This window comes from Zea mays, chromosome 9 (genome assembly GCF_902167145.1).
Source record: "Zea mays cultivar B73 chromosome 9, Zm-B73-REFERENCE-NAM-5.0, whole genome shotgun sequence".
In the NCBI taxonomy this organism is placed as follows: Eukaryota; Viridiplantae; Streptophyta; class Magnoliopsida; order Poales; family Poaceae; genus Zea; species Zea mays.
This window is the reverse complement of record NC_050104.1, coordinates 49,929,765-50,001,853: the sequence shown is the minus strand read 5'-3', so window position 1 is coordinate 50,001,853 and position 72,089 is coordinate 49,929,765. Positions and strand designations below refer to the sequence as shown.

General features: G+C 45.0%; 1 protein-coding gene and 1 pseudogene across 1 annotated transcript; both read left to right on the top strand.

The window, feature by feature from the left end:
* The first annotated feature begins 31,113 nt into the window (after positions 1–31,113).
* On the top strand, positions 31,114–41,191 carry LOC103639939 (lysine-specific demethylase 5A-like; annotated as a pseudogene).
* Positions 41,192–43,917: 2,726 nt separating this feature from the next.
* Positions 43,918–44,703, top strand: LOC103638355 (dentin sialophosphoprotein). Its single transcript, XM_008661287.2, has 2 exons — positions 43,918–44,359; positions 44,648–44,703. The coding sequence occupies exons 1-2, from the start codon at positions 43,972–43,974 to the stop codon at positions 44,701–44,703; spliced, it is 444 nt and encodes a 147-aa protein (XP_008659509.2). The 5' UTR covers positions 43,918–43,971.
* Positions 44,704–72,089: the final 27,386 nt, after the last annotated feature.

Here is a 72,089-nt window from a genome sequence, read left to right as displayed (position 1 = left end):
ATTGCTCCAATTTTGTCTTTGTTGGCACTTCGGCCGTCTCTGTGACTTCTGGCAGCAAAGTTGGCTCGGCTGGTTTTTTAGCTTCGGCGGCCGAAGAAGTTTCTCCGGTAAACTCAGGCACCGAAGCTGGTTCAATATAGCGCGGCCGATGCGTAAGAACCTTTATCTTCTTTCTTTTCGGTTCTGGCTCGCTAGGAGCAGCTGCAGTTTCTTCTTTTGCAGAGGTTGTGTTTTTTCTTTTCTGCCTTCGGGTGGGATAGCAATAGTCAGGGTAGACAAACCCGATGGCATCAAATACCCGATTCAGCCTCTTCTTTTTTCGGCCTCCGAAGGCTGCTGACATTGCAGTATCTTCGGCCTTCGAGTAGGTCCCAAGCAGCTCATCACTTAAATTATCAATGCTTTTCAACCACTCATCATCTGGCTCAATAAATTTATCTCCAAACTTAAAAGTGTACTTAAACCTGATAAGTCCACCTTCGTCGGCCTCTTTAATGGTCTCTTGTGGCATTTCCCATTTCTCTGCAAGCGGCCACACCCTGAAGGCGATGTGCTCTTGTACTAAGTCCCTTGTTCCTATAAAAGAGCAGACAATGCCGAAGGCTCTCTGGCATTCTTCGGCAGCTTCATTTATTTCAACCTTCAGCCTGCGAAGGCCGAAGCTTTGCCAAATAGGGCGCATAATTATACCCTTGATATCTTCTCGTGCTTTCAGATCATTTTTTACATAGAACCATTCTGTCATCCAGCCGCTGGGCCATCTTTTCCGAAAAGTTGGCACGGGGCAGCTTGACCCAGACCGAGAAACAAAATTGTAGCAGCCAAAGTTGTTGTGATACTGTTCCTTACCCCAAGGTATTGTCTCGTATGATAATTCGTGCATATTGCAGAAACTTTTTGCATCAGGCTTCAGACCTTGGCTTCGCACGGCCCACACGAAGATATTCAGCCTTATGATTGCCTCGGGGGTAAGTTGGTGAAGATAGACTTCAAAAATCTTCAGCACCTTCAAAAAGCTTCGGAACACTACGACTTCATTCTCTTCGGGGTGTGGACAAGTCTTCTCCCCTTCGTCGGCCCTCACAACGGACAAATCCCGGAAATACCTTCCTCTCATGTTAACAAGATGATTCTCTTTGATAGTTGATTTACCATAAACTGAATGGCTTGGTCGCCAGGGGCGATCTTCGGAGTCTTCGCCACCGCTGTCCACATCATAACTTTCACTGTCACCAGTATCTTCAGATAGCCCTTCCAGAATCTCCTTGGTGATTTTTTCTGTGTTGGTCTTCGACATCGCTATAAGAAATCCTAAGTTCTCTTCATCAAGACTCAGCTTCATCTCAGCAGCAGCCTTCTTAGCAGCTTCAGACATCTTCGGAAACACTAAAAAACTGTTTTCAAAGCCGAAGCTTCAAAGCAAAAAGCTTAGCAAATCACAGTGCACAAGAGCTAAAAATTGAGTGAGCGGGAGTGGTTGGCCAGAAAGCGTGCAAAATGAGTTTGCGGTATGGCCGTATTTATACGCTCGGTGCGTTGAAATTTGAAAGACCCCACTTGTCATTGAATGTTGCTATTCTAGCAAAGGGAAGGTGTTTTTTCGGACGTTCAGCGTAAAGCCTTCGTCCATATCGCAATTTAAATTTATTATTTCAAACAAATTAATATTGCGAGGGGCTACTGTTGGGGACCTTCGGCGTCCGAAGGTCCTCAAAAACAGGATTTAACAGTATTTCTGTAGTACAATGTGTGAACAGGTACCTTCGGACTAAAGTCGGCATTGCAGTAGACCGGAATAATACGAAGCTTGATACAGAGCCGAAGGTGTTGAGCAGGAAAGCTTCGGCGTAACAGCAAAGAGTGGAACCGACTTAAAGATGAAAAGGCTATTCAGACCTCGATAGACTACTATAGAGTTATTATCAAATGTAAAGGGCATGAATGTAATTTTGTAAGGGCTGTGTCCCGCGTCTATAAATAGGTGAACAGTATCCCCGTACTGTTCACGCTGACTTGGCATTCGCTTTTTGCGTCACGCTTGTACTGCCATTTCCTTCCGGTTGAAGGTACACTTGTAGTTCGATAATATTGTTGTTTATGCCCAATAATAATAAATGATTGTTCATGTTTTCTTTTATATTCTTTATTTCATCCTTCGTCATTGTTTGATGAATTTATGAAGGTATGCCCTTCATAACCTTCGTCCGCAAGTCATTATATCCAAAGGGAAATAATGCTTCGGAGAACGAAGGATATTTACGATTAACATTTTCTATGTTGCCTTGTTCTTAACTCTTAGTACTTGAGAACAAGTCCCCAACATCAGTTGTGATAAAAGGACAGTCAAGTTGGTGTCCCCACTAGGAAAGGAAGTGGTGACCGAGTTAGTCCCACCTGAGCCGAAGAAAGGAAGTTGTTATCAGATGGTTGTCGATAGCAGTGAAGCAGATCCAATTGAGAGTATCAAGGTTGTGTCTGAATTCCCAGATGTGTTTCCAAAGGATTTACCGGGTATGCCACCAGAGCGGAAAGTTGAGTTTGCCATAGAGCTTCTTCCTGGAACCGCCCCCATCTTTAAGAGAGCTTACAGAATATCCGGACCAGAGTTGGTTGAGCTTAAGAAGCAGATTGATGAGCTGTCAGAGAAAGGTGACACCCGGCCAAGCACCTCGCCTTGGGCCGCCCCTGTCTTATTTGTGGAAAAGAAAGATGGCACCAAGAGGATGTGCATCGATTATCGAGCTTTGAATGAGGTCACGATCAAGAACAAGTATCCCTTGCCCAGAATAGAAGATCTGTTCGACCAGTTGAGAGGAGCCAGTGTGTTCTCCAAGATTGATCTGAGGTCAGGTTATCATCAGCTCAGGATCCGACCTTCGGACATTCCGAAGACGGCATTCATTACCAAGTATGGTTTGTATGAGTTCACAGTGATGTCTTTTGGTTTGACCAATGCACCAGCGTTCTTCATGAATCTGATGAACAGTGTATTCATGGATTACCTTGATAAGTTTGTGGTGGTATTCATTGATGACATTCTGGTTTATTCTCAAAGCGAAGAAGAGCATGCAGATCATTTGAGGATGGTATTGCAGAGATTGCGAGAGCACCAGTTGTACGCAAAGTTGAGCAAGTGTGAGTTCTGGATCAGCGAAGTCCTGTTCTTGGGTCACATAATCAACAAGGAAGGATTGGCTGTGGATCCGAAGAAAGTGGCAGACATTCTGAACTGGAAAGCGCCAACGGATGCTCGAGGAATCAAGAGCTTCATTGGAATGGCCGGATACTATCGGCGATTCATTGAAGGGTTTTCGAAGATTGCGAAGCCAATGACAGCGTTGCTAGGCAACAAGGTTGAGTTCAAATGGACCCAGAAATGTCAAGAGGCCTTTGAAGCGCTGAAAGAGAAGTTGACTACATCGCCTGTCCTAATCTTGCCTGATGTGCACAAGCCCTTCTCGGTGTATTGTGATGCTTGTTACACAGGTTTGGGATGCGTGTTGATGCAAGAGGGAAGAGTTGTGGCTTACTCGTCCCGACAGCTGAAGGTTCATGAGAAGAACTACCCAATCCATGATCTAGAGTTGGCAGCAGTGGTTCACGCACTGAAGACATGGAGGCACTATCTGTATGGACAGAAATGCGATGTTTACACAGATCACAAGAGTCTGAAGTACATATTCACTCAGACAGAGCTGAACATGAGGCAACGAAGATGGTTAGAGCTGATCAAAGACTATGAGTTGGAGATTCATTACCATCCAGGCAAAGCAAACGTAGTGGCAGATGCTTTGAGCAGAAAGAGTCAAGTCAATCTGATGGTCGCTCGCCCGATGCCTTATGAGTTGGCCAAGGAGTTCGACAGGTTGAGTCTCGGGTTTCTGAACAATTCGCGAGGAGTCACAGTTGAATTGGAACCTACCTTGGAGCGAGAAATCAAAGAAGCGCAGAAGAATGATGAAAAGATCAGTGAGATTCGGCGATTGATTCTAGATGGCAGAGGCAAAGATTTTCGAGAAGATGCTGAAGGCGTGATATGGTTCAAAGACCGCTTATGTGTTCCCAATGTCCAGTCTATTCGAGAGTTGATCCTCAAGGAAGCTCATGAGACAGCCTATTCGATTCACCCTGGTAGTGAGAAGATGTATCAGGATTTGAAGAAGAAATTCTGGTGGTACGGAATGAAGAGGGAAATCGCAGAGCATGTGGCTAAGTGCGATAGTTGTCGAAGAATTAAGGCAGAGCACCAGAGACCAGCTGGATTGTTGCAACCGTTGCAGATCCCTCAGTGGAAATGGGATGAAATTGGTATGGATTTCATAGTCGGATTGCCTCGCACTCGAGCCGGCTACGATTCCATTTGGGTAGTGGTGGACCGTTTGACCAAGTCAGCCCACTTCATACCTGTCAAGACCAGCTACAACGGTGCAGTATTGGCAGAGTTGTATATGTCTCGGATCGTTTGTCTTCATGGTGTGCCAAAGAAGATAGTGTCAGACAGAGGAACGCAGTTCACCTCTCATTTCTGGCAGCAGTTGCATGAAGCCTTGGGCACACATCTGAATTTCAGTTCAGCTTATCACCCGCAGACAGATGGCCAGACTGAAAGGACCAATCAAATTCTCAAAGATATGTTGAGAGCCTGTGCGTTGCAAGATCAGTCCGGATGGGACAAGCGATTGCCTTATGCAGAGTTTTCCTATAACAACAGTTACCAGGCCAGTTTGAAGATGTCACTGTTTCAGGCGCTTTATGGAAGGAGTTGTAGAACTCCGTTGCAATGGGATCAGCCTGGAGAGAAGCAAGTGTTTGGGCCAGACATTCTGCTTGAAGCCGAAGAGAACATCAAGATGGTCCGAGAGAATCTGAAGATAGCGCAATCGAGGCAGCGAAGCTATGCAGACACAAGAAGAAGAGAGCTGAGTTTTGAAGTCGGAGACTTTGTCTATCTGAAAGTGTCACCGATCAGAGGAGTCAGAAGATTCGGAGTGAAAGGCAAGCTAGCACCCCGCTACATTGGTCCGTACCAGATCCTCTCAAGGCGTGGAGAAGTGGCTTATCAGCTCAGCCTGCCAGAGAATTTGTCTGCTGTGCATGATGTCTTTCATGTGTCTCAGTTGAAGAAGTGCTTGCGTGTGCCAGAAGAGCAGTTGCCAGTGGAAGGTCTTGAGGTCCAGGAGGACTTGACCTATGTTGAGAAGCCAGCTCAGATCCTTGAGATTGCAGACAGAGTCACCCGAAGGAAGACCATCAGAATGTGCAAAGTCAGATGGAATCACCACTCTGAGGAAGAAGCAACCTGGGAGCGTGAAGATGATCTAGTGGCCAAGTACCCAGAGCTCTTTGCTAGCCAGCCCTGAATCTCGAGGGCGAGATTCTTTTAAGGGGGATAGGTTTGTAACGCCCCGAATTTTGCAGTTGAATTTTTTCTTTTCTTTACTCGCCAAATTCGGGCGTTACCTTTTCTTTTTCTTTTTGCCCTCGCTAGACCTTGACTTTTTCCAAAGCTAGCGGGATTCGGTTTGGAATTCCCGTGTAAAGAAAAACTCTAAAAAAAATACTTTATGTTGTTTGATGCACCATGCCGAGCTATGCATTCTTTGATTGTTTGAAAGTGCAAATGCATTCATCTAGGAAGATCGGATTTCGAAAACAGGGAAATAATCTTTTCTTTTTCTTTCTCTTTCTTTCTCTCTCCCTCTTCCCCTTTCCCTCTCTCCCGCGCCATGGGCTCCTTGGCCGGCCCAGCCGCCCCTTGGCCGGCCCAAGCTCCCTGCGCGCCCCCCCTCTTGGGCCTTGGCAGGCCCAGTCGCCCCCCCACCTCCCCTTTTTTTTCCCCAATTCCCTCTCCCTCTCTCTCTCCCTCTCATTTTCCCTCTCTCTCCCTAAGCCGCCGCCCCTACCCCTCTGCCCTAACCGCCGCCGCCCCCTGCTCGGCCGCCGCCCTCGCCGTCGGCCGCCCATCGCCGGTGAGCCCCCCCTTTCCCTCTCCTCCCTCCCTCTCCCCTCTCCCCTCCTCCCTCCCCTTGGCAGCCCAGCCGCCCGGCCACCCCTGGCCGCGCCCCTGGCCGCCCCCAGCCCAGCCGCCGGTCGCGCCCTGGCCCCAGCCGCGCCTGGCCAGCCTCGGCCGCGCCCTGGCCGGCCCCGGCCGCGCCCTCGGCCGCCCCTGGCCCCTGGCCGCCCGCCAGCCGCCCCCTGCCCGCTGGTTCGGCCTCGCCCCTGGCCGGCCCAGCCGCTCGCCCAGCCGGCCGGTTCAACCGCCCTAGGGCCGGTTCAACCGCCCCCCCCTGTTTTTTTTATTTTTTTATTTTATTATTTTATTTTATTTACTTTCTGTGATCATAATTACCTTATTTTGGGTAGACTAATCATGGTTCATGCTATGGAAATGAGAAGTTTAATTTAGAATTTCGTTGCGCTAGTTGATTCATTTAGTTAATTGTTTATCCCGTGCAATGTTAATCAACTTAAAATGATTAGGTTCCCACTAGTGCAAATAACAGAATTCTTTTGTTAGGAACCTATTGAAACTAGAGTGCATAATTTAACTAATCATTAGTGCATAAACTTTAACCCCCCTGCGAGACCCTTTTCTCGTTTCTTTCTAACCATAACAAATGCAATGTCAAATGTCATACTTGATGCATATTCGCTTTATTTGTTCCCTTGTATGGTGTACTGTTCTTTTGTATTAAATATGTGGATGGATGTATGTATGTTTGCGCTCGCATAGAGAACGATCCGGTCGAAGAGCCCGAGGAATTCGCAGGAGAAGCCCCTGAGCAGCAGTCGGTTGGTGGAGGCAAGTGTCCTTTGACCTATCTCTGTCCTAATCATTCTTTAATTCACCTCCCGCATCACACATTTATACCTAAGGATTGACTAGCTTTTTGTTATCCATGTCCTTGTTTACCTATTTGGGTCGGATTATTACTGAGAGCACCTAGAGGGGGGGTGAATAGGTGATCCTGTAAAACTTCAAAACTTAAGCCACAAAAACTTGTTAAGTGTTAGCACAATTATGGCCAAGTGGCTAGAGAGAAGTCAAAACACAATAACCACAAGAAATCAATCACAGAGATGACACGGTGGTTATCCCGTGGTTCGGCCAAGTACAAAACTTGCCTACTCCACGTTGTGGCGTCCCAACGGACGAGAGTTGCACTCAACTCCTCTCAAGTGATCCAATGATCAACTTGAATACCACGGTGTTCTTGCTTTTCTTTTCTCAATCCCGTTTGCGAGGAATCTCCACAACTTGGAGCCTCTCGCCCTTACAAAAGATGTTCACAGAGAATCACGGAGCAAGGGAGGGATTAGCAACTCACACACGACACAAAGATCACAGCGAATACGCACACACAAGACCCAGACTTGAGCTCAAGAGACTAGCACACTAGAACGGAGCTCAAATCACTAGAATGTCGAACAAGTGCGCAAAATTGATGTGTGAGTGATCAAGAGTGCTCAAGGAATGCTTGAATGTCTCCTCCATGCGCCTAGGGGTCCCTTTTATAGCCCCAAGGCAGCTAGGAGCCGTTGAGAGCAAATCTGGAAGGCCATCCCTGCCTTCTGTCGTCGGGCGCACCGGACAGTCCGGTGCACACCGGACACTGTCCGGTGCCCGATTTCTTTCCTTAACAGGCGCAGCCGACCGTTGCTGGCCGTTGCAGATCTGGCGCACCGGACAGTCCGGTGCACACCGGACAGTCCGGTGCCCCCTCCCGACCGTTGGCCAGGCCACGTGTCGCGCGCAGATTCCACGGCCGACCGTTGGCTCGGCCGACCGTTGGCTCACCGGACAGTCCGGTGCACACCGGATAGTCCGGTGAATTTTAGCCGAAGTCGCCGGAGAAAACCCGAGAGCGGCTGGTTTGCCCCGCGCCGGTCTGGCGCACCGGACACTGTCCGGTGCACACCGGACAGTCCGGTGCCCTAGCCCGAAACAGCCTTTGGCTGTACACAGCCACTCTCCACTTCTTTTCTTTTCTTCTTCTTCCTGTTTCTAACACTTAGACAAGATATTAGTACACAAAACCAATGTACTAAGGCTTAGAAACATACCTTTACTTGTGATTTGCACTTTGTTCATCCATGGGCACATTTTCACATTTAAGCACTTGTGTTTGCACTCAATCACCAAAATACTTAGAAATGGCCCAAAGGCACATTTCCCTTTCAATCTCCCCCTTTTTGGTGATTTATGCCAACACAACATAAAGCAACTAGAACAAGTGCAAAATCACTTCAAATAAAAACTAACTTTGAGTTTTATTCAACTTTGGCATATATGGATCATCTTTTGCCACCCCTTGGTTTGTTTTTGCAAATCAAACTCAAATCTCTATCTCTAAGTCAAACACACATGTTGAAGCATAGAGAGAGTCATTCCAAAAGAGATTGATCAAAGATTTCAAAAACTCCCCCTATTTCCCATAATCATTACTTCTCCCCACAAGAAACCAATTTTTGACAAAAGAGACAATAAGAGAGTTTTGACAAAACAAAAAGCTCTATTTCACTATTTTCAAAATTTCTCAAGTGGTAGCTGATCCATTTATTGCTTTGGCCTTTATTTTCTCCCCCTTTGGCATCAAGCACCAAAACGGAATCAACTTTGGCCCTTTAACCCCATTGCCTTACCAAAATCTTCAATAAGAATAAATGGCAATAAGAGTTCATGAGATGGACTTGGAATAAGTTACTCTCTCATCGGAGTGCAGTGGAAGTCTTTCATGGTCCAAGTCCACCTTTTCCATATCAATTCTTCTTCGAGACTAAAGCAAGCAAACTCAAGCATATGGTTAGTCTCAAAGGGTCAAGTTGTAACACATCTCCCCCTAAACATGTGCATCACTGTGCAACGGACTTGTGAGGTCCAGGGAGTATTTGTACAACTTGAGCACCATAGTAAGCAACAAAATGCAGAATGAACATGATCAAAGGCATAAACACATGTATGCTACAATTCAATCCAGGTTCCGCGAGTCTAAGACATTTAGCTCACTACGCAGCCTGCAAAAGGTCTTCTCATCTAGAGGCTTGGTAAAGATATCGGCTAGCTGGTTCTCGGTGCTAACATGAAACACTTCGATATCCCCCTTTTGCTGGTGGTCTCTCAAAAAGTGATGCCGGATGTCTATGTGCTTTGTGCGGCTGTGTTCAACAGGATTTTCCGCCATGCGGATAGCACTCTCATTATCACATAGGAGTGGGACTTTGCTCAGATTGTAGCCAAAGTCCCTGAGGGTTTGCCTCATCCAAAGTAGTTGCGCGCAACACTGTCCTGCGGCAACGTACTCGGCCTCAGCGGTGGATAGAGCAACGGAGGTTTGTTTCTTAGATTTCCATGACACCAAGGACCTTCCTAAGAATTGGCACGTCCCCGATGTACTCTTCCTATCGACCTTACATCCAGCATAATCGGAGTCTGAATATCCAATTAGGTCAAAGGTAGACCCCTTTGGATACCAGAGCCCGAGGCAAGGCGTAGCAACTAAATATCTAAGGATTCGCTTCACCGCCACTAAGTGACACTCCTTAGGATCGGATTGAAATCTAGCACACATGCATATGCTAAGCATAATATCCGGTCTACTAGCACATAAGTAAAGCAAAGAACCTATCATGGACCGGTATGCTTTTTGATCAACGGACTTACCTCCTTTGTTGAGGTCGGTGTGTCCGTCGGTTCCCATCGGTGTCTTTGCGGGCTTGGCGTCCTTCATCCCAAACCGCTTTAGCAGGTCCTGCGTGTACTTCGTTTGGGAGATGAAGGTGCCGTCCTTGAGTTGCTTCACTTGGAACCCAAGGAAGTAGTTCAACTCGCCCATCATCGACATCTCGAATTTCTATGTCATCACCCTGCTAAACTCTTCACAAGACTTTTGGTTAGTGGAACCAAATATTATGTCATCGACATAAATTTGGCACACAAACAAATCACCATCACATGTCTTGGTAAAAAGAGTTGGATCGGCTTTTCCAACCTTAAAGGCATTAATAATTAGAAAGTCTCTAAGGCATTCATACCATGCTCTTGGGGCTTGCTTAAGTCCATAGAGCGCCTTAGAGAGCTTACACACATGGTCGGGGTACCGTTCATCCTCGAAGCCAGGGGGTTGCTCCACGTACACCTCCTCCTTGATTGGCCCGTTGAGGAATGCGCTCTTCACATCCATTTGGTACAACCTGAAAGAATGATGAGCGGCATATGCTAGCAAGATACGAATTGATTCTAGCCTAGCCACAGGAGCAAAAGTCTCCTCGAAATCCAAACCTGCGACCTGGGCATAACCTTTTGCCACAAGTCGAGCCTTGTTTCTCGTCACCACCCCGTGCTCGTCTTGTTTGTTGCGGAACACCCACTTGGTTCCCACAACATTTTGCTTCGGACGAGGCACCAGTGTCCAAACTTCATTCCTCTTGAAGTTGTTGAGCTCCTCCTGCATGGCCAACACCCAGTCCGGATCTAGCAAGGCCTCCTCTACCCTGAAAGGCTCAATAGAAGAGACAAAAGAGTAATGCTCACAAAAATTAACTAATCGAGATCGAGTAGTTACTCCCTTGCTAATGTCACCCAGAATTTGGTCGACGGGATGATCCCTTTGAATCATCGCTCGAACTTGGGTTGGAGGTGTCGGTTGCGCTTCTTCCTCCATCACATTATCATCTTGTGCTCCCCCTTGATCACACGCCTCCTGTTGATGAACCTGTTCATCATCTTGAGTTGGGGGATGCACCATAGTTGAGGAAGAAGGTTGATCTCGTTCATCTTGTTCCTGTGGCCGAACTTCTCCAATCACCATGGTTCGTATAGCGGCCGTTGGAACATCTTCTTCATCTACATCATCAAGATCAACAACTTGCTCTCTTGGAGAGCCATTAGTCTCATCAAATACAACGTCGCTAGAGACTTCAACCAAACCCGATGATTTGTTGAAGACTCTATATGCCTTTGTATTTGAGTCATAACCTAACAAAAACCCTTCTACAGCTTTGGGAGCAAACTTAGAATTTCTACCCTTCTTCACTAGAATGTAGCACTTGCTCCCAAATACACGAAAGTAAGATACATTGGGTTTGTTACCGGTTAGTAGCTCATACGACGTCTTCTTGAGGAGTCGATGAAGGTAGACCCTGTTGATGGCGTGGCAAGCCGTGTTCACGGCTTCCGTCCAAAAACACACGGGGGTCTTGAACTCTCCAAGCATCGTCCTTGCCATATCGATTAGCGTCCTGTTCTTCCTCTCTACCACACCATTTTGCTGTGGTGTGTAGGGAGCGGAGAACTCGTGCTTGATCCCTTCCTCCTCAAGGAACTCTTCCACTTGAAGGTTCTTGAACTCGGACCCGTTGTCGCTCCTTATCTTCTTCACCTTGAGCTCAAACTCATTTTGAGCTCTCCTGAGGAAGCGCTTGAGGGTCCCTTGGGTTTCAGAATTATCCTGCAAAAAGAACACCCAAGTGAAGCGGGAAAAGTCATCAACAATAACTAGACCATACTTACTTCCTCCTATGCTCAGATAGGCGACGGGTCCGAAGAGGTCCATATGCAGCATCTCCAAGGGTCTTGATGTCGTCATCACATTTTTGGTGTGATGAGAGCCTCCCACCTGTTTCCCTGCTTGACAAGCTGCACAAGGTCTATCCTTTTCGAATTTTACATTAGTCAAACCTATCACGTGTTCTCCCTTTAGAAGCTTGTGAAGGTTCTTCATCCCCACATGTGCTAAGCGGCGATGCCACAGCCAGCCCATGCTAGTCTTAGCTATTAAGCATGCATCTAGACCGGCTTCTTCTTTTGCAAAATCAACTAGATAAAGTTTGCCGTCTAATACACCCTTAAAAGCTAGTGAACCATCACTTCTTCTAAAGACAGACACATCTACATTTGTAAATAGACAGTTATATCCCATATTGCATAATTGACTAACTGATAGCAAATTATATCCTAGAGACTCTACTAAAAACACATTAGATATAGAGTGCTCATTAGAAATTGCAATTTTACCTAACCCTTTTACCTTGCCTTGATTCCCATCACCGAATACAATTGAATCTTGGGAATCCTTATTCTTGACGTAGGAGGTGAACATCTTCTTCTCCCCCGTCATATGGTTTGTGCATCCGCTGTCGATAATCCAGCTTGAACCCCCGGATGCATAAACCTGCAAGGCAAATTTAGGCTTGGGTCTTAGGTACCCAACTCATGTTGGGTCCTACAAGGTTAGTGCAAATATTCTTAGGGACCCAAATGCAAGTTTTGTCTCCTTTGCATTTTGCCCCTAACTTCCTAGCAACAATTTTCTTATCCTTTCTACAAATAGCAAAGGAAGCATTTAAAGCACAATAAATTGTAGAAGGTTCGTTCACAACTTTTCTAGGAACATGAGCAACATTTCTTTTAGGAACAACATTTTTCCTAGTAACATTTCTATCATACACATATGAAGAACTAGGAGCAAACATGGCATGAGAATCATAAACATATGAATCAAAATCATTACAAGCATTTCTAGCATGTCTCCTATCATGGTACATAAAGACATGGTTCCTTTTTGCACTACTAGCCATAGGGGCCTTCCCTTTCTCCTTGGCGGGAATGGGAGCCTTATGGCTTGTTAAGTTCTTGGCTTCCCTCTTGAAGCCAAGCCCATCCTTAATTGAGGGGTGTCTACCAACCGTGTAGGCATCCCTAGCAAATTTTAGTTTTTCAAAATAACTTTTGCTAGTCTTAAGTTGAGCATTAAGACTAGCCACTTCATCATTTAGTTTTGAAATTGAAACTAAGTGTTCACTACAAGCATTAACATCAAAATCCTTACACCTAGTGCAAATTGTAACATTTTCAACACAAGAGTTACTTGCTACTTCTAGTTTAGCAGTTAAAACATTAATTTCACCTTTTAAAGAAGAAATGGTTTCATTACAAGTAGAAAGTTCACAAGAAAGTATTCCATTTCTTTTAACTTCTAGAGCAAGTGAATTTTGTGCACTAACAAATTTATCATGTTCTTCATATAAAAGGTCTTCCTGTTTCTCTAAGATTCTATCCTTTTCATTTAAGGCATCAATCAACTCATTAATCTTAGCTATCTTAGTTCTATCCAATCCCTTGAATAAACTAGAGTAATCAATTTCATCCTCACTAGATTCATCATCACTAGAAGAATCATAAGTATTAGCATTACGAGTGATTACCTTCTTTTCCCTTGCCATGAGGCAAGTGTGATGCTCGTTGGGGAAGAGGGCCGATTTGTTGAAGGCAGTGGCAGCGAGTCCATCATTGTCGGAGTCGGAGGAGGAGCAATCCGAATCCCACTCCTTGCCTAGATGTGCCTCGCCCTTGGCCTTCTTGTAATGCTTCTTCTTTTCCCTCTTGCTCCCGTGTTCCTGGTCACTATCATTGTCGGGACAGTTAGCAATAAAATGACCAAGCTTACCGCATTTGAAGCATGATCGCTTTCCCTTGGTCTTAGTCTTGCTTGGTTGTCCCTTGCGACCCTTTAGTGCCGTCTTGAATCTTTTGATGATGAGGGCCATCTCTTCATCGTTAAGACCGGCTGCCTCAATTTGCGCCACCTTGCTGGGCAGCGCCTCCTTGCTCCTTGTTGCCTTGAGAGCAATGGGTTGAGGCTCATGGATTGGGCCATTCAACGCGTCGTCCACGTATCTCGCCTCCTTGATCATCATTCGCCCGCTTACAAATTTTCCAAGAATTTCTTCGGGCGACATCTTGATGTACCTAGGATTTTCACGAATATTGTTCACCAAGTGAGGATCAAGAACGGTAAATGACCTTAGCATTAGGCGGACGACGTCGTGATCCGTCCATCGCGTGCTTCCGTAGCTCCTTATTTTGTTGATAAGGATCTTGAGCCGGTTGTATGTTTGTGTCGGCTCCTCGCCTCTTATCATCGCGAATCGTCCGAGCTCGCCCTCCACCAACTCCATCTTGGTGAGTAAGGTGACATCATTCCCCTCATGAGAGATCTTGAGGGTGTCCCAAATCTGTTTGGCATTGTCCAAGCCGCTCACCTTGTGATACTCGTCCCTGCACAAAGAGGCTAGCAACACAGTAGTAGCTTGTGCATTTTTATGGATCTGTTCATTAATAAACGAAGGGCTATCCGAGCTATCAAATTTCATTCCACTTTCCACAATCTCCCAAATGCTTGGATGGAGAGAAAATAGGTGAGTACGCATTTTGTGACTCCAAAATCCGTAGTCCTCTCCATCAAAGTGAGGAGGCTTGCCAAGTGGAATGGGGAGCAAATGAGCATTTGAGCTATGCGGAATGCGCGAATAATCAAAAGAAAAGTTTGAGTTAACTGTCTTTTGTTTGTCATAGTCGTTGTCGTCGTTGTCCTTTTGGGAAGAGGAAGATTCGTCGCTGTCGTCGTAGTAGACGATCTCCTTGATGCGCCTTGTCTTCTTCTTCTTCCCTTCCTTCCGTCTATGGCCCGAGCCGGAGTCGGTAGGCTTGTCATCTTTGGGCTCGTTGACGAAGGACTCCTTCTCCTTGTCGTTGATCACGATTCCCTTCCCCTTAGGATCCATCTCTTCGGGCGGTTAGTCCCTTTCTTGAAGAGAACGGCTCTGATACCAATTGAGAGCACCTAGAGGGGGGGTGAATAGGTGATCCTGTAAAACTTCAAAACTTAAGCCACAAAAACTTGTTAAGTGTTAGCACAATTATGGCCAAGTGGCTAGAGAGAAGTCAAAACACAATAACCACAAGAAATCAATCACAGAGATGACACGGTGGTTATCCCGTGGTTCGGCCAAGTACAAAACTTGCCTACTCCACGTTGTGGCGTCCCAACGGACGAGAGTTGCACTCAACTCCTCTCAAGTGATCCAATGATCAACTTGAATACCACGGTGTTCTTGCTTTTCTTTTCTCAATCCCGTTTGCGAGGAATCTCCACAACTTGGAGCCTCTCGCCCTTACAAAAGATGTTCACAGAGAATCACGGAGCAAGGGAGGGATTAGCAACTCACACACGACACAAAGATCACAGCGAATACGCACACACAAGACCCAGACTTGAGCTCAAGAGACTAGCACACTAGAACGGAGCTCAAATCACTAGAATGTCGAACAAGTGCGCAAAATTGATGTGTGAGTGATCAAGAGTGCTCAAGGAATGCTTGAATGTCTCCTCCATGCGCCTAGGGGTCCCTTTTATAGCCCCAAGGCAGCTAGGAGCCGTTGAGAGCAAATCTGGAAGGCCATCCCTGCCTTCTGTCGTCGGGCGCACCGGACAGTCCGGTGCACACCGGACACTGTCCGGTGCCCGATTTCTTTCCTTAACAGGCACAGCCGACCGTTGCCGGCCGTTGCAGATCTGGCGCACCGGACAGTCCGGTGCACACCGGACAGTCCGGTGCCCCCTCCCGACCGTTGGCCAGGCCACGTGTCGCGCGCAGATTCCGCGGCCGACCGTTGGCTCGGCCGACCGTTGGCTCACCGGACAGTCCGGTGCACACCGGACAGTCCGGTGAATTTTAGCCGAAGTCGCCGGAGAAAACCCGAGAGCGGCTGGTTTGCCCCGCGCCGGTCTGGCGCACCGGACACTGTCCGGTGCACACCGGACAGTCCGGTGCCCTAGCCCGAAACAGCCTTTGGCTGTACACAGCCACTCTCCACTTCTTTTCTTTTCTTCTTCTTCCTGTTTCTAACACTTAGACAAGATATTAGTACACAAAACCAATGTACTAAGGCTTAGAAACATACCTTTACTTGTGATTTGCACTTTGTTCATCCATGGGCACATTTTCACATTTAAGCACTTGTGTTTGCACTCAATCACCAAAATACTTAGAAATGGCCCAAAGGCACATTTCCCTTTCAATTACTGCTTAGTTTGATGCTATTGCTCAACTTTAATCAATGAACATGATGTGGTTATCTATGATACGCTGTTTTCCCGTTCTTATTTATGATTATACTTGTGGCATTTAAGGGGACTCGAGCGGTTTCTCGAGTGCCTCTCCGTAAGGACCTGTTCAATGGATGACCGCCCGGGAAAACAGTGCAACCATGAGGGTGGAATGGGGTGCCCTTAGCTGAATAATTAGAGGATCCGGGGTGTAGTTCGCTTCGCCGTCGTGCCGTCAATGGGGCTCGGTGTATGCGGCTCGCTCTGCCAAGGTTGATTTGTCCCTTGGGGAGGAGTGCGGTACATTTAGGAAACCTAACGGGTGGCTACAGCCCCGGGGAATCTTTGTAAAGGCTTCGTAGTGAATCCTTGGCCATTCACCTCGGGAGTGAATAAGGGTCTTGCAAGCCCGGGCCAGAGAGGGAATCACGGCTTGTGGGTAAAGTGCACAACCTCTGCAGAGTGTTTGAAAACTGATATATCAGCCGTGCTCACGGTTATGAGCGGCCAAGGGAGCTCCAGAGATTAGTGATACTTGATCAGAGATACTTTGGTATAGGTGACAATGAGATTGATGGTTCTGATTACGATTATGGTATTGGTAAGTGGTATTCTTTCCGTTTGGAAAGGATACATTGGGCTAATAACTTGGGTTAATGTTAAAACCTGGCTTTCTACTAGTAAGTAATAACCTGACCAACTAAAAGCAACTGCTTGACTTATCTCCACATAAAGCTAGTCCACTACAGCCAAACAGGATACTTGCTGAGTATGTTGATGTGTACTCACCCTTGCTCTACACACCAAACCCCCCCCCCCCCCAGGTTGTCAGCATTGCAACCACTGCTCAGGCAAAGATGAAGCTGTGGAAGGAGACTTCCAGGAGTTCCAAGACTACGACGAGTTCTAGGTGTGGGTTAGCGGCAAACCCCCAGTCGGCTGCCTGTGAAGGCCGCGTTATCTACGTTTCTTTTCCGCACTTTGATTTATTGTAAGAACTATATGGACGTCTCAGACGTATGATGTAATCGACTATTTCCCTTATTAATACTATTTTGAGCACTGTGTGATGATGTCCATATTATGTAACTGCTGTGTACGTGAATAACTGATCCTGGCACGTACATGGTTCGCATTCGGTTTGCCTTCTAAAACCGGGTGTGACACAGGGGAATAGTGGTGCAAGGGTAGGATTGCGAAGGTTGATTTAGTTTAAACCCAGGGACCTCGGTGTAAACTGTTTTTTTCAGAAAACGTTTATTAAGTCTGTTTTTAATTTGAACAGAAACTTTAAAAACTCATAACTTCAGTTTAGTTCATCCAAATTTAGTCAAACCAATTTTGCCAGACTTTAATTAATGTAACCTACTTAAGAAAAATATAAAACCTCTTGGTACTATAGAAAACTTTAAAGTTCTGATTTAATGTTAGTTTTAGCCAAAAGCTCAATAATAGAAAGAAAAATAGTTGTGCTATTTGACTAGGGTTAGAAAAATTTGGAGAAGTTTATATCTACCTACTGACCTGTTTAAAAATGTTAAACCTCTCTGTCCACCCCAATAAGTTAGTCTTTACCCCTTATTTTGCAATATGCTTAGGATTAAGAAAAATAGAAAAGGGGGTATAAATAATGAACCAGAAGGCACCCCTATTTTTGTTAGGATACTTATTCAATATAGTTCACTGGAAAAATATATCACACCCTGTTTTAGTTAAAATAAGTAGGATACCTTTTGTTTTAATAAAACAAGTGAAACTTAGAAAAACTCTACAAAAATAACCCCAAGGTGAAAACACTCCCACCCTTGGGATGGAAAATGTTTTGCTAATAAGAACTTAAGAAAAATATGAAATCTGCTGTTTGACATTTTTCAAATAGCAATATAGTGGAAAGTGCCTTTTTGGGCATTAAACTTTAGAAAGTCATAACTAAATAACCACCTCTTGGCTTTCTGTGATTTTTGGCACAGAAGCCTATTATTAATGTTAGATGCTAGCAAAAATAACCCTTAGGGCAGAACCCACCCTTAATTAGGAGATGTAGTGTAAGTGACCCATTTTACACCACTCTTACTATTTTTGTCTAAAGCATAGCCTTTATATTTTAAGCCTCAAATTCTTAAAACAAGCTAGAATAGCAAATGGTAACCCACTGTAATTTTTACAGAATTTTTGGAAATTTTTAAAACACTGTCATAGTTCAAACCTACACTAGAAATCATAAGAAGAAATTAAAGTGAGGAAAAAAATGAATAAGGATAAATAGTGCCATCCTAAAACCCTTGTAATTTTGTCCACTGAAATATATAAAGGCAATACAAGTCCACTATGTTATCTTCAATGGAAACCTAAGACTAAAAGGTAATAAGTATAAACTACTTGGAGCCTCGCATGACTAAGAAACCCTAAGTCACTTCTTGACGTAGTTCTTTTTAGCATAATGTTATTATATCTTGCATAATCATGACATACATGTTCATTGCATTTCGATAGACTGTAATCTTGCTGACGGAGAGTACGTCCTCGTGCCGGAGCAAGGAGCTGCTCAGGAGGTAGCCCCGGATCCAGCACCAGAGTCTGCACCAGAGGACCTGCCTGCCACTACTTTGGAAGCCAAGCCCCGGTTTTATGCATAACCTGTTAATTATGCTATTTTAATATACTTAATGATTGTAGGATTGATTGTGCACTTAAGTGTAGGAGTTGTTTGAAACCCTAGTTGCATGATCTCAGGGACCCCATTGAGATGAATACTAGTATGCTAAGTCGAGTAGCTGCTTTATTAATTAGGATCTCGGTAGAAGTCGAGTGATTTTTCTAGCACTCGCGCGAGGTCAGGAAATTGGTTGTACCCACTTTCTATCATAATGGTGTTGATATGTGGACAACAATCCATGGGGATTGGTTGTCCACGGGATAAAAATTGGAATAAGGATTAAGGTGTGGTACCGTGAGTCAAACGTTTGAACGTACTAAACACATACCGAGAAATATGGTAAATCGGTAAGCCTAGTACCTGAGTGAACCTGCCCGCAGACATATCCCCTCACGCGACCTGAGACGAGGTCTCCCATTCCGGTTATGGTGGGTACAAGTGCGGTCACTGCACGACGGCAGTCGGGGTCAGTGAGGCATTGTACGCCAAGGCGGTGAGCCCTGATCTGTTGCCAGGGAATCGATGGGGACGGTTGATGTGTGTGGGGACAGAGTGCCCCTATATGTCGTGTGTTTAGGTTTACCTTGCAAGGTTTAAAAACTCGATTCGAATCGTCTGCTTCTTGTAGCTAATGAGACTGCTTGATCCATGCTGCTACATTGAGTAACAAGTGGAAATATGATGAGTTGATGTAAGCTGTTGATTGATAATAATGCTTGCTACCATGTATGAATAGATAGTACATCTTTAGCCTTAAGAGAGTCACACTTAAATTTGACAAAGTTAAAAACTTGATTTAGAAACTCAGCTAGTGCTTTTGGCAAACCAAACCCCTCAGCCAAACAGCTGCATGTCTAGAGGTAGAGGAGTAGACTCCTCACACCGGTAGTCTAGCTGAGTATTAGTATACTCAGCCTTGCTTGTGGCATAATTTTTTACAGGTTCTCTGGAGGAAATGGTTGCTGGAGTGACTTGGCCGTCCATCTTGCCACCGGGTTGGACTGTCGAGTGGGACCCTGCCTCGGCTGAGGAGGAGCATGAGGAGTGATGGGACAGGCTTCCCCATCTCTCTGTTTAATTACCGTTAGTTTTATTCCGCTGCACTTCGAACACTGATGGCTACTTTTGAAAAACTCCAATGATGATGTAATAACTTAATACTCTTTCATGCATGGCTTTATGCTTTATTGTATTTGCTCTGTGACTCACCATCGAGTGAGATTGTGGTACTTGATCCTGTCCGTGGTCGTATCGGACTAGATCCGAGGGATTGACGGGTTATTCCCATTTAAGTGTGGTCTAGCCTTTAAAGCGGGACTTAGACACTTAAGTTGGAATAATTCGGGCAGTTCCGCCACAGCTTCCCCAAACTTCAGCCGAAGCATTGCCTCACCAGAGAAGCGGGATCACCCTCGCCGGACTTCAGCCACCCGCCACCGCTCGTAGACCGGGCCACCAAGTGAGCCATTCTTCGATTCCTTGCACCCATGACCTCTCTGACCTCCTGTGAAGCTCCCCAACCCACTGGATCGTGCTATGTCACCGTGGTTAGGCCGGATTCCTCGCTGCCGACGATCTCCCCCGCTTGCGCACGTGGATCCGCCAACTCCGGCCACCTCTGATGGCAATCCGCACATCGATGTGACCGCCGTGACTTCCCCGACCTCCCTGGACACCTCACCGGAGCTATCTCGCCGCCGGTAAGCTCTTCTGCCCTTTCCTTCACTGCAGGTACTGTTTAAATTGAGGAAGGACCTCAGGTTAGGTTTAGTGAAACCCTAGGGGGTTTTCTGATTTGTCAGAGACACATTTAAATAGTGACACGAGGACTAGTCTGTAAGGAAAAATAAGAAGTACACACCAGGGACCCCGATGCGTGCAAGGCCATATTATAGCACCTAAAAGCCAGCAAAAATAAGCTTTAGGGATTAATTCACTGTTAGAAGAGAGTTGTAGTTCAAAGCACCTCCTCTGCCCTACAACTTGATAATTTTGTATAGGGTGAACCCTTAACTTTTTAACTCTCAATTTTTGAGACTGAGAGTTGTACACCAGTGAGAAGCTACTATAATTTTCACATAATTTTTGGAAAATTATAAAGCTATGTTGTAGTTCAAACCCACTTTAAAAGGCATAATAGGAAAAGGGAACAGAGAGAATTAGTAAGAACAATGAATCTCACTCCTAATGAATTCAGCAAGGATCATAATAAACCTTTACTAAGACACTAAAAGGAAATCAGTGGGCACCAAAATAATCTGACCATTTAACTTAACCAAGCTTGACCCTAAATTGGCTAAGTATACCACCAAAATGCCCGTAGCAAGATTTAACCTTACTTTGTCAAATTAATCATTTCTATTACTACCACATTGCATATCATGGCATACATTTATCTCACTCATTGCATTCATTAGATTGCAACCTCGCTGACAGAGAGTATGTGCTCATTCCTGAGCAAGGAGTTGTCCACGAGGAAGACCAGGAGCCAGCTCCCGAGCCTGCCACAGAGGATCTCCCCGCAGCCCCAGCATTTGAAGGCAAGCCCCGGTTTTATGCATAACCAATTTATATATGCTACTTTACTACACTTAATGTTTGTAGGCTTGTGATGTGCACTTAAGTGTAGGAATTGCTTGAAACCCTTAGTTGCATGAACTTAGGATTCCTTTTTGAGATGGATACTAGTATGCTAGGTCGAGTAGTTGCTTTGCTAATTAGGATCTTGGTAGAAGTCGAGTGATTTTTCTAGCACTCGCGCGTGGTCAGGAATTGATTGTATTCATCTTGATAACAGAATCTATGATGGTCTATGGACTTGGATCCAGGGTGGATGCCTTGTCCATGAGAGGTAAATGGAATTAAGGATTAATGTGTGGATACCTGAGTCAAGCATTTGAAAGTACTAAACACATGTCGAGAAATATGGTAACCGGTAAACCTAGTACCTGAGTGAAGCCAGGAGCGGACTTTCCCCCTCACTTGTCCTGAGACTGGGTCTCCCATGCTAGCTATGGTGGATACAAGTGCGGTCACTGCACGGCGGCAGCCGGGGTTAGTGGAGCATTGTATGCCAAGGCGGTGAGCCCTGGCTGCGAACGGCGAATCGATGGGTACGGTTGACGTGTGTGGGGACGGAGTGCCCCTACATGTCGTGTGTTTAGGTTTACCTTGCAAGGTTTAAAAACTCGATTCAAATCGTCTGCTTCTCGCAGCTAATGAGACTGCTTGACCCCTTGTACTGCATTGAGTAAGAAGTGAAATGAGGTTTTACTTGAGATAACATGTTGATTTACTAAATGATTGCTACCATATATGCTTAGAAGGAGCAAACTAAGCTAAATCAATTATGCTAGAACTGGAAAAGCTAAAACTGTTTTTAGACTCTGCTAGTGCTTTTGGCAAATCAAACCCCTCAGCCAAACAATTGCATGGTCTAGAGGTAGAGGAGTAGATTCCTCACACCGGGTAAGTCTAGCTGAGTATTAGTATACTCAGCCTTGCTTGTGGCACAATTTTTGCAGGTACACTTCAGGACATGGTTAATGGTGTGACTTGGCCTTCCATCCTGCCACCGGGTTGGACAGTCGAGTGGGATGCTGCTCCAGCAGGAGAGGAGCAGGAGGAGTAGTGGGCTAGGCCTTGCCCTATTCCTCAGCATTCGACGTTATCGACTATCCGCTGTATTTTAATTTATGAACTTGTTTCAATTTACTTAAAAACTCCGATTTATGTAATAACTCTAGTACCTTAATATTGTGGTTTCCTGTTTTATTGTATTTCCTCTGTGACTCACCTTCGAGTGAGCTAGTGGTATTTGATCCCGGGGAAGTGGCTTTATCAGACTAGATCTGAGGGACTGACGGGTTATTCCGATTTATGTATGTTGCTGCCTCTAAGGCGTGACTTGGGCACTTAAGCTGGAATAATTCGGACGGTTCCGCCACAACCGTCGCTGCCTAGCTTCTCGCGTGCGCCGTGGCATGCGGGTGTTTCAACAACCTGGGCTTGCGCTACCTGGCCGGGGGGCTCTCCTCAAATAGTGGGCATGAGACCTGGCACCTCCTCTCGTCTGTCGAACCCATGGGCGCCGCGCCACTGTGCTAGGTGCCGGAGCGCGGTGTCTTCATCGCCAAACCAGGTGCCGCCGCTGTCCATGCCCGTCGTTGTAGCTGCTCAGTGCCTAGCAATTGTGCGGGTATGGTCGCTGGGGGTGTGTGGGGCACACATTTGCTACCTGGGTCGTGTGGACGAGCCTGCCGTCGTGGTGGATCGGAGGTCCGCCATTGCCAGGAGCTCACGCAGTGGAAGTGTGGTGGGAGACTGAAAAGAAGGGGTCACGCGGGTAGCCTCTGTCGCACCACTGCAGGTAAATATGGCCTCTTCACCTTGGTCTTAATGTTCGATTCTCGCTAAAACATCCAAAGTAGTGGCCTCGGTCAGAGGTGTGCCAACCATGGCGCCGCCGCCGCGCGTTGGACCTCCGCTGTTGGTGGTTGAAGCAGCATGATGCATAAAGACCATTGATCTGGAGATCGACGACTGTGGCTAGATTCTGTTATAACCTTTCGACTGGGTAATGGTGTCCGTTGGATCAGTAGTCAATGCTGCAGAATAGATTAAGTCAAGGCGTGATCTCCGATCGTCCAGACCTAATCCAACGGCCAAGAACATATCATGTGTACCCCTTCGCCCGATTGGAAACCGGTCGTCCGATTCTAATCCTGCACGGGTTAAGCTTTGGCGCCGTTTTAAAATCATGACCGTCCGATCGGGATCGAACAGTCCGGATTGCGTACCAGTTCGGTTATGATGACGGTCTAATCTGGGTCGTCCGGTTTTTATCGTGCGGTCCACATGTCATCATACCCCTTCGGTCGCGCTAAAGTGCAGATGAGCCCTCGGGTTTCAGTAAAATCAACCCGCCGTCCACGTGGGGTGAATATGAGTCTAGGGAGAATTGCGAATTAGCCCCTACAGTTTCTGATAATTATGCGCTGAGTCTAGAAGCTTAGGAAATTCAGGAAAATGACTTAGGAAATGGTTTTTGTGTATAAAATTATATCCAGAACTTATTTAATTCATAGAAATTTTATTTTAACTCCTTTTTAATTTGTTTCAGTTGCAATAATTTTGTTTTAATATTGTCTATCACCTAGTGCCTCTATTTAGCCATGAAACTTGAATTAAAAATGTTCATTTGAATTAATCTATTCTAGGTGCTTAATAACTTCAGAAATTCATAACTTGGTAACCGTAACTCCGAATTTAGTAATTCTTGTTCCTACGATCTCGTTACGTAGCGTAGACTATTATTATGCTATTTATTCTTATGTTTGGTGTGATGTTAATTTTTCCTATACCATGTTTGTCTGTATTGCTACGTTTAGCAGTGAGGACACGTGTCATCTGAAAAGCAAGTTGGTACCTAGAATCTCAAGTCCCAGGAAAGTTGTGCCCTTGATCACTTCTTTTTACTCAGTCATGTTCTGATTAATCATAATGATCTGCATAGGTTAATTTTGATGGGACCTAATAGGTTACCCTAGTTTGACTATGTTTATACCTTGTTTATCAATGAATTTCTAGGTAGTACCTGCTATTGCTTTATGTGGTTTTGGGTATAGAGATACACACTATTCATGATTACACTTTTATTATCAGTTGTTATTTACTGTTCATGTTAAGATCATTATGTTAATTGGAACATGGAGAACCACCCGGGAAAATAGTGCTACCACAAGGGTGGTATGGGACGCCCTTGACTGACTAATTAGGAAAGCTAGTGGAGGACTACCTTACCCGAAAGGGGAAAGGGCAGTAGGGGAGTGGTCAGTGTAGGGAGGTCCTTGGGTTGATTTTGCTGTGATGGTGGTCAGGCGAGGGATCCCGGAATTGGAGCTTCCTATAAACTGTAGCGGGTTTTCTGAAGCTAGTGGAACTTTGTAAAGGCCTCGTAGTGTTACCCTGCCTCGCCTCCTCGGTAGAGGTGTATGGGATTGGCCTTCTCTTGGCAGATGGGTAACATGACTTGTGGGTAAAGATGTGTAACCTCTGCAGAGTGTAAAACTGGTATATCAGCTGTGCTTACGGTCATGAGCAGCTCGGACACTCACATGATTAATTTATGGAACTAAATTCAATTTGTCATATGCATTGCATTGCGGGTGTTGTTGTCACTTTTGTTCTACTACTTAATTGGGTTGATATTTACTTATACTTAGTAATTGTTAATAAAATTTTGATCAACTTTAAAAGCAATGCTCCGCTCTAACCATCCTCTTTGGTAAGCCTTACACTTCACGTGAGCTCCCACCTTTGGCGAGTTCATGCACATTATTCCCCACAACTTGTTGAATGATGAACGTATGTGAGCTCACTCTTGTTGTCTCACACCCCCACAGGTCAAGAAGAGGTACCGCAGGATGAGGCGCATGGACGATGCTGTGATGAGTTTGTGAGAGGTCTAGGCCATCGTCTCCCAGTCAACTTCGGGTTGCTGGATCGTTGTCTCCTTATGATATAATTATTTATTTATTTTGTATAGAACTCCTATTATATAGTAAACATGTGACATTCGTTTCTGTACCACTATTCATCATATGTGTGTGACTTGGTCCCAGCACACCTGGTGTTTATTTCGCGCCCGGGTTTTGGACCCCTAAAACCCGGGTGTGACAGGATCAGTGATCCCGGTTGCATACCGGTTCGGCTTAAATAAGAGTCTAATCTGGCCCGTTCAGCTTCAATCATGCGGTCTAGGATCAACCATACCCCTTCGACTCGGCCAAACTGCAAACGAGACCTCGCCTTTTATTTAAAATTAACCTGTCTTCCATATATATTGAATGAGAATAAAATCTAGGTCCCGGAATTTACATAATACACCCTAAACTTGTTTAAAATATATCTAGCCGTCTAACATTAATTAAATATGGGTAAATTAAATACAGAAATCAATTTTTATTATGAAAATAATTACTAAAACTTGTTTATTTTATACCTTCCACGTTTTAGCTCCAATTTTAGTAGTTCTCGAACCTACAGTCTTGTAGCGACGCGTAGAATATTATTACGCGGTTTGTTTGCTTGTTTGATGTAATGTTATTTTTACCTATTACATGTATGTCTATATGTATTGCTGCGCATAGAAGCAAGGTTACAAGCACCTCAAGTATCAATTGGAGAAATACATGGAGTTGCACCAAAAAGGTAAGTTGTGCCCTTGATCATTTTTTACCTAATAATGTTCTCGATAATCATCGTGACATGCTCAGGTTAACTTGATGGGACCTAATAGGTTACCCTAGTTTTGTTCACCCTACACCTTGCAAACAAATGAACTATTGTGTAGTTCTGCTATTGCTCTACCTGGTTTTGGGATTAATATTATATCTAAATTATGATCATGTTCCATCATTATTGTTAGTTTGTGATGCTGAAAATTCAGACTAGTCTATATTTCGGGGTTAATATCTCCCACTTTCTTTATTAGAAATAGGCGATCCATATATCTAAAAGAAAGAGAAAAAGGAGACCTACAACTTTTGAGTTGTGCACTTTTGCATTTGAGGTCCCTAAATTTGCCAAACAGTCTGTTGAACTTAGGACAGAAAATCTATGACAAATAGACATTTTTATACTCTTGTGTTATATCTTGTTTTTGCGACTCTCTTGTGAAAAAAAGAGAATATAAAAAGGCACGTGCAAAAAAAATCCGCACATAACAGAGAAAAAAGAAGAAGAAAAATCAAAGAAAAAGAGTGTGCATAAGCAGGAACACCATTGATCTGTGCACCTTTATGATTGTTTTTTATTCCAACTTGTTCCCTTGCCATTTCTAGATCCTTGTCACCTCTTTTGTGCCTTGGTCCAACTATTCTAATATATTTTCTAGGCCAGCAACTAGAACGAGTACTGGAACACTTATTCAGAATTGCTATCTGTTACTGACTTGTGTGCCACAAATATATATTAGTGAGCCTTCCCAAAGCTCCATCTTTCTCTCGAGCAGAATAGATACTCCTTTGCAATCACACCCACACTCTTTGGGCTGTCACACCGACCACCGTTGCCACCTATAATGCTGGTAAGAACCTTGTAAGAGCGGGATAATACGCTTCATAACTTGTGTTCCACCACCATCCTAGAGAGTAGTTGTAGGATTCACACCTTTTGCTTGTTGCTTTGTTTCTATTTTGTACTAACAATGACATGAACATTTCATCTGGAGCTCCGCAACATGATGAGAGCTATGTGTGATGCACTCAACATGAACATCGAAAGGTTGAAGAGAGTTTCAGGACTTGTTGAACAATGGACATGATGGAGACTCATCTACCACAACCTACAACATCTTCCACAGGTGATTCTATTCATGCTTTTCCATCATATGATGGCATAGATGCTGAAAAATATATTGAGTGGGAAACTAAGATTGATTGCCTTTTTGCAAAATATTTTATGTGTCAATGAAAAAAGATAAAAAAGGCAACTAGTGTTTTGACCCATTTTGCTTTATCTTAGTGGGAGTCCTTAACTCCATTTGATAAACCACAAACTTGGGCTAATATGAAAATGCTTATCAGAGAACGATTTGTTTCTTCCAATGATGTCATGCCTTCAAATAAACTTGAGTTACCTTTATTACATAATGATTGTACTAGTAATTCTTGTGATAAAAAAGAGTTGTGTGATTATTCTTCTATTACTTATATGCCACAACTTGAGCACAAACTTGATATTCTTTCATCCAATCCTATTAATTGCGCTAAAATTAGAACTTTCAATCCTATAGCTAGTGTGCATGATGAGCTAAAATTGTTATCTTCTTTAAATACTTTGGGTTATATTGAATTTGATGTTCTATGTAATCTGAATTATTTAGAGGATACACTTTCTTTTACTGCTGATTTCCTTTGGTTATCTAAACCTACATATCATGCTATTAGAAAATATACTTGTAAAGGATACTATATGGTACATCGAGTATATATTTGTTCAAATATGAAATATCCTTTTGACACGAAACAAGATGATCAATTATAGGGTTGTGTTAAAGAAAATCATATCACGTCCAGTTCCACTTGTCCTCCTTTGTATGTTTTGCAACAACAGGCTCAAATTCAAGAAAGGGAGCAAGGTCGGACGATGTCAAGACCTAAAACAACACCTTATGCATGCACCAACAACTTTGAGTCGAGGATGACTCAAAACTAAGAAGGGGAGAATGATGAGTACATGGGGGTGGAAGAACCGCCCAAATTATTCCAACTTAAGTGCCTAAGTCCCGCCTTAGGGGCTAGACCACACTTAAATAGGAATAAACCGTCAGTCCCTCGGATCAAGTCCGACAAGGCCACTAACAGGATCAAGTACCACATACTCACTCAAAGGTGAGGCACAGAGAAAATACAACAAAGCATAAAACCATAATTTAAAGGAGTATTTAATGTTATTACATCATCATCGGAGTTTTGCAAAAGTAGTAACCATTGTTCTCGATGCAGCGGAAATTAACTAACGGTAAGGGAAATGGAGGATGGGGAAGCCTGGCCCATCACTCCTCATGCTCCTCTCCTGCTGAGGTAGGGTCCCACTCGACTGTCCAACTCGGTGGCAAGGTGGACGGCCAAGTGACTCCAGCAACCATATCCTCCAGAGTACCTGTAAAATTATGCCACAAGCAAGGCTAAGTATCCTAATACTCAGTTAGACTTACCCGGTGTGAGGAGTCTACTCCTCTACCTCTAGACAAGCAGTTGTTTGGCTGAGGGGTTTGGTTTGCCAAAAGCACTAGCTGAGTCTAAACACAAATTTTAGCTTTTCAAGTTTTATTATGATCCTTTAGACTAGGTGAGTACTGTAACACCTCTGGTATTACTGTCACTAAAACTTGAGCATAACATCATGTGCATGGGCATATCATATGTTTGATACACCTAGAGTGCATTCACTAGGTAAAAATTTCAAATAAGTTGTAATGATATGATTTGATGTGTGATTAACCCTAGGGTAGAGTGGTTAACACTAAATCATGGCTTAGGGATATAAGTGAAACCCAAACAAGCTAAAACCTCAAAGGACATGAGAAATGGTCCTAAGGTATCACATGTGATGGACCTTGGTGGCACCAAAACCCTAAAGACAAACCCTAGAAACCCTAATTGAAACCCTAGGGGGTTAATTGTAAATTTTGTGCACTTTTGGACCCAAGTGCAAATACCAAAGTGATAAAACACCACAAATCATGTGTTTTCTATATTTGGGGATTTGCAAGTCAAATATTGGGATTTGGACTTATTTGCAAAAAAGCACCCCATGCACTTCATATGCCTAAGTCTGAATTCAGTTGAATGGGGTCAACTTTGGAGCTCCATAACTCAAAATTCTTGGGGAATTTGCTCTTGGTCAACATAGCAAATTTGAAGAGTTATGTTAGGAGTACAAGTTTTATTAAGTGACTAAGCACTAGTGCTGTACAAAAATTGGAGTTAAATGGACCAAAAGACTGGCTGTCAGTCAAGACAGAAGCCTGAATTGTGACTGCCAGTGAACACTGAAGAACTTTGGAGTGGATTTATGCTTAATCCAGTAAGCAAATGGCGAGGGTTTCGATAGTCGAATTGTAGCTGGTTTATAGAGCTACAACTTTGATACAGAGGGATGGTCAAGTTGCTACATGAATTTTGGAGCAAATCACCCCCAAATATGCTCTGTCAGGTGCTCTGAATGGCATTCTGATGGTACAGTAACTGAATATGATCTCAGGTTCAGCCCCCCTCGCCGCCGGTGATCCCGTGCCCGGATTCACACCGACGTCGCAATTCACGCCCAGTTAAACGTAGATAAAGATCCCCGGATGAAAAATCTGGTGCTGGGGATGAGTTCGGGACACTGTTTCGCCCTGACCGCCGTACCCCCTTGCCTTACGGTCGGTCCAGATAACCTCACCGGAGTTGGCCACCTGCCGCGCGGGTGCCACGTTCCTAGGTGCTCTACCAAGTCATAGTGACTTGCTTTAGCATGTCCGGTCATCGCCGGTGGTCAGGCCACGGTGAAAGCCACGAATTAGTTGCGCCAGTGACCACCCCTCTCTCCGGCCGTCGCGCGTCTTCTCCAAAATTAGCCACCACCGCCGATGCAACCTATAAATTGCCGCCCTAGTGAGCTCCGCTAAGTAGTTGTGCACCCAGTGAACCAGCCCTCACCTCCAATCGTCCCCCACAGCTCCCCAATTTGGGATTTCCCCCAAATCTGTCAAGAACACCGCAGTGTGTGAGCTCGCTGTGGCCAGCTCTCCACAGGTCCGATCACGCCCTCCTCGCTCTTGTTTCAGCTCTCTTGTGTGCTCTTGATGCTTCTCGACCCGGCCAATTGAGCTAAAACACATAGGATCACTGGGAACGCCTCGGTTCATCCGTAGTTCACGCTATCACCGTGGACAGAGATATTAGGAGATAGAACTTTGCAATTGATTGAGGGGTTATGGTTGTTAAGGGTAGAATTAGGTGTCAGTCACACCGGTCATTGCGTTTTCCAGCCGATACAGGCTCGCCGGAGCCACTGCTCCGCCGTCCACGACCGAGGACCTCAATTCGCGAAGGAATAGAAAGTGAGGGGCCTCGATGCAAAATGTCAGTGACACATAGGAATAGTGCGCAAGAGTCTTTACGAGTTATTTAAAAGAGCAAGGTCCTTGTCGGTGTTTTGGGTCCGACCACGCACCCTGGGTTGCCTCTCGAAGTGCTTTTTGGAGTAGGACGGTGTTCCAACTGTAGCTCGATGGTTTGTGCCGGACGCACGAGAGACAGTAGACAATCTTGTACAGGTTTGGGCCACTTTGAGATGCGTAACACCCTATGTCCTGGTGTGGATTTTTTGTGTGGTGGGTTACAAGGGAGTTCTCTAGTACGAGAGACGCTAGAGAGCTGAGTAGATGGCTAAGGAGTGAGTTGTTTTTGAGGGGATGCCCCCTAGGCCTTATATACTCGACGTGGGGTGTTACATGCGGATATGATAACAAAGTGAGCCTAAGTAATAGTGAACCGACTGAGCCTATCTTCCTATAATGTTCGTGGGTAAAATTAAGAACGTGGGTACCGACGTTCTTACTTGAGTTAAGTTCATGGGTTATGTTAAGAACGTGGGTACCCACGTTCTTAAGTTAAGTTCGTGGGTCCTGGATAAAACCGTCGAACTTAACGAGTTAGGAACGTGGGTACCCACGTTCTTAAGTTAAGTTCGTCGGGCTTATGAACACCGTCGAACTTAATCCTGAAAACCTAGATCCAAAAACCCCACGCGCGCGCGGCTCTCTCTCTCACCCTGTCTCATCCCGCCCACACGCGCTCCTCTCTCACCAGTGCCAGGCCTTGCCTCCACCGCACCACCGCCGGCAACCCGCGCGCGCCGCCGCGCCACCTCGAGCTTTAAGCAGGTGCAGGCCTCATCCGTCGCGCGCTCGTCCGTCGCACGCGGCTCACCTTCGAGGCGCTCTGCAGCAGGTACCAGCGCCAGGAGACCTCCGCCGGCGTCCGCAACCGCCATGACCTCCGCGCCTCCAGCCAGATGCTCTCCGCCGGCCACTGGCTCCACCGCGAGGTCCGCCTCGTCGGCGACATCCCCGGCGTCCTCGTCGGCGACGCCTTCTACTACCACGCTGAGATCTGCGTCGTCGGCCTCCACACCGCGCCTCAGGCCGGCATCGGCTACATCCCCGGTAGACTCCTCGACGTGGGCCAGTCCATCGCCACGAGCATCGTCTCCTCCGGAGGGTACCTCGACGACGAGGACACCGGCGACGTCATCGTCTATACAGGCAGCGGCGGCCGCCAGCGCAACCGCGTGAACCACTCCGCCGACCAGACGCTCGAGTGTGGCAACCTCGCGCTCCACAACAGCTACCAGTACGCCGTGGAGGTGTGCGTCATCCGGTGCCACGACGTCGAGTAGAACTTTGGATTAATGGGATTGTCAAATCTAGCCTAATGTTGCCAAGGATTAATCCAAACTTTATCGGAAGTGAAGAGGTAGCTGTACATCACTGTAAATTTCCATCCTTTGTCTTGGTAGCTTCATTTTGTTTCTTTTGATCAGTGTGAAATTTTTTATCGTGCAGGATCCTACATGCATTATTTGTCGACAGTATCTGTATCTTTCAGCAGTCTCCTGTAACTGTAGGCTGTCTTCTTATGTTTGCCTAGAGGTGTGTCTGTCTTGCAGAGTTATTAATTAGGAGGTCGTCATGCAATTGTTTTGCCTATTCAATTCTTAACCGCACCATATTTATGTGCTCATTCATTTTTATTTTTATATTGAACAGCTTAACTTAGTATGTCTGTTTTCCCCTGTAACAGCGTTTAATGAGCCATAATCTTATGCATATCGAATGTTCTGTTTGTTAGATCTAAGTCAAGTATTTTAAGTATAATTGAATTTGTTTTTTTTCCAGTACTGGAAGCACCTTTGTGAATGCAGTCCAAAGAAGCATTGCTTACTTTATCGACACACCCTTGCAGAGTTGGGGGATTTAGTGTGCGAGGTCTCTTTGGTTAGCCCCAAGGGGACAATATTACGCAGAATCCACACTTGCTTAATGATGTTTATGTGCCGTCTAAAAAGGTTTGATATTGAATAAAATAATGCTCTGTCAAGAAGATATATTTTGAGTATTTGCATTTAGTTCTCTATTGACCAAAGTATGGACAGAATGCTTTGCTCATTTTTATAATTTTATCTTCCAATTATCCATGCTTCTTTTTACCATTAAAGCATGGTCATCTGATGTTTTGGGCTTGAAATTATGCCTCGTAAAGGATCAATCTTATGCTCATTTGGGTTCTTGTTGTTGTGTTTTCCTTCTTACCTTCCTCTAAGGCATGCTTTATTTGTTTTTTTTCTAGGTCAAAGATCACTATATATTATATAGACAGCTTGCAGAAGATTGGGTTTCAAACTCTGAACATATTCTATATATTATATAGACAGCTTGTAGAAGATTGGGTTTCAAACTCTGAACATATTCTCCAGATGCCATTTGTGGAAAGGTCTTATGCCACTGCTTTGGAAGAAGCTGAACAATTTCTTTGGGGTGACCATGCCATGTATTCTGTATGTTTCTTTGACGAAGCATGTTGTGACCTGTTTACATGTCTTCAAGTATTATATGACTTATATTAACTGTAATACTGTCTATGCCTTAGGTCGGGAACATAACAATAAGACTAACAAAGGCTATGAACTGTCCTTGGGTGTTAGAAAATGTCTCTCCAAAATTCAGGACTTTCTGAAAGATGGCTGTTCTGAGAAAGTAAATTATGTGGAAATAGAAGAACTAGTTGCTACGAAATGTGCCCCGTGCTGTGAGCCTAGTCTTACAAAATTGCAGGTATGCAACCCTAGGTACATTTGTAGCATGTACTTGGTCTTAAAATATATTGTGATGTTTTAATTTCCCCTACCCACTGCAGACATATGCAGAGGAAGCGAAAATGCTGATTAATGAAGTAAACAATGCCTATCATCTTTCTTAACAGTAAGCCCCTTGTTAGAATTTACAGCCATACACTTCTCTGCAGTTGACAGAATAAAGTTATCTTGCATCCTATATTCTTCTGCCAACTCTTTCATGGAGCTTTTTTTTACAATGTTTCTTGTCATGTTACCTTAGGTAGACAAATTGGAAACATTATACTCAAGGGTTTCAGAATTCCCAGTTAAGCTAACAGAATCATCGACTTTGTTTTGGGAGTTATCTTCTGCAAAGGTATATGGTGTAATAATGGATCATCTCTTTCATATTTTTCTACATTAGAGGCATACTCTTCATTTTATCTCACGTTCATTTTAAGAAAATAGCAAGTGTCTTAACTTTTTTACATCTTATTTCGGCTGCAGTCCTGGTTGAAGAAAGCAAGCGATTGCCTTGAACAGAATAAACTGGGCATTATCGACATAGATGTCCTCAATAAACTAAAATCAGAGGTTTGTCCTTTTCAGGAACCTTTTGCTGTCAACTTGATTTTTGAAGTTCATCTGCTCTGACATTCATATGTTTCTGCATAAACTCATACTCTGAATTGGTATATCTGACAATTACTAAACCTGGCTAGATAATACAACTTCGAGTTCTACTTCTAGAGATTGATCTTATCTCAAAGCTGTGGAAAGATGTGGAATCATGGCAAACCCGTTGTCAATTATATCTCGAAGACTTCCCTGATCTCAAGGTGGCTTTTCCTCCTTTTTTTCTTTCTTCTATTATGTATTTTTGGGATGATTTTAGATGTTCTATTCCTCTATTGTGAATGTTCCAGGAGCTAGAGGGTTTTCTCCTTGTTGCGGATGGTGCCAACTTAAGCATTCTAGAGCTGAACATTCTTAAGCAACGTTACTCAAATTGTTGCTCTTGGGTGAGTCGTGCTAAGAACATACTCAGAAAACTTTATGCTACGAGTGACTATCACAATGTTGTTGAGGAGTTGACAGGCATTCTGAAGGAAGCAGAATTACTAGGAGTAAAAGGCATGCTATTTAAATACTTCCTCCCATGGATACTGTTGTATTTTAAATGTTTGGTTGTTTTGATCATTTTCACAAGAGCTATTATCCTATGCAGTTGATGAATTTCCTATTGTTGAGAAAGAACTAAAGAGGTCCTTATGTAAGAAGCAAGCATCTGAGGTGTGTATGATAGTTTCTGCACCATTGTCTAGGGTGGTCATATGTTTTTATGCCTAGACAGATTATGATTTTGATTATCCATTCATGCATGTAATAGGCACTTGCAACAGTAATGCCAATGGAGGTGGTTGAAGAAGTTTTAAAAGAAGCTTCGATGTAAATTTACTTTTTTTGTTATCCTACAAGTATTTTTAGAATGATTATCTAGCTATGTGTCGCTCTTAAGTTTCTTACCTGCCAGACTAAATATTGAAGAGGAGCAACCATTTGATGATCTGTCTCGGATGCTCAAAGAGGCCACTTCCTAGGAAGAGAAGGCTAGACTTATTCTTGAACGATCAGCTTCTTTCTATGAGTTTGAAGACCATATGAGGTATTTGTAGCTATGAAGTGAATCGATATGTTCTTGTGCTTTTGAATTGAATGTCACCCTACCAAATATATTCTTGAATCGCAGGTGTTCAGAGGGAATAAGAGTTATCCTTCCGTCTAAAGTGCATATGAAAGCAGAGGTTGATATTGCTAAATTGTGGATAGACAAATGTCAGGCCTATTTGAGACCAAGCTGCAATAAACTTGCATTTGGAGACTTTCTTAAAGTTGATGATATCAAGGTTCACAAAATTTGGCTTAGTAATATGAAGAATTGTTTGTAGTGAGATACTTACCCTTTGTTCTTCATTATATCACAGGATTTAATCAATCAGCCTGCAAATTTGAAAGTCATTCTTGACACTTCAGAACTTAATTCTGTTCTCAACAATATTGAAAAATGGGAACATAGTTCACTAAGTCTACTCAATAATTTTAGAACCTTACTTCATTTGAATAGTATTGGCTCTACAGTTGACACACTTCAAAGAAAATTGGAGGAGCTACAAGGTAAAATGAACACAAAAATTGAAATTGGATTATCTCTTGGTTTTGAGTTCAAGGTTCTTTGGGAACTGAAGGATTCTTCGTTGATGCTAAGATGGATATTGAATGCATTGTCTCTGTGCTGTATGATTCCTTTATTGCAGGTTAGGACTTTTTTAATATACACATGAGTTTCTGGGAAATTTATTTTGGACTTCTTTTATCTCCATACTATTGATGCGCAGTTTTCCTGCATATTCTAGAAAAAAGTTTCTGGGAAAATAGTTGTCACATTCTTGCTCACTGAGTTTAAAGTTTGATTTGCTGTCTTAAGTTGTTGTATCTTCACAAGGTTGTTTCTTCCTTTGAAGCTTGCTTTTTCAATAGCCATAAATGTGTTGTGAACCTGCAAAGCAAAGCAACTATTGTCCATGTTTGCAAATAGCTAAATTTAATCTTTCAGGATGTTGATAGATTAATTGAAGAAGCAGTCCACCTTCCTGCTTCCTTAGCAGATTGTTCTTTGGTTACATTGTTGATGAGGGCATTGTCTTGTCTAAGAAAATCACTTACTTTGCTTCCTGGTTCTGGAACATCTGCAAAATCCAAATTGGAAGATGTTGAAAATATTCTAGCAGAATTCAAGGTTAGTGTTTTGAAGTGATCTGCCTTTTCTGTTTGCCATGCACTTGGTTTTGCTATAATTCATTTTAAGTTATTATTTTTGCCCGTCTCAAGAGGTTGATGTTCCTTGTCCTATCATGACTGCCAAGCTGGAGGATACTGTAAACAATCATAAGTAAGATAATTTTATCCAAAATTTGTATGCTAGTCATCTCAGCAATGTTTTCAGATTGGCTGATCGGTTCTGATCGTTAGAGGGGCGATCAGCCGACTAATCACGATTAACCGGCGATCAGTTCGATTAATCGGCTGGGCAGTTGGGCACTAGGGACTGGGGAGTTGTTTGAGAGCCTTAGGAATTTGCCACATTTCTCAGTAGGCAATAGGCATATTACAGAATACAGAGATAAATCAGGAGCCCTGCTATGTGCCTGACGCGTGTATGAGTATGACCAGGCCTAATCAACCAACCAGAAACACCTTCTTCATGGATAGAGCAATGCAACACCTTCTTCATGCTGTCTGATGGCCAGTCGTGGGCTATGCTGCAAAGTCTCAAGGTACATGCTATTACTTTAGATTTGTAATGTAGCAGATGACACAGTGAGCTTTGGCCTTTTGAAGATTACGTGCTAGTCCTTATTCTTTTGAAACTGTATCTTTTTAGGACAATGGGCAGTCCGTTGCATTTGATTGCCCTGAGATGGATAAAGTTGTTGATGAGGTTAAAAACGTTGAAGAGTGGCTCAATCAGTGCCACCATACTCTACTTCTAGATGGAAATAATAGTTCTTTGCTCTCCATACTTGTAAAGGTTGGTTTCTATTTCAAGGTTTCCTCTGTCAGTTCTTTTGCTTGAAAAATACTTTTGACCAATTTATTTCTACTTTCAGATAAGAGGATCATTGGATGATGTTTGCACGTTATATGCTGAGGATTGTGTGAACTTATGTATTTGGACTTGTGTGAATTTGTGATATGTACATATATCCATGTGTTTAAAATCTGTATTGTATGTGATATTCTGTGTTGCATGTGATATTATGTGTGTCTAATTTTTCATTTCTGTATTTTTATTTTTTTTCTGGAAAAGGGTTAAGAACGTGGGTACCGTCGAACTTAATGGATAGCCCTCGCCGACCCACGCAGGACCCATAAGTTCGACGGCCACGTGGCCCCGTCGAACTTAACTGTAAGAACGTGGGTGCCGTCGAACTTATGGGAAAATATTCGACGGCCCCGTCGAACTTAAAAACCCACGTTCTTAACCTTAAGTTCGACGGTACCCACGTTCTTACATTTAAGTTCGACGGTACCCACGTTCTTAACCTTAAGAACGTGGGGGCCGTCGAACTTACTTCTTTAAGTTCGTCCAAAAATCGCCGTCGACTATATTCGTCGGTAAATCCACGTTCTTATGGTAAGTTCGACGGCCTATTACATTAAGTTCGACGGTTTTTCACCCACGTTCTTTAACCAGTTTCTTGTAGTGGAGAATAAAATCTAGGTCCCGGAATTTACATAATACACCCTAAACTTGTTTAAAATATATCTAGCCGTCTAACATTAATTAAATATGGGTAAATTAAATACAGAAATCAATTTTTATTATGAAAATAATTACTAAAACTTGTTTATTTTATACCTTCCACGTTTTAGCTCCAATTTTAGTAGTTCTCGAACCTACAGTCTTGTAGCGACGCGTAGAATATTATTACGCGGTTTGTTTGCTTGTTTGATGTAATGTTATTTTTACCTATTACATGTATGTCTATATGTATTGCTGCGCATAGAAGCAAGGTTACAAGCACCTCAAGTATCAATTGGAGAAATACATGGAGTTGCACCAAAAAGGTAAGTTGTGCCCTTGATCATTTTTTACCTAATAATGTTCTCGATAATCATCGTGACATGCTCAGGTTAACTTGATGGGACCTAATAGGTTACCCTAGTTTTGTTCACCCTACACCTTGCAAACAAATGAACTATTGTGTAGTTCTGCTATTGCTCTACCTGGTTTTGGGATTAATATTATATCTAAATTATGATCATGTTCCATCATTATTGTTAGTTTGTGATGCTGAAAATTCAGACTAGTCTATATTTCGGGGTTAATATCTCCCACTTTCTTTATTAGAAATAGGCGATCCATATATCTAAAAGAAAGAGAAAAAGGAGACCTACAACTTTTGAGTTGTGCACTTTTGCATTTGAGGTCCCTAAATTTGCCAAACAGTCTGTTGAACTTAGGACAGAAAATCTATGACAAATAGACATTTTTATACTCTTGTGTTATATCTTGTTTTTGCGACTCTCTTGTGAAAAAAAGAGAATATAAAAAGGCACGTGCAAAAAAATCCGCACAAAACAGAGAAAAAAGAAGAAGAAAAATCAAAGAAAAAGAGTGTGCATAAGCAGGAACACCATTGATCTGTGCACCTTTATGATTGTTTTTTATTCCAACTTGTTCCCTTGCCATTTCTAGATCCTTGTCACCTCTTTTGTGCCTTGGTCCAACTATTCTAATATATTTTCTAGGCCAGCAACTAGAACGAGTACTGGAACACTTATTCAGAATTGCTATCTGTTACTGACTTGTGTGCCACAAATATATATTAGTGAGCCTTCCCAAAGCTCCATCTTTCTCTCGAGCAGAATAGATACTCCTTTGCAATCACACCCACACTCTTTGGGCTGTCACACCGACCACCGTTGCCACCTATAATGCTGGTAAGAACCTTGTAAGAGCGGGATAATACGCTTCATAACTTGTGTTCCACCACCATCCTAGAGAGTAGTTGTAGGATTCACACCTTTTGCTTGTTGCTTTGTTTCTATTTTGTACTAACAATGACATGAACATTTCATCTGGAGCTCCGCAACATGATGAGAGCTATGTGTGATGCACTCAACATGAACATCGAAAGGTTGAAGAGAGTTTCAGGACTTGTTGAACAATGGACATGATGGAGACTCATCTACCACAACCTACAACATCTTCCACAGGTGATTCTATTCATGCTTTTCCATCATATGATGGCATAGATGCTGAAAAATATATTGAGTGGGAAACTAAGATTGATTGCCTTTTTGCAAAATATTTTATGTGTCAATGAAAAAAGATAAAAAAGGCAACTAGTGTTTTGACCCATTTTGCTTTATCTTAGTGGGAGTCCTTAACTCCATTTGATAAACCACAAACTTGGGCTAATATGAAAATGCTTATCAGAGAACGATTTGTTTCTTCCAATGATGTCATGCCTTCAAATAAACTTGAGTTACCTTTATTACATAATGATTGTACTAGTAATTCTTGTGATAAAAAAGAGTTGTGTGATTATTCTTTTATTACTTATATGCCACAACTTGAGCACAAACTTGATATTCTTTCATCCAATCCTATTAATTGCGCTAAAATTAGAACTTTCAATCCTATAGCTAGTGTGCATGATGAGCTAAAATTGTTATCTTCTTTAAATACTTTGGGTTATATTGAATTTGATGTTCTATGTAATCTGAATTATTTAGAGGATACACTTTCTTTTACTGCTGATTTCCTTTGGTTATCTAAACCTACATATCATGCTATTAGAAAATATACTTGTAAAGGATACTATATGGTACATCGAGTATATATTTGTTCAAATATGAAATATCCTTTTGACACGAAACAAGATGATCAATTATAGGGTTGTGTTAAAGAAAATCATATCACGTCCAGTTCCACTTGTCCTCCTTTGTATGTTTTGCAACAACAGGCTCAAATTCAAGAAAGGGAGCAAGGTCGGACGATGTCAAGACCTAAAACAACACCTTATGCATGCACCAACAACTTTGAGTCGAGGATGACTCAAAACTAAGAAGGGGAGAATGATGAGTACATGGGGGTGGAAGAACCGCCCAAATTATTCCAACTTAAGTGCCTAAGTCCCGCCTTAGGGGCTAGACCACACTTAAATAGGAATAAACCGTCAGTCCCTCGGATCAAGTCCGACAAGGCCACTAACAGGATCAAGTACCACATACTCACTCAAAGGTGAGGCACAGAGAAAATACAACAAAGCATAAAACCATAATTTAAAGGAGTATTTAATGTTATTACATCATCATCGGAGTTTTGCAAAAGTAGTAACCATTGTTCTCGATGCAGCGGAAATTAACTAACGGTAAGGGAAATGGAGGATGGGGAAGCCTGGCCCATCACTCCTCATGCTCCTCTCCGGCTGAGGTAGGGTCCCACTCGACTGTCCAACTCGGTGGCAAGGTGGACGGCCAAGTGACTCCAGCAACCATATCCTCCAGAGTACCTGTAAAATTATGCCACAAGCAAGGCTAAGTATCCTAATACTCAGTTAGACTTACCCGGTGTGAGGAGTCTACTCCTCTACCTCTAGACAAGCAGTTGTTTGGCTGAGGGGTTTGGTTTGCCAAAAGCACTAGCTGAGTCTAAACACAAATTTTAGCTTTTCAAGTTTTATTATGATCCTTTAGACTAGGTGAGTACTGTAACACCTCTGGTATTACTGTCACTAAAACTTGAGCATAACATCATGTGCATGGGCATATCATATGTTTGATACACCTAGAGTGCATTCACTAGGTAAAAATTTCAAATAAGTTGTAATGATATGATTTGATGTGTGATTAACCCTAGGGTAGAGTGGTTAACACTAAATCATGGCTTAGGGATATAAGTGAAACCCAAACAAGCTAAAACCTCAAAGGACATGAGAAATGGTCCTAAGGTATCACATGTGATGGACCTTGGTGGCACCAAAACCCTAAAGACAAACCCTAGAAACCCTAATTGAAACCCTAGGGGGTTAATTGTAAATTTTGTGCACTTTTGGACCCAAGTGCAAATACCAAAGTGATAAAACACCACAAATCATGTGTTTTCTATATTTGGGGATTTGCAAGTCAAATATTGGGATTTGGACTTATTTGCAAAAAAGCACCCCATGCACTTCATATGCCTAAGTCTGAATTCAGTTGAATGGGGTCAACTTTGGAGCTCCATAACTCAAAATTCTTGGGGAATTTGCTCTTGGTCAACATAGCAAATTTGAAGAGTTATGTTAGGAGTACAAGTTTTATTAAGTGACTAAGCACTAGTGCTGTACAAAAATTGGAGTTAAATGGACCAAAAGACTGGCTGTCAGTCAAGACAGAAGCCTGAATTGTGACTGCCAGTGAACACTGAAGAACTTTGGAGTGGATTTATGCTTAATCCAGTAAGCAAATGGCGAGGGTTTCGATAGTCGAATTGTAGCTGGTTTATAGAGCTACAACTTTGATACAGAGGGATGGTCAAGTTGCTACATGAATTTTGGAGCAAATCACCCCCAAATATGCTCTGTCAGGTGCTCTGAATGGCATTCTGATGGTACAGTAACTGAATATGATCTCAGGTTCAGCCCCCCTCGCCGCCGGTGATCCCGTGCCCGGATTCACACCGACGTCGCAATTCACGCCCAGTTAAACGCAGATAAAGATCCCCGGATGAAAAATCTGGCGCTGGGGATGAGTTCGGGACACTGTTTCGCCCTGACCGCCGTACCCCCTTGCCTTACGGTCGGTCCAGATAACCTCACCGGAGTTGGCCACCTGCCGCGCGGGTGCCACGTTCCTAGGTGCTCTACCAAGTCGTAGTGACTTGCTTTAGCATGTCCGGTCATCGCCGGTGGTCAGGCCACGGTGAAAGCCACGAATTAGTTGCGCCAGTGACCACCCCTCTCTCCGGCCGTCGCGCGTCTTCTCCAAAATTAGCCACCACCGCCGATGCAACCTATAAATTGCCGCCCTAGTGAGCTCCGCTAAGTAGTTGTGCACCCAGTGAACCAGCCCTCACCTCCAATCGTCCCCCACAGCTCCCCAATTTGGGATTTCCCCCAAATCTGTCAAGAACACCGCAGTGTGTGAGCTCGCTGTGGCCAGCTCTCCACAGGTCCGATCACGCCCTCCTCGCTCTTGTTTCAGCTCTCTTGTGTGCTCTTGATGCTTCTCGACCCGGCCAATTGAGCTAAAACACATAGGATCACTGGGAACGCCTCGGTTCATCCGTAGTTCACGCTATCACCGTGGACAGAGATATTAGGAGATAGAACTTTGCAATTGATTGAGGGGTTATGGTTGTTAAGGGTAGAATTAGGTGTCAGTCACACCGGTCATTGCGTTTTCCAGCCGATACAGGCTCGCCGGAGCCACTGCTCCGCCGTCCACGATCGAGGACCTCAATTCGCGAAGGAATAGAAAGTGAGGGGCCTCGATGCAAAATGTCAGTGACACATAGGAATAGTGCGCAGGAGTCTTTACGAGTTATTTAAAAGAGCAAGGTCCTTGTCGGTGTTTTGGGTCCGACCACGCACCCTGGGTTGCCTCTCGAAGTGCTTTTTGGAGTAGGACGGTGTTCCAACTGTAGCTCGATGGTTTGTGCCGGACGCACGAGAGACAGTAGACAATCTTGTACAGGTTTGGGCCACTTTGAGATGCGTAACACCCTATGTCCTGGTGTGGATTTTTTGTGTGGTGGGTTACAAGGGAGTTCTCTAGTACGAGAGACGCTAGAGAGCTGAGTAGATGGCTAAGGAGTGAGTTGTTTTTGAGGGGATGCCCCCTAGGCCTTATATACTCGACGTGGGGTGTTACATGCGGATATGATAACAAAGTGAGCCTAAGTAATAGTGAACCGACTGAGCCTATCTTCCTATAATTCTACCGACTTATCGCCATTCAGTTCTGACGCCTGAGGACGCAGCGCGGGAAAGTCGGGTCACTGCCGTGGATGTCGCTCAAATCCGTTGGGCCATATGGGCTTGAGTTGATCCGATCTTGCGCCGATCCACTTCGCCAGACATTCCTCCCTAGGCCCATGAAGGGTGGCCTTGCGAAATATTGGGCCCAAAGCCTTTCGCGAGGTCTTCTAGCCTTCTAGTGGACCCGGGGGAAATCTGTCCCCCATAAGCCCCCAATCTTTGAGTTGATTTTGAAATAATCGGCCCAAAGATTCTAGGTCCAGCTTGTTGTTTTTGATTTTGATAAGGAATGCCTTGAAAATGAGCATGTTGAGTTGTTGCTTTTGAACTCTGAGTAACTTGGTAAAAACGATCTTCTGTTATCCTCTCCTGTCATTATTCATCGGTCTTCGCTTTATTCTTTAGAAATCTGTGTTCTGTCTCGGGTTTATGCCTTGGAGATCAGCATTCTGCTCTCTAGGGTTTAGGATTCATTGGGTGCACCGAAGGTGCACCCAATGGGTGTAGCCCCCGAGCTTCGAGTGGATTACTAAGAGTAATCCGCTCGAAGGTCTTCATCTCAAGCTTTTTTAGAAATCATTTTCATCTTCATCTCATGCTTTAGAAATCAGCATTGTCTTATCTTCATCTCATGCTTTAGAAATCAGCATTTTATCATTAGTTCATGCTTTAGAGATCAGCATTCTGTCTTTTTGGAGCTAATGATTCATTGTGTGCACCGGAGGTGCACCCAATAGGTGTAGCCCCCGAGCTTTGAGTGGATTACTGAAAATAATTCACTCAAAGGTCTTCATCTCAAGCTTTTAGAAATCATCCTTTTATCTTCGTCGAATGCCTTAGAATTCAGCATTATATCATCAGCTTTATTCTTTAGAGATCAGCATACAGTTTTGCCTTTAAGATCAACAACGCGGTCTACCCATGTCCTGTTAGGTTTGAAATTTATTTGATCTGCGACAGATTGGACATCCGGTAGATGGCTCTTGGCTGGTCTTCATTTCGCTTCGTGCTTCAATGCTCTTGTTGATTAGACTTGTACTTCATCAGCTATTTTTGGCTTTCCTTTGATCTCCATCGATATTTTTCTTATGTGTTGATACATTCATTGCGTATACTGTATGGATGTGACTGCTTGGGAAAATCTATTAAAAATTCCTGGACGTCCCCCCCAATGGGTGTAGGCAAGGGACGGCTTGGTGCGCTAAGCGTTTATCAAACTACCCCTGAGTAGTAACTTGACGTGACCGTGGGTGTAATCATATCGTCCAAGCAGTTGACTTGAGTCCCAATGGGTGTCATGTTACGTGAAACAGCGTCAGCCGCCTCACTTGTTTCCAGACGATTTGAATTGCTTATTGAATATTTGCGACTGTTCAGTGACCGTGGTAGGAGATGACCGGTTGCCTTCTTCCTCTATAAATAGAGCGCTTGCTTCTCTGGCGTCTTCACACATCTCTTCTGCCGCTTGTTGTTTACTCTCCTCTTTTCTCTTCCCTTCTACTCCACCATGGGCAAGAGCAAGAAAGGCAAAAGTTCGTCGCACCATTCCGGCGACAAGCGGAAGCGCGAGCCGACCCCTCCCTCGGAGGACTTTGGCGATTCTGAGTACTCGGAGGAGGAGTTTTCCTCTGAGTCCGAGGGGTCGCCAGTCTACACCTCTCCCCCAGCATCGTCCGATGACTCGAACGATTCACAGGGGATCGCCGTCGAGGTGTGGACATATATCCGGGCCGTCGAGCGCTCCGGGCTCGAGGGCTCGGATAAGTCGGAGGTCTCCTCGGACGAGGAGAACTCCTCTGACTCGTCCGAGGAGGGGAGCGGCGGTGACGGCGACGATGAGGGCGACGGCGACGATGGCGACAGTGATGGTGACGGCGACGGCGGCAAGGGCGATGGCAAGGGCGGCAGCGGCAGCAGCAAGGCAAGTGGAAAAGCGCCACTGGCTTAGATATTAGTATAGATAAATAGTAGTAGAAGTAGTATTAGTGGAATAATGTAGTAGTAGTTAGTAGTATAGCGTAGTGTAATGTAATGTAGTAATGTAATGTATCGAAAAGTGGGAAGAAGATCGGCTCATAATGAGTCGGTCTTTAAGTTTGTGGAAGGACTTCCCCTTTTATATAATGAAGAAAACTTCGGCTTGTTCCGTGCACATCTCTTGCCTTTCTGTCGTTCCTTTATAGTCGATCAACAGCTTGTAATTGTGCCCAACGCAGCCGTTGTTCTCAGAGACGATTGAGTAACAACTTGTAATTGTTGTGTCACATTTTAATTCTGCTTGACATTATGTGGAGAAAGAACGGCTGAGTTAGTGCCGGTGTCTTCAGAGGTAACATCCGAATGGTTCTTGGCGATGTCTGCGTTTTAGATTGTAGCATCCGAGTCCTGCTGAGCCATGTCGGCATTATAGAAGTAACAGTCGAGTGGTGCTTGGCGACGTCGGCGATTTAGAGGTAACAACCGAGTCATTTCGAGCCACGTCGGCGTTTTAGAAATAACGACCGAGTGATGACTAGCGACGTCAGCGTTTTAGAGGTAACAGCCGAGTCATATCAGGCCACGTCGGCTGATAGTAGACGCGGCCCGATCTTCCGTGAGATACGATAATTTGATTGAGTGCAGATCTCGACGTTGATGATCCAAGGCTCCGAGCGAACGGTTCCTCGCAATCACTACACCACGGCTCCGTTGGTTATCACCCGTGACACACGAATGACCTCGTCACGAAGGCTTATCCCTGCAAGCGCAATCAAGAACACAAGCAAGAACAGGAAAGAAACGCAACCAAAATTGTATTGATTACGGGATGGGGTCTCACAAGCCGATGACGGCGACACTGTTCGATGACAGAATTTATCTAAACCCAAACCTAAATGTGGCGGCGGCTGCTGAATAAATAGAGTATTAGGGCGTGCGTGAACCCTGGACTCACCCCTAATGGGCTCCGACGCGATACACAGCCCAACGGCCCAACAGACGGTGTCGCAGCACCAAAATAGAATCTGAACGCTGACTTGTTTCGACGATTCCCGTTGACTCCGGATGAATTTTAGGGTGGAACCAGTTGGGTTGGTTAGATAATCTCGTTATCTTTCCAACCATATCCAGTCCGTCGCAATCGGAGTTCGGATGCATCTTGGGCGTCCATTTTAGTGCAGACTGGTCCTGGAACCCGAGATGGAGTCGCAGGCGACTCGGACTTGATCTCCTTCCTGTTGTGGACGCCCTTGCTGCTCCTCCTCAACACCTTGGCCTTTCCCAAATCCTTGCTGGTCCTCTCCAAGGTACCTAATCATCAAAACATCCATGGCCACAAGCGTAAGCTCTGAAACACAATTGACTAGGGTAGAACGTACCTGGAGATTTAGTTGTCGCGCACAAGATCGTGTTATCAGTCCATTCATTGTATGTATAGAAGTGATGTCCTCATCATCCTCCTCCTCTTGAATTGGAGTCGTCCTCGACTCGATCTCATCTTCGTCACCCATATATGGCTTCAAATCTGAAATGTTAAAGGTGGAACTAACCCGAAAATCTGGAGGCAACTCAGGTGGTAATCCAGGGGGTATCTCAGAGGGAAACACATCCATATACTCTTGCAAAAGGTTAGCAATAGCCGGTGGCAAAGCAATAGACGTATCATCAATGGAATAGAAAATATTTTTGCACACTAAGGCATAGCAAAGTCCAACAGAGGCATGTAACTCATCAAGATCAGATTTAGTGGCTAGCAAAGTAGGAGTTTTTAACTTAATAGGTTGCTGATTTTCAGAGTTCAAAACACATCTTTGCTTAGCATTAATCTTTTTCTCATGTTCTAAGTGGACCATTTCAGTGGGAGTCATAGGAAGCAACACAATTTTCTTTCTCTTATGTATAAAAGTATATTTATTAGATCTACCATGGTGAATAGCATCAGTATCAAACTCCCAAGGACGTCCTAGTAAAAGAGAGCAAGCATCCATACTCACCACATCGAAATCAGCAAAGACCTGGTAAGAGCCAATAGAAAAATGCACCCTTGCTGTTTTTGTTACCTTGAACTTACCGCTGTTGTTAAACCATTGAATGTGATAAGGGTGGGGATGCTGTCGTGTGGTCAAGCCAAGCTTCTTGACCAACTTAACGTTCACCAAGTTGTTGCAGCTACCACCATCAATGATGGTATGTACACGGCAATCCTTGACGATGAGGAACATGTTGAAGAGGTTGTGGCGCTGTCTGTTGTCGTCGTCACTAGCCGTGGCACTCAAAGCTCGTTGCACAATCAAGGCCTTATAGGTTTCGGTCGCTGTTGTACCAAGAACCTCTTCATCACCATCATAAGTATCTGCAATGTTAGCTCCAACAGTATCTTCATCTTCAACATCAGAAGCACTAACATACCCACCATCACCAGTAGCAATGTATGCCCGTTTGCTGGGGCAATCTCGCTGAATATGACCAAGTCCCTGGCAGCGGTGGCACTTGATGTCGGAGGAGCGTCCTGTGGAAGAGGTGGTCGTAGCAGGTTTTGCTGCAACACCTGAAGGTACAGTGGAATATGTGGACGTCCGTACGCCCGAAGATGATGACGCCTTGGCTAGCGCCGGTGGCTGGCGTGTAGCGAAAGTGCTGCTCCTCCGTTGTTGACGACCCTGCAATTCTTTTTCTGCAACATAGAAAGATGGAACAAGCGTTGTACAGAATGATATTCTTTATAATCAACAATATCCTGAATCTCCCGCCTCAATCCCCCATAAAACCTAACCATTTGATCCTCCGGATCCTCAACTACCCCACATCGTAGCATACCTTTCTGAAGCTCTTGGTAGTATTCCTGTACCGACATGTCTCCCTGATCTAAGCGTTGTAATTTTTTTCGAAGATCACATCTATAAGAAGGGGGAACAAAGCGAGCTCGCATCTCCTCTTTTAACGCATTCCATGTTTGTGGTGCAGCACGTGTGTTAACAAGTTCATTCCACCAAATGATAGCAAAATCTCTAAATTCACTAGTGGCTTGTCTAACCCTATGCTGCTCAGGAACAAGATGGGAATTAAATTTTTGTTCTACTGTCATCTCCCAGTCTAAGTAAGCTTCAGCATCATAAGAACCCATGAACGGTGGAATAGAGAACTTAATTTTAGCAAATGGATCATGGTCTGGTTGAGGATTATGATGACGACGTCTACCATTACCTCCCATACCTTGTCGATTACGTGCGAAGCGTTGTGGCAGCGGTGCATAAACATCGTCGTCATCGTCGTCGTCGTCCACAGGAGAGTGAGATGGGGCTGGAGTTGGTGGTGGGGGACGAGCCTCCAGTACATCCATGCATGTAACAAGTTCATCAACTCGTCGATCAAGCTGCTCATAGGATGTCGAGGCAGAGTCCTGGTATTTTTTAAAAGCTTCAGTCATCGCGCGCATCATCTCCTTCAATTCCATCTGAGAGACACACTCATCGTCGTTAAGTTTAGGCCTCTTGTCCTTGTCCATTTGATTCTTTGGTCCTGTCATTGTTAGCACAAAACAGAGACAAAAAGGCAACAAACAATGTGAACCCTATAACTATCTCTCAGGGTGGTGGTGGAGGTGGTGGAATACAAATTATGAAGCGTCTTACCCCGCTCTTACAACGTTCTTACCAGCACTGCAGGTGGCAAACAGTGACCGGTGTGACTGTCCAACGAGCGTGGGTGTGATTGCAAAGGAGTACTTGTTCTGCTCGAGAGAAAGCTGGAGTTCTGGGAAGGCTGACTAAATATATATATGTGGCACACAAGTCAGTAACAGATAGCAATGCTGAATAAGTGTTCCAAGTACTTGTCCTAGTTGCTGGCCTAGAACATGTAATAGAACAGTTGGACCAAGGCACAAGAAAGAAGGTACAATTATATGGGTGCAGCAAGAAAACAGGCTTGGGGCAAAATAATCACAGAGGTGCACATAACACTGACGTTTCTGGTTATGTGCTACCCTTCTTTTTTTTGTGATTTTCTTTTTTTCAAATAATTTTTTTTATATTTTTCTATTTTGCAGTAGCACATAAGAAGATAACACACCAAGTTTCAGATTTTTTTGTGCAATGACGCGTCCTCTGGAATTTCTGCAAGTTTGCCCTAAAATCGGAATAAATGTTTGAAAAATGAAAAGTCCTATTTCCCAGCCGAATTTGGGAATTTTAAAAACAGAAAATCCGGCAAAGCCGGAAAGAATCAGATGCAAAATTTAATTCTGTGCGATTTGAAAAAAAATGGGCCCGATTCGAGTTCCGAGGCAAAAGTTATGGCCGTTTTAAGTTTGGACTCTGAATCAGAGTTTCTGGCGAGGTGTTGGAAGAGTGGGGGGTTCGGTTTTGTGGATAGAGTCGGTTTTAGAGATAGGATCTATTTTGTAGATAGGGTCGGTTGTTGAGATAGAATCTATTTTGTGGATAGGGTCAGTTTTAGAGATAGAATTTGTTTTGTGGATATGGTCGGTTTAGATACATGATCTGTTTGGAGATAGGATCGGTTTTAGAGATAGGATCTGTTTTATGGATAGTGTCGGTTGTAGAGATAGGATCTGTTTTGTGGATAGGGTCGATTGTAGAGAAATGATCTGTTTTGTAGATAGGGTCGGTTTTGTAGAATGCAAGCGGATGGACACAATCAAACTAAACCAAAACAAATCTAATCCAGCAACCAAACTCAACTAGAACACGAACTCAGAAATGCGGACTCTAAAACTGAATTGTGCAAAGGCTAAGACGATGGTTTTAGGTCGGAATAAACTGATCGTAATTTTTTTGGCTTTTTGTGGACTATGGGACGAAACAAAACTAATCTAAAGGTAGGATTATACCTCACGGGCAACCTGGAAATCTGATACCAATTGATAGTAGACGCGGCCCGATCTTCCGTGAGATACGATAATTTGATTGAGTGCAGATCTCGACGTTGATGATCCAAGGCTCCGAGCGAACGGTTCCTCGCAATCACTACACCACGGCTCCGTTGGTTATCACCCGTGACACACGAATGACCTCGCCACGAAGGCTTATCCCTGCAAGCGCAATCAAGAACACAAGCAAGAACAGGAAAGAAACGCAACCAAAATTGTATTGATTACGGGATGGGGTCTCACAAGCCGATGACGGCGACACTGTTCGATGACATAATTGATCTAAGAAAAAACCCAAACCTAAATGTGGCGGCGGCTGCTGAATAAATAGAGTATTAGGGCGTGTGTGACCCCTGGACTCGCCCCTAATGGGCTCCGACGCGATACACAGCCCAACGGCCCAACAGACGGTGTCGCAGCACCAAAACAGAATCTGAACGCTGACTTGTTTCGACGATTCCCGTTGACTCCGGATGAATTTTAGGATGGAACCAGTTGGGTTGGTTAGATAATCTCGTTATCTTTCCAACTATATCCAGTCCGTCGCAATCGGAGTCCGGATGCATCTTGGGCGTCCATTTTAGTGAAGACTGGTCCTAGAACCCGAGATGGAGTCGCAGCCGACTCGGACTTGATCTCCTTCCTGTTGTGGACGCCCTTGCTGCTCCTCCTCAACACCTTGGCCTTTCCCAAATCCTTGCTGGTCCTCTCCAAGGTACCTAATCATCAAAACATCCATGGCCACAAGCGTAAGCTCTGAAACACAATTGACTAGGGTAGAACGTATCTGGAGATTTAGTTGTCGCGCACAAGATCGTGTTATCGGTCCATTCATTGTATGTATAGAAGTGATGTCCTCATCATCGGCGTTTTAGAAATAACGACCGAGTGATGACTAAGCACTTTTTAGAAACGGTGTTTGGCCCGGGAAAACCCCATTTGTGTCACGTCGCCGCACGTCTCTGCATTCTAAGCCCTAGCCTCACTATTTGCCTCCGAACCTCCTCTGTTTCCCTTTGATTTCGCTTCTGCTCAGTCCGCCGACGAGATTGCGATGGCGCCCAAGCGGAAGAATCAGAATTCTGTTGCTGCGGTCATTCCTCCTATTGATCTCAATAGCCAATTGCCTTTCGCAGGTAATCATATGTCTGTTGTTTCCGAGTCGGATCTTCTCCACCATGTCTCTGTCGGAGTTCTTCCTCCGAAGGAGCTTTGTTCTTGGCGGATTTGTCGTAGGGTTACTTTCCCGACAGAGGATACCCACGAGTCCGTTGTTTACATCCCTTTTCTTATCTGTGGCATTGCTCTTCCCATTTCTCCCTTCTTTCGCGGTCTCCTTGACTGTTACAATCTGAATCTGAGTCACCTGAATCCCAACTCTATTCTGCAAATTTCTGTCTTTGTTCATCTGTGTGAAGCCTACCTTGGAATTCTTCCTCACTTCGGTTTGTGGAAGTACTTGTATCATTGTCGCCCTGGGATGGCAGGGGGGCAGCACCAGCTCGTGGGTTGTGCGAGTCTGGAGATGCGCCGTGGGAGGAAAACAGAATACCTTGACATCCCACTTAAGGATAGCATTAAAGGATGGCGCTTAGAGTGGTTCATTGTGGAGAACCATGGCAAGTCCCTCCCCCCTCGGTCAGGGAGACAGCCGGATGTTCGTGCCCCAAGTTGGATTGAGTCTCCCACAGAGTTGGAGATAACAGAAGCCAAGGTTCTACTTGCTGAAATTTGTTTGTTGAAGGAGAGAGGTCTGATTGTTGAAGCTGTGGTTGCAGACATTGTTTTTAAGAATATTTAGCCACTGAAGGACAGAGCATACCCGGCTTATTTGTATAGTGGTGTCACTGACTCAACCCGGGTTACCAACAAGAGGATTCCTGCTGTGGATTTGGTGAGCCGACTGGAAATGATCCTTAGAGGCAAAGTATCAAATATTGGTGCTCCTGTTGCATATTCTGCTTGGAATCTGCCACCTTTCAAGTCCTTTTTCGATTTTGTGTCGAATCATCCTGCTGGTGACAGTGGTTTGGGTCTTAGAGTGCGACCCTCTCTCGAAGAAGTTGAGGTTCTGGTTGCTTCACTTGGTGATCTTCCCAATGATGAGAGGCAAGTTCACTTTGAGATGCCTATGGATCCAGGTGATGCAGAGATAAGTGCTATGCTGGACATGTTGGCTGGGGATTCTTCTAACTCGGTCCCTGCTGAAACAATGGCTGTTGCGACTATCCCATAGCCTAAAAAACTGTGGGTACTCGAAGGCCTGAGGGTACTCGCCCGAAATGTCTCTGCCAGGTCAGTCATCCAACTGCACCTTCCGAGGGAAAGAAAAAGAAAAAGAGACGGCTTCGGCGAGTGTCGTGTTTGGACCAGGATGCTGGCCCTTCTGCTCCTGCTGCTGAAGAAGTACTAGTGGAACTCTTTACTGGAGCTGACCCCAATGGGTGTGACCCTGTGCTGTTTATTGTCTGTATTGTTGACGAGGACGAAGAAGAAGAGGAAGTCCCATTAATTCGGAAGAACAGTCGACGTTACAGAGTCAGTGGGGGGAGTAGCGATATTCCTTCTCCAGCTCTGTCTGCTCTTATTGGTCTGCAAGAATTATCCCTAGCGAATTTTGATCAGGCTCTTGAGGATGTTGTTCCTGAAGATCTGTTGTCCGAGCCAACTGATGGTGATATGATGGACATCTGCTCTGACATTCCAGATGTGGGATTAGAGGTATCTCGGGCAGCGTCTCGTGCATCGTCGACCTTGGAAGGCGGTCTTCAGAGCCAAGAGATTGGTCAAGGTCGTTCAGTTCCCATGGAGGTGACTGAGAATCCTTCAGCCTTAGAGGTGGCTGTTACAAAGAACCCAGTCCTCAAGGGTGGTGTCGGCGGTTGCCCAGCCCCCGAGGGTGTTGCCGGTAATGATTCGGCTTGGGTGGGTAGCGCAAGCTGCAACCTAGCCCCTGAGGGTGTTGTCGGTTGTGATCCGGCTCCGATGGGCAGTACGGGCTGCAACCCAGCCCCCGAGGGTGTCCGAGCGGGCTCCCCTTCTCATACCTCTATGGATGTCCACGTCGGGTCTTCTCCGCCACACTCTGGTGGTGTACTAACAGCGCATGCTTCAAGTGAGGGAGTCGCCTTAGAGGTCAGCGCACCGGATGCTGGAGTTCTGATGTCTGTTAGTGGTGTTGAATTAATCCCTGGGGATGTTCTTCAGATTGCCCTGGTTGATATTCCTTCATCGAGCCACCACCTAGCTTCTCATGACTTGGGATTTCCGTCGTTCTTCTCTAATCTTCAGGTAATTTGGCTTTTCCTGTTCTGGCGGTACTCCTAGCAAATTATTGTCTTTGTACTCATTTGTTTTTAATATCAGGCTTTGGTCGACGGGATGGCTGGTCAATTGAGATCACAAGGTGCCTCTATCACAGAAGGAGCTCTGTCTCTGACGCAATGGAATCTGTTGCTGCTTCAGAAACAAATATTTGATTTGAAAATGACAAATGCTGGTTAGTGTCTTTGTTTCTTCCTTGGCTACTTGATTAGTCTGTTTTTAACTGTGTGTCCTTCTTCAACTGTTTTTGTTAGATATGGCCCGGCGGTACTCTGAACTCGAGGAAAAGTATTCCCAAGGTCAGATCGATCTAGCTCGGGTTTCTGCTTCCTTAGATGGTGCCAATTCATTGAATTCCTCTCTTAGTGCTCACGTTGACTCTGAAAGGGCGGCCAATGAGGTAATCTTACTTGACTTTCTCTGCTGTGTTCTTACTGCTTACTGGATGCTTGAGAGCTGATTCTTGTCTGTAGGAGGAAAAACATGTTCTTGCGGCTTCTCGCGATAACCTTGATAGGTTGTATCGTGACGCCAGCAATTCTCTAACTATCCTGGAGAGGAGCCATCATTTTACCATGGCAGATTTGGATCATCACCGTCACGAGCTGCAAGTATCCTAGGATGAGGTCCTTCGTCTTAGGCAGTTGGTGTCGAGCAAAGACTCCGTCATCAAGGATCTGCGCGCCTCCAAAAGATCAGTCGTCCAGGAGCTAAACCTGCTCGACTGGCTACCAAGGTTGCCGAAGACAATTCCACCATTCTGAAGGCTCAGCGCGACAAGGCTATGGATAAAGCCATTCGCGCGGGGCGGATCTTGATGAGAAGGTCGGGTGTGATTGTTCCTGATGATATAGTTGCCGATGTCAAAGCTGCTCCTGACTCCTTGAGCCGCCCTTCTTCATCGGTTGCTCCTGAGAAAAACATTGCCAAGTAGAAATACTGAATATATTCATGAACTATATGTGTATGTGATCAATGTGCCCGAATACTCTGTTAGAACGTGTTCTTGGTACTGAATGCTATTTTCGTTTTCCTGTTGTTTGAATTCAACAGTTGTTACGATTGCAGAAGTAAATGCAATGTGCTGGTTTTGAAACTTCTCCTTATTTTGTGAGGCATGGAGATCGCCCTAAGATGAGTGGTCGTAAGCATGTTTATACTAGGTCGAGTAGGTGTAAGCATGTTGCACCGCCTTAAGTCATTCCCGACTTAAGCCGATTGCTTTGTTAGTAGGGTATAGTGGTCACCCTAAGTTAAGTAAGCGTGAGCATGTTGTATCGTCTTAAGTCACTGCCGACTTAAGCTGATTGCTCCGTTAGTAGGGTATAGTGGTCACCCTAAGTTAAGTAAGCGTGAGCATGTTGCACCGTCTTAAGTCACTGCCGACTTAAGCCGATTGCTCCGTTAGTAGGGTATAGTGGTCACCCTAAGTTAAGTAAGCGTGAGCATGTTGCACTGTCTTAAGTCACTGCCGACTTATGCCGATTGCTCCGTTAGTAGGGTATAGTGGTTACCCTAAGTTAAGTAAGCGTTCTTAAGTCACTGCCAACTTAAACCGATTGCTCCGTTAGTAGGGTATAGTGGTCACCCTAAGTTAAGTAAGCATGCAGATTGATAATAAATAGTTTGAGTGCATTTGAGAATGAAGTCTTTTTATTGATGATGTATTTTCCGATTACAGAATACAATGCTGCCCCGATAGCTTTTGAAATCTAGCTAGGGGTAAAACTTCCTGAGATGCTCTATATTCCATGAATTCCCTATTTCCGTGCCATCCATTTGAGTAAGTCGAGATGATCCTGGCCGAGTGACTTCTGCTACCATGAATGGCCCTTCCCATAGTGGCGACAATTTGTGTTGTCCTTCCCCCGTTAGAATTCGGCGAAGGACCAAGTCTCCCACTGTGAAGGATCGATGTCGTATGGCCTTATCATGATAGCGCCTCAGGGTTTGCTGGTACCTAGCTGTCTGAATTATTGTATTCAATCGTTCTTCTTCCAATATATCAATATCCTCTAGTCTAGTAGCTTCTGCCTCAGCTATATTTTCGAAGGTCAGCCTTGGTGCCCCAAACCTGAGATCGGCAGGTAGCACTGCCTCCGAACCATAGAACATGAAGAAGGGAGTGTTTCCATGCAAAGCTCGTCTAGGCTGAGTTCTTAGGCTCCAAACCACATACGGCAACTCTCTGATCCACTTTCCTGCGAACTTTTCATTCTTGTCGAAGACTTTCTTCCTGAGTGCTTCCAATATCATTCCATTAGCCCTTTCTACCTGACCGTTGGCTCTTGGGTGTGCTATTGACGCATATTTGATCTGGATGCTTCTTTGTTCGGAGAAATCAAAGAATTCCGAGCTAGTGAAATTGGATCCCAAGTCAGTTATAATGCTATTCGGTATTCCGAACCTGAATATTATATCTTGTATGAATTCCACCGCCTTAGCTGAAGTCAGAGAAGCGATGGGTTTGTACTCTATCCATTTAGTGAATTTGTCAATGGCAACCAGCACGTGAGTGTATCCTCCCTGAGCTTTCTTGAAGGGTCCAATCCTGTCCAGTCCCCAGCACGCGAATGGTCATGTTACAGGTATGGTCTGCAGTTGCTGTGCCGGTAAATACTGCTGCTTTGATAAGTATTAGCAAGCTTCACACCTCTGGACTAACTCGGCTGCATCACTCTTTGCTGTCGGCCAGTAGAAACCAGACCTGAAGACCTTCCCAACTAGAGTCCTGGATGCTGCGTGTATCCCGCACTGTCCGACGTGGATCTCATCTAGCAGTTGCTTCCCAGTAGCCAAAAGAATGCACATCATGATGACTCATGTTGTGCCCCTTCTGTACAGTGCCTCCCTAATGAGAGTGTAGTGAGCTGACTACCTTGTGATGCGTTCTGCTGCAGTTTTGTCATCCGGCTCCTCTTCATTCTTTATATATCTGATAATTGGCTCCCTCCAGTCATTAGAATCTGACTCTGGCTAGCTCAGAACATTGCACTCTTCTACCCGATCTAAGGAAATACTCGGGTGTGGTACTTCTTGGACGAAAACTCTAGGTGGGACCTGGGTTCGACTGGATCCTAGTTTCGACAACGCGTCTGCTGCCGCGTTGCGATCTCTCTCCACATGATGAAATTCCAGCCCTTCAAATTTGTCTTCTAGCTTTCGGACGGCTGTGCAGTACTTGCCCATAGAGTCATTCGAGCACTCCTATTCTTTATTTACCTGACTTATGACCACCAGTGAATCTCCATATACCATCAATCTCTTAATGCCCAGCGATATGGCAATGTTCAATCCATGAATCAAAGCTTCATATTCTACTGCAATATTGGATGCTGAGAATAACAACTGAAGAGCATATTTGAGTTGTTCACCTCCAGGTGCAATGAAGAGGATCCCTGCGCCTGCCCGCTGCAGCTTCAACGAGCCATTGAAATACACCGCCATACTTCTGCAGTCTCTGGTTATCTGGCACCTATTGCTCGGTCCACTCTGATACGAAATCAACTAGTGCTTGAGTCTTTATTACAGTGCGAGGCGGAAACTCGATGTCATGAGCTCCCAGCTCGCAGGCCCACTGGCTATTCTTCTGATGGCTTCTTTATTGTGGAGAATATCCCCTATTGGAAATCCAGTGACTACTATGACTTTGTGGTCGTCAAAGTAGTGACGGAGCTTGCGTGCAGTTAGAAGTACTGCGTACAATAGTTTTTAAACTTGAGGATATTTCTTCTTTGATGGTCCCAGAACTTCACTGATGAAATAGACGGGATTTTGTACTGGATATGCATGTCCTTCCTCTGCTCGGTCGACTACCAACGCGGTGCTCACCACGTGAGTCGTGCAAGAGATGTATAACAACAGATCTTCGGCCGGCTAACTCGGCGTGGCTCGGCGCGGCGGCTTTAATACTGGCGGTGTTGTCAGGAATTTTTTTAGTGCATCAAGGGCTTCCTGAGCTTCTGAGGTCCACTGGAACTTGTCCACCTTCTTGAGCAGCTTGTAGAACGGTAGGCCTTTTTCTCCTAACCTTGATATGAACCTGCTTCAAGCTATCGTGCATCCAGTAAGTCTTTGCACTTTCTTCTGTGACCGCGGTGCTTCCATCCTCATGATAGCCTCGATCTTTTTTGGGTTAGCTTCAATTCCTCGATGGCTGACAATGAATCCGAGCAATTTTCCTGCTGGTACTCCAAAGACACATTTTTCTAGATTATGCTTCCACCGATATCGTCGCAGACTGTTCAAAACCAGCTGCAAATCTTCAATGAAGTTTTCTGAGTTTTCTGTCTTGATCACCACGTCATCCACATAAGCTTCTGCACGCTTGCCCTAGTGATCGGCTAAGCATGTATGAATGGCTCTCTGGTAAGTTGCTCTAGCGTTTTTGAGGCCAAACAGCATGGAGGTATAGCAGAAAGCTCCAAAGGGGTGATGAATGCAGTTTTTTCCTCATCTTCTTTTGCCAGGCTGATCTGATGATACCCGGAGTAGCAATCCAAGAAGGACAACACAGAACACCCGGCGGTCGAGTCTACCACCTGGTCTATTCTAGGAAGTCCGAAGGGATCCTTCGGACAGTGTTTGTTGAGATCCGTATAGTCGACGCACATGCGCCAATCCACTTTATTCTTTTTTAGTACAAGAACAGGATTTGCTAACCACTCAGGATGCAGTACTTCTCTAATGAATCCTGCCGCGACTAGGTGAGCTAGCTCAGCATGGATGGCTTCGCCTGGGGATAGACCTACAGTTTGTGCTCGGCCAGCTCTCTTGGGACTCCCGGCATATCCGCAGGTTGCCATGCGAATACATCTCGGATATCTTGCAGAAACTGGACGAGCGCGCTTTCCTATTTGTCACCCAGGCTGGAGCTGATGATGGCAGTCTTGCGTTCATCAGCGAACCCGAGGTTGATTTTCTTGGTTTCCTCAGTTGGCCGCATAGAGGTCACGGCTTGAGCTTCATTTGCAGGTACTATGAGGTCATCCTCAGGCTTTGAGTTCGCCTGCGCAGAAGAAGTCGTCGATGGTTTGGTGGTGAGGGTCGCCTGAATGGCCACTCGGAAGCACTCTGCGGCGCCTTGGAAGTCAGCGTGCATAGTGATGATTCCTTGTGGTCCAGGCATCTTCAATATCATGTACGTATAATGCGGGATGGCCATGAATTTCGCCAATCCAGGCCTGCCGATGATGGCGTTGTATCCGCAGTCGAAGCTTGCCACCTCGAACCTCAGGAACTCGGTTCTGTAGATTTCCGGAGTTCCGAAGGTGACCGGCATGTAGATGTGTCGGAGTGGGTATTCTCCTTCAGTCGGCACGATGCTGAAGAAAGGAGTGTCTGACTCGTGGAGCTCTTTGAGTGCGACTCCCAAGCCTTGAAGTGTCCGGGGGAAGGTGACGTTGATGCTGCTTCCCCCGTCCACTAACACCTTCTTTACTCTGCTCTCTCAGATCATCGGATCGACGAGGAGTGGGTACTTGCTCGGATGATCGAAGTTGAGCCACTGATCTGCCCGAGTGAAGATGATCGGGTGTTCGGACCATCGATACGGGGCGGGAGGTCCGGTGGCCGCCACCAGTATCTGACGGTCGTTGAGCTTCTGTTGCCTGTTGCTTTCTTGCGACCCATGTCCGCCGAAGATGACATTGACTTCTCCGTCGACACGCGGGAATGCTCCGCCTCCTCCCCCTTCCTGTTGCTGAGGCTATCAAGGTTCTTCGAGTCCTCCTCGAGGTGGGGGAGGTGGTAGAGGTTGGAAGGGTCGGTCGTTCCCAACGGAGTGCTTGAAGTCTCTGTAGTTCCGGAGGGTGTGGCGCATGTCCTTGTGGTACGGGCACTGGGCATCGAGGATGTCGTCCAATGTACGTTCGCCTCCGCGAGGTGCTCCTCGGGCGCGAGAGGCGGGTGGCCCGACGGCGTGGACTTCTTCACGAGGCCTCTTCTCCCAACGCTTGTCGGGTTGTTGGTTCGTGTCGCGTCGTGCAGGCTTCACTCCTTCGATGAGGTCCTGAGCCCGTTCGCCGGTGATGATGTAGAGGTCCGCTTCCCAGAATAGCTGCTCGGAGGTAGTCGATGCCTTTTGCAGTATGGCTCGGACGAAGGCCGAGTCATTAGATCCCCGGTAGAAGTCCTCGATTACCGCTGCTTCCGCAACCTCAGGGATACGATTTCTCATGGTCTGAAATCTTTTGAGGTACGACTGGAGAATCTCATCCCCTCGGCGCTTAATGGATTTGAGGTCCCATGGCTGCGCTGGCTTGTCTGAGAGAGATTGGAAGTTGGCGATGAAGCGCCGACTGAAGTCGCTCCAGTCATCGATGTAGTGTCGGGGCAGGTGTCGTAGCCATTGCAGCGCATCCTACCCGAGGACGATGGGCAAGTATGTGGTCATCACATCTTCAGTTGCCCCAGCGGCTCGGGCAGCGGTGGTGTAGACAGCCAACCAGCCTCCCGGATCCTGCTTAGGCTCGTACTTGTCGACGTTGGAGACTTTGAAGTTAGGGGGCCACTGAATGGCCCTGAGACGTGGAGTGAGCGCCGATACTCCACATGTGTCCTCTTGTCGATGATGATGATGTCGGTCCCGGGGAGGGGAGTTATTGACGTGGTGCCTCGACCATCCCCGGGTCGTGCCGCCGGTTGAAGCCATTGCCGACTCTACTCTGGTGGCTTGACTTCGCGCAGGGATGTCGTGATCCCGATCATACTCTTCTCGGCGCCGAATCTCGTTCTCGTGTCGTTGTTCGCGTGAAGCATTGATGGAGCTCCATGCGTCCCGCCGACTGTTGATGGCATGTCGTAGATCGCTCGGTGGATGGGCGAGAGGTAGAAGATGATTAGCTGCCCGAGTGAGCAGCCGCTGATAGCCCTCGGTGTCCGGAGTTTGGGTGAGGCCATCGGCTATACAAGCCAACACTCCACCGACTTAACTCAGTGTGTTCATGGCTCGGGCAAAGTCGGGATTCAGGTTCCGTCCGAGAAGAGGGTTCTCTCGGCGTTGTCTCGCCTCCTGTTCGGCCTGTTCTTGAGCTTGCCGACGATCACGTCATCGGGAATTCCTTCTTTCCCTGAAGACCCGTTCCTCTAGAGTTTCTCCTACCTCTGAGATCTCATCTCGTGACACAGGCTGCGCCAGATCCCGTTCTCCGGCTTCGTGAAGTCGCCAGACATTTCGGCGTCGGTTCCTTCGTCGGCGAGATTCCCGCTGTAGAGGTTCTTCCCCCAGCGCGGTTGGTTCATCGTCAGAGACGGGGGGTCGATTCCACTCTTCCCCTGATGAAGAGGACGTCGGGGTAGAATGGAACCGTCGTAGCGACAAGCTTCTTTCTGTTCTCCTTTGAGGGCGGAGGTACCAGAAGAGCAGCTTGATGAGCCTTCACCTCATTTGTTTCCTTCTTCCTTGTGATCTGCATCCATTTTTCCATAGAGGAGGTGGACAACGGGGTTCTCCGGGCAGACAGATCCTCGGCTCCTGGCTTGCAGGAGGTAATCTTTGCTCGGAGCACTGGAGGTTATGCTTTTTCCTGCTTCGCTCTGACTTTCCCAGAGATTGTCGAGGAAGATTTTCTCTCTGGCGGATCCGCGAGGCGATGTAGAGTTCCCTCTTCGTCTGCCACGGATGAAATGGTTCCGATGCAGAACATGGATCTAGGGTGGAGGATGATCTTGTGCCGGAAAGTGATGGCCATTGAGCTAGCTTGGATCAGTGACACACCCCCTACCTGGCGTGCCAGCTGTCGGTGTTTTGGGTCCGACCTCGCACCCTGGGTTGTCCCTCGAGGTGCTTTTTGGAGTAGGACGGTGTTACCGACTGTAGCTCGATGGTTCATGTCGGACGCATGAGAGACAGTAGACAATCTTGTACAGGTTCGGGCCGCTTTGAGATGCGTAACACCCTACGTCCTGGTGTGGATTTTTTGTGTGGTGGGTTACAAGGGAGTTCTTTAGTACGAGAGACGCTAGAGAGCTGAGTAGATGGCTAAGGAGTGAGATGTTTTTGAGGGGATGCCCCCTAGGACTTATATACTCGACCGTGGGGCGTTACATGCGAATATGATAACAAAGTGAGCCTAAGTAATAGTGAACCGACTGAGCCTATCTTCCTATAATTCTGCCGACTTATCGCCATTCAGTTCCGACGCCTGAGGACGCAGCGCGGGAAAGTCGGGTCACTGCTGTGGATGTCGCTCAAATCCATTGGGTCGTATAGTCTTGAGTTGATCCGATCTTGCGCTGATCCACTTCGCCAGACGTTCCTCCCTAGGCCCACAAAGGGATGGCCTTGCGAAATATTGGGCCCAAAGCCTTTCGCGAGGTCTTCTAGCCTTCTAGTGGACCCGGGGGATATCTGTCCCCCACAGTCCTCTGCACAAAGTGAACACAGCGGGCGCGCGCGGGCGCGCTTTCACCTGTATGTGGGCCGACTCGGGCCAGTTTCAGCCCACCACTGTTCACCATTTCTCTTTTTCTTTTTCTATCAGGATTAGACAAATCATAGAAAATTCTAGAAAAATGCTAAAAATATGAGACCAATTTTACTTGGCTCCTAAATTTCTCTAGGATTTAATAAAAATAGTTCTAAGATTTTTAGCCCAAACTAGGAATTATTTAGTATTTAAAAAGGCCAAAACCTAATCTCTTGGAATTTTAGAAATTATTTAATAACTCCAAAAATCACCAAACTTTTTGGATAAGGCTAATATGATATTTAGATCCCATGAGTGAAGTTTGACATGCTTTGGACATTGTTTGATTCCCAAACCCAAAACCCTAGCCTTCTAATTAATAATTGTCTTAGGGAAATGAGATATTGACTCTGAAAACCCTAGTTCCATGAGTACACCGTGAAGGAAAGTTGTATTCAAGATACAACTTGATGTATTTCTACTATCATTGCATTTTAATAAGCATCACATGAGCATTCATGGTTATATATATGGTTATGTATAGAGAACGAGGAAGAAGTAACTGTTGAAGAAGAGGAGACTGCTCCATCAACAGAAAATCCACCTATCAGGAACTGTTTTTATTTTGACATCTGTGGAACAGAGCCTGACTCTCCTACAACACAAGGCAAGCCCCAGTGCATTTGCCACCTCCTTGCTATTTTTAAATCTTTATCACCTTATATGATGCATTAGGTGATAGGAGTTGTGTGCTAAACCAATTGATGCATTTCCTTCCTTGGGACTGTTTACCATTCCTGGATTACTTGTTTTATTAAAAAGGTTTTCTGATGCTTAGTCCTGCTTTGGATAAACAAATGTTTTGTTTTAAACAAAAGATGATGCTTTAAGTGGATTGGGATGTTTTCAAAAATAAAACTTGATGGTGGATCCATCATGGCCGTGATGGGTTCAACATCGGAAAAGATGTACCTCTGCCAGGTACCAAACTTTGGGTTTGAAATGATAAAGCTAAGACCGGGCGGGTGACTTGCACGAGAAGAGAGTCTTGGTGTAGTGTCTCCATCTAAGTCGCTTAAGGACCGTGTCGATGTGGGCCTGCTAACCGAGGACCCTTTAACTAGTCACATGCCTCATCATGGGTAAGCTTTGCCTCGGGTAGACTAATACCAGAAAGGCCAACACGCAATGGGAGTGGAGAGATGGCGAGAGTAGCGTGTACCCTCCGTGGCAAGAGGCTGGACGGTGGTGTATCTGTGCTCTCGATTGGCGTGAACCCGGTCTGGTCTTAAGAACCCCGGTGGCGAGTTGACATATGCAAGGGTTAAGTGCTACATATGTCGTGTGATTGGAGATCCTCAGCTGAGTATTAATCGATTCGGATCGCCGATACTTCTCGGACATGAAGACTTGGTCACTGACTTACATGTAGCATTCCAGTGAACAAAAAGGGTTGATAAAAGACGGCTAGTGCAGGTCAAGTGCTTGAACTAGGGTAGAAGGAACTCTAGATTCAGGTAATGACTTAACTTGCTAATAAAACTGGATTTTTAAGGATCCACTTTTAGTAAGCATTTTTGCAAATAGAGTCTTTGCTACTTGATCAGCCTCACCTTGACTCCCTTAAGCAAGCATATCCTTGAGAGTCTTTTATTTTGACGGGTAAGACTTGCGAAGGTACACTCCGTACTCAGGGTTTTCGAACCCATGTTGTTGTAGGTGACGAAACAACAATTTTTTGTTGTTTTTGCACTAAGGTGGTGCCCAAAGAAGAACCTCAACAGTGAAGCCGCGGGACGATGTTGGCCTCCCACTTGAAAAACAATATACTTTTATGCGGGAGGGGTTTTTGCCTCCCAAATCTGTAATAATAATACTTATGCACTCATACCCCTGGTTTTGTAATAACTATAACACTATTTCTATATTTTGAGGAATGTAAATTAAGTTATTGTAATTCGCTTCCGTTTATTCGTTCCTCCGATGTGTTGTAATATCTGTGTGACGGGTGAACCGCTCTTGGGCGAGGAAAAAGGATACATATACCAAACTTGTCAAGTGATTATGTGCATCTACAGGGTTGTTGAGAGCACCTAGAGGGGGGGTGAATAGGTGATCCTGTAGAATTCAACACTAAATTCCAACAACCTTCATTATAAAAATATTAGTGCGGGTTAATCAAGTCAATGGGACGAGCTCTTGCGAACATAGACAATCAAAGAAGGAACAATCACAAGAGACACGCGATTTTATCTCGTGGTTCAGCCAAGTAACACTTGCCTACTTCCACGTTGTGGCGTCCCAATGGACGAGGGTTCCACTCAACCCCTTTCAAGTGATCCAATGATCAACTTGAATACCACAACTTTTCTTCCTTATCTCTTTTCCCGTTTGCGAGGAATCTCCACAAGTTGGAGTCTCTTGCCCTTACAACAAAGATCACAATGAAAGCACAAGAGTAAGGTTGGGGAGCAACACACACAAATCCGCAGCACGCACACGCACACAGGCCAAGACTTGAGCTCAAAAAGAAGCACAAAGAGTTCACAACTAGAACGGAGCTCAAATCACTAACACAATCAATCAAGTGCGTGGAGACGGAGTGTGGGAGACTTAGAACGCTTAGTGAATGCTTGGGTTCTCCTCCATGCGCCTAGGGGTCCCTTTTATAGCCCCAAGGCAGCTAGGAGCCGTTGGAGGCCAACAAGGAAGGCCAAAGTTGCCTTCTGTCGGGTGGTCCACCGGACAGTCTGGTGCACCACCGGACATTCACTGTAGACGGTCTGGTGCGGAACTCCTTCCTAATTTGGCGCAGATGACCGTTGAAGCGCCGAGTCAGTTGGCGCATCGGACACTGTCCGGTGCACCCTGCCGACCGTTGGCGCGGGCCACGCGTCGCCCGCGGATTGCGCGGCCGACCGTTGCCCTGGCGGCCATTGGCTCACCGGACAGTCCGGTGCACCACCGGACAATCCGATGAATTATAGTCGTATGCCGCCGATTTTTCCCGAGAGTGGCCTGTTCACCGGAGGCTGGCCTAGCGCATCGGACACTGTCCGGTGCACCACCGGACAGTCCGGTGTGCCAGACCGAGCTGGACTTTGGCTGTACTCAGCCAAGTCTTTTGCAATTCTTTATTTTCCTGTTTCTAGCACTTAGACACAATATGTTAGTACTCAAAACAATGTACTAAGTCTAGAAACACCTTGTCACATGATTTGCACTTTTTGCTTGTTTGGCACATAACAACTCAAAGATTATGTGTTGGCACTTAATCACCAAAACATTTTAGAAATGGCCCAAAGGCACATTTCCCTTTCAATCTCCCACTTTTTGGTGATTTATGCCAACACATCAAAAAGCAATCAAAATAAGTGCAATATCAATGCAAGTGAGGACCAAATTGTTTTTTACTCTAATTTGGCATATTTGGATCATTCTTTGCCACCACTTGGTTTGTTTTTGCAAATCAAATTCATTTTCCTATCTCTAAGTCAAACACACTTGTTTAGGCACAAAGAGAGATATTCCAATGGAAAAATTGATCAAGTGCCCAAAACTCCCCCTTTTCCCATAATCATAAATTCTCCCCCATAAGAGACCAAATTTTGCAATAAGAGTATTTTGGACAAATCAAAAATTCTAACTCTACTATTTTCAAAATTCTCAAGTGGTAGCTGATCCATTTGCTTTGGCCTTGATTTCTCCCCCTTTGGCATCAAGCACCAAAACGAAATCATTTTGGCCCTTTAACCCCATTTCCTCACCAAAAATGTCAATTAAGAGCAAAAAAGCAATAAGAGCAAGAGAATGAACTTGGAGGTGAGTACACTAATACCGGAGTGCAGTGGAAGTCTTTGCATGGTCCAAGTTCACCTTTCCCTTTCAATGCATCTTTGAGACTACATCAAGTAACTCAAACACAAAGGTTAATCTCAAAGGGTCAAGTTGTAGCACTTCTCCCCCTAAATATGTGCATCATTCACACATGGACTTGTGAGGTCCGGGGATCCCTTGCACAACTTGAGCACCATAAATAAGCAACAAATCACATAAATGCATAATGTAACGTGATCAAAGGCATAAAACACATGTCTACTATAAATCAATACAAGTTACGCGAATCTAGAACATTTAGCTCACTACGTAGCCTGCAAAAGGTTTTCTCATCTAATGGCTTGGTAAAGATATCGGCTAGCTGGTTCTCGGTGCTAATATGGAAAACCTCGATATCTCCCTTTTGCTCGTGGTCCCTTAGAGAGTGATGTCAGATGTCTATGTGCTTAGTGCGGCTGTGTTCAACAGGATTATCTGCCATTCGAATTGCACTCTCATTGTCACATTGGAGTGGGACTTTGCTCAGATTATTGCCAAAGTCCCGGAGGGTTTGCCTCATCCAAAGTAGTTGCGCGCAACACTGTCCTGCGGCAACATACTCGGCCTCAGCGGTGGATAGGGCAACGAAGGTTTGTTTCTTTGAACTCCAAGACACTAGGGACCTTCCTAGGAATTGGCACGTCCCTGATGTACTCTTCCTATCAACCTTGCATTCAGCATAATCGGAGTCTGAATATCCAATTAAGTCAAAGGTTGACCCCTTTGGATACCAGATCCCGAAGCAAGGCGTAGAAACAAAATATCTAAGAATTCGCTTAATAGCCACAAGGTGACATTCCTTGGGGTCGGATTGAAATCTAGCACACATGCATACGCTAAGCATAATATCCGGTCTACTAGCACATAAATAAAGTAATGACCCTATCATAGACCGGTATGCCTTTTGATCAACGGACTTACCTCCTTTGTTGAGGTCGACATGTCCGTCGGTTCCCATAGGTGTCTTCGCGGGATTGGCGCCCTTCATCCCAAACCACTTAAGAAGATCTTGAGTGTACTTCATTTGGGAGATGAAGGTGCCGTCCTTGAGTTGCTTCACTTGGAACCCAAGGAAGTAGTTCAACTCGCCCATCATTGACATCTCAAACTTTTGAGTCATCACCCTGCTAAACTCCTCACAAGACTTTTGGTTAGTAGAACCAAATATTATGTCATCGACATAAATTTGGCACACAAAAAGGTCACCGTCACAAGTCTTAGTGAAAAGAGTGGGATCAGCTTTCCCAACCTTGAAAGAATTAGCAATTAAGAAATCTCTAAGGCATTCATACCATGCTCTTGGGGCTTGCTTAAGTCCATAGAGTGCCTTAGAGAGCTTACACACATGGTCGGGGTACCTGTCATCCTCAAAGCCAAGGGGTTGTTCCACGTACACCTCCTCCTTTATTGGCCCATTGAGGAAAGAGCTCTTCACATCCATTTGAAACAACCTGAAAGAGTGGTGAGTGGCATAGGCTAATAAAATTCTAATAGACTCTAGCCTAGCCACAGGAGCAAAAGTCTCCTCGAAATCCAAACCTACGACTTGGGCATAACCTTTTGCCACAAGTCGAGCCTTGTTTCTTCTCACCACTCTGTGCTCGTCTTGCTTGTTGCGGAACACCCACTTGGTTCCCACAACGTTTTGCTTTGGATGTGGCACCAGGCTCCAAACTTCATTCCTCTTGAAGTTGTTGAGTTCTTCCTGCATGGCCAACACCTAGTTCGGATCTCGCAAGGCCTCTTCTACCCTAAAAGGCTCAATAGAAGAGACAAACGAGTAATGCTCACAAAAATTAGCTAATCTTGAGCGAGTAGTTACTCCCTTGCTTATGTCTCCCAGAATCTGATCGACGGGGTGATTTCTTTGAATCGTTGCTTGGACTTGAGTTGGAGGGGCTGGTGGTGCTTCTTCCTCCATAGCTTGTTCTTCTTGTGCTCCCCCTTGATCACACGCCTCTTCTTGATGAACCTATCCATCATCTTGAGTTGGGGGATGCACAATCGTTGAGGAAGAAGGTTGATCTTGCTCTTGTTGTTCATGTGGTCTCACATCTCCAATCGCCATGGTGCGTATTGCGGCCGTCAGAACATCATCTTCATCTATATCATCAAGATCAACTTGCTCTCTTGGAGAGCCATTAGTCTCATCAAATACAACGTCGCTAGAAACTTCAACCAAACCCGATGATTTGTTGAAGACTCTATACGCCTTTGTATTTGAGTCATACCCTAGTAAAAACCCTTCTACAGCTTTGGGAGCAAATTTGGAATGTCTACCTTTCTTCACCAAAATGTAGCATTTGCTCCCAAATACACGAAAGTAAGATACATTGGGTTTGTTACCAGTAAGAAGTTCATAAGAGGTCTTCTTGAGGAGATGATGCAGATAGAGCCAGTTTATGGCATGGCAAGCTGTGTTCACAGCTTCCAACCAAAACCGCTCGGGCGTCTTGAACTCTCCCAGCATCGTCGTCGCCATGTCGATAAGCGTCCTGTTCTTCCTCTCTACCACACCATTTTGGTGTGGTGTGTAGGGAGCGGAGAACTCATGCTTGACACCTTCCTCCTCAAGATACTCCTCAACTTGTAAGTTCTTGAACTCGGACCCGTTGTCGCTCCTTATCTTTTTCACCTTGAGCTCAAATTCGTTTTGATCCCTCCTTAAAAAGCGCTTCAGGGTCCCTTGGGTTTCTGATTTATCCTGCAAAAAGAACACCCAAGTGAAGCGGGAAAAGTCATCTACAATTACAAGACCATACTTACTTCCCCCGATGCTAAGGTTGGCGATGGGTCCAAAGAGGTCCATGTGAAGAAGCTCCAGTGGTCTTGATGTTGTCATCACATTCTTGCTGTGATGAGTGCTTCCCACCTGTTTCCCTGCCTAACAAGCTGCACAAGGTCTGTCTTTCTCGAAGCAGACATTGGTTAGTCCTAACACATGTTCTCCCTTTAGAAGTTTCTGAAGGTTCTTCATCCCAACATGTGCTAGACGGCGATGCCACAGCCAGCCCATGCTAGTCTTAGCTATTAAGCATGCATCTAGATTGGCCTCCTCTTTCGAAAAATCAACTAGGTAGATTTTGCCGTCTAATACACCCTTAAACGCTAATGAACCATCACTCCTTCTAAAGACAGAAACATCAACATTTATAAACAAACAATTGTAGCCCATGTGGCACAATTGACTTACAGACAGGAGGTTGTAACCAAGCGACTCTACTAGAAATACGTTTGAAATGGAGTGCTCGTTGGTGATGGCTATCTTGCCCAAGCCTTTGACTTTGCCTTGGTTCCCATCTCCAAAGATGATAGTGTCCTGGGAATCCTTGTTCTTGACGTAGGAGGTGAACATCTTCTTCTCCCCCGTCATGTGGTTTGTGCATCCGCTGTCGATAATCCAGCTTGAGCCCCCGGATGCATAAACCTACAAGACAATTTATGGTTGGGTTTTAGGTACCCATCTCTTGTTGGGTCCTACAAGGTTAGTTACAATAGCCTTTGGAACCCAAATACAAGTCTTGTCTCCCTTGCATTTGGATCCCATTTTTCTAGCAACTACTTTTTCATTCTTACATACAAGTGCAAACGAAGTATTGCAAGCATGGTAAATAGTAGAAGGTTCATTACGTACTCTCCTAGGCACATGATGTACAACATGATTTTTCCTAGGCCTACTTCTACCATGCACAAAAGTAGAGCTAGAAGCAAACATAGCATGTGAATTAAACGCATCATAACTCCTATTATAATGAGCATTTCTATAAAATTTTCTATCATAAATGTAAGCATGACATTTTTGAGAACTACTAGCCATAGGAGCCTTCCCTTTCTCCTTGTTGAGAACGGGAGCCTTTTGGCTTGTTAAGTTCTTGGTTTCCTTTTGAAAACCAAGTCCATCCTTAATAGAGGGGTGTCTACCCACAGTGTAGGCATCCCTAGCAAATTTTAATTGATCAAAATTAATTTTGCAAGTCTTAAGTTGAGCATTAAGACTTGCCACCTCATCATTTAATTTGGTAATAGACATAAGGTGTTCATCACAAGCATCAACATCAAAATCCTTACATCTATTACAAATACTAACATGCTCTACACATGAACTAGATTTATTTGCTTCCTCTAGCTTAGCATTTAAATCATCATTTACACTCTTTAAACTAGACACAGTTTCATGGTAAGCAGATAATTCAAAAGATAGCATTTCATTCCTTTTAATCTATAAAGCAAGAGATTTTTGCACACTAACAAACTTATCATGCTCCTCATATAAAATATCCTCTTGCTTTTCTAATAATCTATCCTTTTCATTTAGAGCATCAATCAACTCATTGATTTTATCTACTTTAGCTCTATCTAAGCCCTTAAATAAATCACTATAATCTACTTCATCATCACTAGAATCATCATCGCTAGTAGTATACTTAGAAGTATTTCGAACACTAATCTTTTTCTCCTTGGCCATGAGACACGTATGGCGTTCGTTGGGGAAGAGTGAAGATTTGTCGAAGGCTGAGGCGGCTAGTCCCTCATCTTCGGAGTCTGATGAAGAGCAGTCAGAGTCCCATTCTTTTCCAAGATGTGCCTCGCCCTTCGCTTTCTTGTAAGCCTTCTTCTTCTCCCTCTTCCCATGCTTTTCTTGTTCCTGGTCATCATCATTATCGGGGCATTGTGCTATGAAATGACCAGTCTTACCGCATTTGAAGCAGGAGCGCTTTCCCCTTGCTTTGTTCTTGTTGGGGTACTCCTTGCGTCCTTTCAATGTGGTCTTGAAGCGCTTGATGATAAGCGCCATCTCATCTTCGTTGAGGCCCGCGGCCTCCACTTGTGCCACCTTGCTTGGTAGCGTCTCCCTGCTGCTAGTAGCCTTAAGAGCCACAGGTTGAGGCTCGTAGACGGGTAGTGCACCGTTTAGTGCATCGTCCACATATCGAGCCTCCTTCACCATCATGCGCCCGATCACAAACTTCCCAAGAATCTCCTCGGGCGTCATCTTGGTGTACCTGGGATTCTCACGAATAAGGTTGACAAGATGGGGGTCAATTACGGTAAATGACCTTAGCATTAGTCGGACGACGTCGTGGTCCGTCCATCTTGTGCTTCCATAGCTCTTAATCTTGTTGACCAAGGTCTTGAGCCGGTTGTATGTTTGAGTTGGCTCCTCTCCCCTGATCATGGCAAACCTTCTCAGCTCGCCTTCCACCAGTTCCATCTTGGTGATCATAGTGGCATCATTTCCCTCATGTGAGATCTTGAGGGTATCCCAGATTTGCTTGGCGTTGTCCAAGCCGCTAACCTTGTTATATTCATCCCTGCACAAAGATGCTAGCAAAGCAGTGGTAGCTTGTGCATTCTTATGAATTTGTTCATTAATCATCACAGGATTATCCGTACTATCAAAATGCATTCCATTTTCCACGATTTCCCAAATGCTAGGATGGAGAGAAAATAGATGACTACGCATTTTATGACTCCAAAATGAGTAATCCTCTCCATCAAAGTGTGGGGGTTTTCCAAGAGGAATAGAAAGTAAATGGGCATTTAAATTGTACGGAATGCGGGAATAATCAAAGGAATAGTTTTGATTAACCGTCTTTTTCTTTGACGAAGAGTCGTCGTCGTCTCTTGGTGAAGAAGAAGATTCATCGTTGTCGTAGTAGACGATCTTCTTGATGCGCCTCTTCTTCTTCCCATCCTTATTCTTATGACTTGAGCCAGAGTCAGTGGGCTTGTCGTCCCTTGGCTCATTGAAGAGGGACTCCTTCTCCTTGTCGTTGACCACCATCCCCTTTCCCTTAGGATCCATCTCTTCGGGTGATTAGTCCCTTACGTGAAGAGAACGGCTTTGATACCAATTGAGAGCACCTAGAGGGGGGGTGAATAGGTGATCCTATAGAATTCAACACTAAATTCCAACAACCTTGATTATAAAAATATTAGTGCGGGTTAATCAAGTCAATGAGACGAGCTCTTGCGAACACAGACAATCAAAGAAGGAACAATCACAAGAGACACGCGATTTTATCCCGTGGTTCGGCCAAGTAACACTTGCCTACTTCCATGTTGTGGCATCCCAATGGACGAGGGTTGCACTCAACCCCTTTCAAGTGATCCAATGATCAACTTGAATACCACGGCTTTTCTTCCTTATCTCTTTTTCCCGTTTGCGAGGAATCTCCACAAGTTGGAGTCTCTCGCCCTTACAACAAAGATCACAATGAAAGCACAAGAGTAGGGTTGGGGAGCAACACACACAAATCTGCAGCACACACACGCACATAGGCCAAGACTTGAACTCAAAAAGAAGCACAAAGAGTTCACAACTAGAACGGAGCTCAAATCATTAACACAATCGATCAAGTGCGCGGAGACGGAGCGTGGGAGACTTAGAATGCTTAGTGAATGCTTGGGTGTCTCCTCCATGCGCCTAGGGGTCCCTTTTATAGCCCCAAGGCAGCTAGGAGCCGTTGGAGGCCAACAAGGAAGGCCAAAGTTGCCTTTTGTCGGGTGGTGCACCGGACAGTCCGGTGCACCACCGGACAGTCCGGTGCGGATCTCCTTCCTCATTTGGCGCAGATGACCGTTGCAGCGCCGAGTCAGTTGGCGCACCGGACACTGTCCGGTGCACCCTGCCGACCGTTGGCGCGGGCCACGCCGCATCGCCCGCAGGTTGCGCGGCCGACCGTTGCGCTGGTGGTCGTTGGCTCACCGGACAGTCCGGTGAATTATAGTCGTACGCCGCTGATTTTTCCCGAGAGTGGCCTGTTCACCAGAGGCTGGCCTGGCGCACCGGACAGTCCGGTGTGCCAGACCGAGCTAGACTTTGGCTGTACTCAGCCAAGTCTTTTGCAATTCTTTCTTTTCCTGTTTCTAGCACTTAGACACAATATGTTAGTACTCAAAACAATGTACTAAGTCTAGAAACGTACCTTGTCACATGATTTGCACTTTTTGCTTGTTTGGCACATAACAACTCAAAGATTATGTGTTGGCACTTAATCACCAAACATTATAGAAATGGCCCAAAGGCACATTTCCCTTTCAGTTGTCCAAGGTCCATTGGACAAAGACAACTGTAGGTGGGCCTAATAACTTCGGAGGTTCCGTCACAAGTACCTAGCTATTCATACATGGTATCAAACATTATTG

Excerpts from the sequence above, each read along its gene's own strand:
- LOC103638355 (XM_008661287.2), top strand. The coding sequence starts at position 43,972 with ATGGGCAAGAGCAAGAAAGGCAAAAGTTCGTCGCACCATTCCGGCGAC. Across the intron at positions 44,360-44,647 it reads CGACGGCGGCAAGGGCGATG|TCGATCAACAGCTTGTAATT; the intron begins GCAAGGGCGGCA and ends GTTCCTTTATAG.